Source organism: Zootoca vivipara, chromosome 9 (genome assembly GCF_965207765.1).
Source record: "Zootoca vivipara chromosome 9, rZooViv2.hap1.1, whole genome shotgun sequence".
In the NCBI taxonomy this organism is placed as follows: domain Eukaryota; kingdom Metazoa; phylum Chordata; class Lepidosauria; order Squamata; family Lacertidae; genus Zootoca; species Zootoca vivipara.
In genome coordinates this window covers 19,470,110-19,542,198 of record NC_142592.1, presented here as the reverse complement: position 1 = coordinate 19,542,198, position 72,089 = coordinate 19,470,110, and the positions used below count along the sequence as shown (strand labels likewise).

Below are 72,089 nucleotides of genomic sequence, written 5' to 3'. Positions count from 1 at the left end.
AAATTCCTTTATAGCTTTAATTGCTGGTAAAATGATTGCACTCTTTACAAATGCTTTGGCAAGTGATCAAGATTATGTTTTTTCAGGTGTTCCATTATATATAGTATAAAAAATAACTAATTTCAAGGAAATATTGTTTTATTGCAAGGTTATAAACTGTACATATTTTTACCAACCAGTGCAATTGTGTTGATATATTCAGAGGCTTAAACAAACATAACGGTGTAGTATAAAATTTATTATACACTCCTGTGCTGAACAGAACGGCACTGCAGCACCAACATCTGGGAAAATATGAGATGTGATATTTTAAAATGCATTCAGTTATGGCGTCAAGCTTATCCTTGACCATATTAATTTCAACATATGCTCCATTTTTAAAGCTGATTTTTAGGTGGGCTCCAGAAGGCCATTTTAGGTGTACTTTCAAGCTTGGGCATGCCTAGTGGGATTTTGGACTTCTTTTAATAGTAGGCCTTTGCATTATGATATTGTACAAACTACTTCTGAAAGTCCCCTCAGTTTCTAAAGTGCTTTAAAGATACCTCTAAAGATACTTCCAAAGCATAGGATGTGTAGAACTACTGGTATACTTCTTTGGGCCCTGATCCAACTTTCCAAAGCACAGTCTGTTCTGAATAAATAGAAAATTGTGTGCGAAGGCTCAGGAGAGTTACTTTAAAAAAAAAAAAAGGTAGAGACTGCATCAGCCTTCCTTAACCTCAAGTGCTCCAGATGTTTTAGTCCTATTAGCCTCAGCCAGAATGGCCAGTGGTCAAGGATGATGGGAGTTGTAATCTGAAAATATATGAAGATTGGGGAAGGTTGGACTACTATAGCCTACTCCTGCCATTTATTACTGTATCTTAGTGGGGGGGGAGTTAACAGTGTATTCCAGAACAACTTTACTCAGAAGTTCCATTGTGTTAAATGAAGCTGACTACCAACTACAGGCTGTTTTCACCTAAATTTTCTGTTCCAGTAAATAGTTGTAGCAGAACTATCACTAATATTTTACTCAGTTTCTTGAATTTTATTTTTTTAAGTCTTCTGCATGCCTGGGTCTGTGATCCTTAAAATACTCTCAAAGATATCTGCAGAATGACTCCAAGACTATAATTGAAGATTTCTCCTGATGCTGATTTCACCTTTTGAAAAAATGGGCCAGAATAAGAAAATATAAGTTGTCATTTTGTTGTAGAACATGGTGTTTCATGGTAGTTGGGTTACATATTGCATAAAACCACTCTCATATTTTAATTCAGGCACTTCATGGACAGGAAGCAATTTTTAAAATATTTATCTTGGTGTTCAGCAGCTATTTTATTCTATTCGCCATACTTCTGTCTTGAGTGTGGTGCATAAACAAAATAATTTCCCCAAGATCACTCCACAATCCAGGAATAATTCAGCTCTTTTCACTCTTAGTCTTAACAGTCATAATTCATGTTACAGCCATGTAATGGTATAGATAGGATTGGGCAAATATGTTAGTTTTGTTTTCTCTCAGTTTCTCATCTTTCCAGTGCTATCTTAAAATAGCTATGGGAGCTTGTTCCTGTGGTTGTTTCAGGGAAACTTTTCCAGTTTCCCTGGTACAGTTGTGATTTTATAGATAAATGGGGACAGCACATGGTTTTATACAAAGAATCAAATGAGGCATGACCTTCAGGAATAGACTGTAAAAAGAAATAACATGGTTTCCTTTACTCCATGGCTTTATATATTGAAAGCACTCTGATACCACTTTATCAGTCATGCTTCCACCAAAGAATTCTACAAACGTAGTTTGTTTAGGGTCCTGGGAAATGTATGTATGTATGTGGGTGTTTCCTAACTATTCTCAGCACCCTTAATGAACTACAGTTCCCGTAAATATGTGGTGGGGGCCATGCCTGTTAGTGGTGTAATAGTGTTTTAAGTGTATTATGTGAATGTGACTGATCAACCTTGCCTGAGAATGCACTGTCACAGCTTCTCTATGTACTTAAGTACCATGGATATCTAGAAAAGGTGCAACCTATCTGTCTTCTTCCTTTGTACTTGGGGGGGGGTGTCAAAAAGATTATAACTCCCCCCTCACACTTATAATTGCTGGTTTGTTGGACAGGAGGAGTTTGCTTTTACACCTCAAAGCCTAAGATAGGTGTCCAGACAGGTTGCATAGTTTTAATAAAATAAAATAAAATCCTAATATTGAAGTAAATGTTAAGGTATTAGCTCCTCCAACCAATAGGCCCATGTATAAACCACAAAGAAAACTGTAACACAGATTGTTACACAAATAAATGCTGGCTTTGTTCTGTTTCTTTGGGGTTTCGGCGGATTTGAGTGATGGAAAGTATTTTACAGGGCAACACAATCTCTTTAAAAAGCAGCCATATTGTCAATTAGTTATCAGTGGTGGAAACCACAACTGAGATGGAAGAACTGATACACTAATTACCATGCACGGATATTGGAGAAAGCAGACCTAGTTCTAAAGAGCTTAGCATCGAAATAGAAAAGGCAAACATTAGGTGGAAGAAAAGATTACTTTCCCCATATTATCATAAGAGAAGGAAGATGCTTTGCCCTAGCTGTCTTAAGAGACTTGGCGGACATTCTGTAGGGCCCGTATAATACAAAACCCAAAACTGAATTTGGCTTCCTTGAGTCTCAGACAATGCCTGTTACAATTCTTTTGCCTTGATCTATCAGCTCCCAATGACTAATGAGGATTGCATCATAGAAGCATCTTTCCCCTTTGCAAAAACTCTTCCTATTGGTACCCTGTGAATACCAGGGCCATCAGGAAATTTGGATCTCCCCCATCATACGTGTGTGTGTGTGTATTATTTTAATAATTACATAATGTTTTCCCCAAACACTATATCATGGCAGTTTACAGCAGCACACACACAGCAGCAGCTGAGAGAAATCTGAAATGGTTAAAGGGGTTTAAGTGACATTTACACAGCATAGTCTGCACTATTTGCAATTCATCTGTAATCCTGTTAAAGGAGTAATAGCAGTTGACGCAGGCTGAAGATGCTGCAGGTAATAGGAGCAAGGATCAGTCATTCATAGTGTGCTATTCTAGATCTGGCTGGGATCCTTCAGACTCTAAGCCAAATGTTAAACACACTCTAAATGAATGACAAAATACTCAACTACTCTTCTGGCAGTCTTTGTTAACGGTGAAGAGCTTTTGCTACTGTGAATGCTTGAAGCTTTCATGTTTCATCCAAACGTCTATTTTCCAGCTTGTAAGTGTTCCTCAGTCTATTTCTCAAACAGCTGTCTGTATAAGATCAGAGTATCTGCACTGGCAGGCTAATCTTATCCTCTACTATAGCTCTTGGGTGGTCAATGTAGAGGCTATTGGGCACACAGCTGTCTCTCAAACCATGGCAAACATCCTTTCCTACTGTTTGAACTAATGCTAGGAACTGCGAATTCACAATCCTGGGATTGGACACAAGGGCCTAATGTTGGCTCTGTTTCCCTTCCCTGAAACCCATTAAATGTCTATAACATGTAAAGGCATCTGCCTTTCACTGGACATCTCTGCTGGGTTAGAGAACACAATTCCATGCAGGATGTCCATGATGGAGTGGGGCTCTTGTTTCAGGGTAACAGGCTTGGAAGGCTGAATATGTAAGAACACAATAAAATAAGAAGAGCCTGTTGGATCAGATCAATGGCCCATCTAGTTCAGCATTCTGTCATAGCTGCCAAGTTCTCCCTTTTTTTAAGGGAAATTCCCTTATGCTGAATAGGCTTCCTCACGAGAAAAGGGAAAACTTGGCAGCTATGCATTCTGTTCTCACGTTGGCCAGCCAGATACATGTGGGAAACCAGCAAGCAGGATTCGAGCATACAAGCACTCTCTCCTGTGGTTTCCAGTAGCTGGCATTCAGAACTTTTACTGCCTCCAACTGTAGAGGCAGAGCATGAACATCATGGGCTAGTAGTCATCAATAGCCCTCCCCTCTATGGATTTGTCAAATCCTATTTTAAAGGTTGTTGCCCATCACTTCTTCTTGTGGGAGCAAGTCCCATAGTTTAACTATGCACTGCATAAACACCAACTTTTACAACTGTGCACTTATTTTGAATTCAGTGGGTCTAATCAGACATGATTGGGTACATAATTACAGCCACGATGTTAAATCCATATGCCATTATTGCACGGCATCACAAAACACAGGGCCCCACAATATGACCTGGTTATTGAGCATTCATCCTGACTGACTAACACACTTACATAGTGGTTACACTGTGTCTGGTCTTTACCGAACACTCTTTCTGATGTTTTTGCAGGGCGATTATAAAACAATGAGCACTCATTGCACATTCATCCTGATTTGCTTTCAGGTGTTTACATGTTTTCCTGTTACGTCATTCATTCATTCTACACTTTTCAATGCATTTCTTGGTGACTTTGTAAGTTTGATTCTTTTAAAAAGTGGATTTGTGCTTTAATTCACTTGAGCAGCACAACCCTAATGTTCTGATATGCCCTCAAATGCCTCCTGCAAAAGAGTGATTGTCTGAAGGTACCCACTGTGTACAACTCTGTTAATCTGAACTTCAGCTGGTCTTTCAGAGTGATGTATCAACACAGCCGCCAAAATGACTTGAGTCTACTAAGGGTTAGCAGAGCAGCTAAATTTTCTACGCATAAATGTCCTTGGGATCTGATTTGCTTGCATTCACATGAAGGAAGTAGTAAGTAGCCTGGAAATATTTAGTTTCATATGATTGATACTTATTGCAACAGTCCTTTTTGGAGTCACTCCAGCTGGAGCAATTGTATGTAGTTGGTACATGCCTATTTCTGGCACACACACAACTTCCTTTGTTCAGGCCAATGCAAACACTCCTGTCTGAGGAATTCAATGGAACCACCACATTGTGAACTGGCCCAAAACTGAATTCATTCACCTCTGTTATATATCACAGCACCATTGCTATGTATTCCGATTCTGTCTAGCACATATTGCCATAAAGCATTGCGCATATATCAAAAGGAACAAATATTTTTCTTTGAATCCAGCGATGAAACCACCACTTAATTTTCAGGTAAATTATGAAACATTTCTATGAAATTGCATGTGCTGATTAAAGCCTAAAATAAGACCTGCACTTTTAATTATATAGGAAGACCTTGGGAACAATGTGCTTATTGTATCAAAAGGGACTCTGGGTGACATACCAGTATTATAAATAAAACATATTAACTGGTAAGAGTTACAAAAGTGAGACTGCATCTAAGCCTTTATGAAAATGGTTAATTTCTCACAGATGATTGAACAGCCCGTTGTTGTGTAGAAATGAATGGTGAAAATTGTGAAAATGGTACATAGCTTGCAGTGTGTATTTTTTTTGTGCAAAATAATGGCACAATAATGTTGTTTCAGGTGATTAAATTGTCATTATTAATTTTTTATCATCATCATCGATTATTAGGCATTTTATCCCACCATTTAGAAGAAAAAGGTCCCAATGATAACTTACAAATGTAAGCAAGACTTTCTCTGCGTTCAGACTTATGATGTAAATGACATAAGAGGAGCAGGGATTGGAAAGGAGGAAAAAGAAAGCACAGACACCATTTTGAGTAATTACCAGCTTAAATGGAAAGATTTCAAGGAGCTAAAAGTTGCTGGTCTTTCAACAGACTGGGTAGAGAGGCTCTGCAGTTCCATTTTTGTAACTGATATAAAGGCTGCTGAAGATGACAGTTTTATTATTACAATTATTATTGCTACTGCTATTGCTACTGGGGTGTGTGGGGTGGTAGAGGAGGAGTATCTTTGGTGGGGGACATGTCAGGATCCTTCTGGGATAGTTTGTCCACCTTTGGTCCCCACCCTGCACATAGCTCTCACCTGTGGCCCTAGATGCCACACACTGGGAACGGCTTCAACTGGCCGGCTAAATCAAGGGAATGTAGCTGATGGGTCTCACACTTTCCCCACATGTGAAGACAGGCTCTGGTGAATTGAGCAGATGAGACCAACAGTGGGTCCAATGGTTAAGAAGGCGATTTCTGCACATGTTGTAGAGGGAAGAGGGGGGGGAGTGGGCTCATCAACCTGGGGTGGTAGCCCTTATTATTATTATTATTATTATTATTATTATTATTATTATTATTTATTCACCACCCATCTGGCTGGGTTTCCAACGACGCTGGACAGCTTACAGCATATATAAAAAATTGTAGCACATCAGACATTAAAAATTTCCCCCTACAGAGCTGCCTTCAGATGTCCTCTAAAAGTCAGGTAGTTGATAATTTCCTTTCCATCTGATCGGAGGATGTCCGTTCCAGAGGGCGGGCGCCACTACTGAGATGGCCCTCTGCCCATCTGGGAAAAGGAAAATGCTAATCCTAAAGCTCCACTTCCTTGTGGAGAAGAGAAGGCTAAGGAATAAACTCTACACAAATCAAGAGTGGAGTCCCTGAGATGGATGGTGCCTTGTACACCCCCTTCTGGTGACTCCTGCAGCCAATCTGGTACCAAACATATTTCTCTGCTTACCTTTGGACCACATCAGTGAGACAGATGCCAACAAAAACAATTGCTATTGCTATTGCTACTACTACTACTACTACTACTTATTAAACACTTAGGAAGCATTTCCCCCCTAAGATAAAAAAGAGTCTGCTCATACTCTAATAGACATGATACCAAAGGAAAAGGAATGGCAAGAGAAGCAAGCAAGCATTTGAGTAGTTCTCCACTGGCTGATGGATGGAGCCAGGTTGATTTCCTCCCTTGCTGTGATGTTCTTCCCCGGAGGTAGGGAGTATAGCCTCCCAGTGGCACCAAGCCTCCAGGGCAGTGGTAAAGGTCTGAGCATGCCTCCCTTCAGCTATGCAGACAATATAGCTTTGTCAGTCTTTATAGGTATATATTCCCCATCTCTCTCCCCCTCTCCTCCCTCCCTTGCTCTATCTCGCTCTATCTTGCTCTATCTTGCTCTCTCTCTCACACACACACACAGAGGGGGGGGGTTCTAGTGAAGGAAATTGTAGCGTAGTTTGCCCGTAGTTTTAGGAATGGCATGGGAGGAACTGATCAGCTGTCAATATCCATTTCAGGTCAGACATCTTTGTTCACAAAAAGCAACTATCCTTCACTCTTCCACCGGCTGCGCATGTGGCTGTCAGCTGCTTTTAATCACATGAACCATATTGTGTGTAGTTTGAGAAGAGCTAGCTGTGGTCAAACATGACCAGAGAATTGCTGTGTAGAAAATACTTCCCAACTAATGGGATGTGTATATATATATATATATATATATATATATATATATATATATACACACTGGTATAGTTCCAGAGGCAAACCATCATGAATGAATAGATCTTTTGTTGTGCTCCTTGATCTCTTTTCTTTGGCTTTTGTTGGGATAAGTCAATACCTTTCTAATTGGGTGTCCTTTTTGGACTTACTCAGGCTTTAGCATTAAGAAAATCCACCTCTTTAAACACAGAGGATACTAAATGCCCAGTGCAGAAGTAGCCCAATAAGCCTTTTCTTTCCTTTTTATAGGTTGATTGCTTCAAGAGGTATCGAGAAGGCTCAGCAGCATTGCTACATGTTTTATGTGGCACACATGACTGTAAAAGGAGCTTTCAGCCTTGTGCATCAGTGAAAGTGTGTTGCTACCTCCACCCATCCCAAGAGAAAGAAGCTGATTTGCAATGTCCTTAATAAAGAACAGCTGACTTCTAAATAGTATAGTGGAATTGTTGGCTTGGTATGCTTTGAGAGGGAGATCTGCAGCTTTTGTGGGGCCAGTCGCAGTAAGCCTGGGGTCACCTTGGTAGGGGGATAGAAAGCAATAAACATGACAACCATTTTGGGATTGAAATGGCCACAAGATTTTTTGATTACAGATGTAAGAAGGCCTTGGCATAGGCATTGGGTATGTATCCTGAATCAACCAACCCAATCACTTCATCAGGGTCAATCCTGGGTTAAGGATCCCCATATGATGCACATCAAATAAGGGGTGACCCTTCAAGGATGCCATTTGGGGAGTTCTATGGCCTGTTAGCCCCTGTCTGGGACATGGGCAGAATCCTTCCCCTTGAACCCCTTTACCAGGGTACCCTGATACTTTGATCCAGAGGAGAAGGGAGTAAGGCCTACTCTACCTACTCTGATTGGACTAAGGATCCAGCCCAATGCCTTCCCCTACCAGGCTGTGACAATTGCTGTGAGGTAGACCAGCGTTTCTCAACCGCTGTTCCGCGGTACACTAGTGTGCCGCCAGACGCTGGCTGGTGTGCCGGGACATGCCGCGGCGAGAAGGGCGATTTGCTGCCTTGTCACGTGCCGCCGGCCTTGGGCAGCCCCCCCCCAAAAGAGAGAAGAGGCCAGGGGCTGCAGGGCGCTCCGAGCGCTCGGCACTTTGGAGCACTCCGCTCTGCAGCCGCCGGCCTTGGGCAGCCCCCCCCCCCAAAAAAAAGAAGAAGAAGAGGCTAGGCGCTGCAGGGCGCTCCGAGCGCTCGGCGCTTCGGAGCGCTCCGCTCTGCAGCCGCCGGCCTTGGGCAGCAAAAAAGAAAAGAAAAGAGGCCAGGCGCTGCAGGGCGCTCCGAGCGCTCGCCGTTTCGGAGCGCTCCGCTCTGCAGCCGCCAGTTCCAGGCACCGAGGCGGCAGGCCTCGGGCAGCCCCCCCCAAAAGAAGAGGCCAGGCGCTGCAGGGCGCTCCGCGTGCTCCCTGCTGCTACAGCAGCAGCAGCAGCAGCAACAGCAGCCGGTTCCAGGCCCCTCTGGCTGGCTGGGGCGCTCGGTGGTCTCGCTCTACAGGGCATGGAGGTATGTCTTATGGAGGTGGTGTGCCTCGTGATTTTTTTAACGGAACAAGTGTGCCGTGGCCCAAAAAAGGTTGAGAAACACTGAGGTAGACAAGAACCCCAAACCAGCCCAATTGGTTTACAGGCAAATTCCTCCCTGGCAGGTTTCATTCCAGCCACACAAAGGCTAGAGGTTTCTACATCCCGCTGCCCCACCCGGACATCTCTCCATCCAGGCAGGGAGGAGGCACAATCACTGTTGGGGTCTCCATTCCTGCTAGGCAAAAGCACATGTGTGTGCGTGAAGAAAGAGCAAGGAAAGGTGTTGGGCAAACTGCCATTTATCGATCTCTGCAAGTGGGCCCAAGCGGGCCCATTGGCTGGTTGGGCATGCTCCCAGAGGAACACACTTCAGAGGCTGTCGGCATTGGTCAACCATCCAGTCTGCCATTCGCAAGATCTCTTGAAAGATCTGGGGCCTGGCCACAACACTGCCCACCAATGAGAATGAGTGGACTTGCAGCCTTTTTGACAATTCCAGGCATTCTTAAAAAATCTGGGAAAACATGACAGACTTCACTTAAGTATGTAACCTTGCAACCTATCTGCAACAAATTTCTAGCTCATTGTTTTGTTTCTGGTTTATGGTGTACTGTGGGTGGGTGAAGAGAGAGTGCATGTAGTGTTCAACTCACACTGAAAGTGACTGAATCTGGGCTAGTGGAACACTTTGAAAAGACCTTGCCATGATATAATTTTTTTTGTTTTCTCTTTCACTATTTATTTCTGTGAAGTGCCCTATTGAATCTCAACTGTCTCTACTAGGAGAGTGAGCCATCCTCTGCTTACTGTGATAGGTTGTCATCTACTTTGCAAACAAATTGCTTGAGTATTTTTTCATCTCAGAACCAACAATTAAGGCACATATTCTGACATATTGTCATTTCAGAAGGACATGCTATTGTTGGTTTTTCGGCTGAAGCACAAGTCTCTCAACATTCAAAGCAATTGTTGCTTTATCATGGTGTGGGATTGTGGTTTGATACTTCCTACCAATCTAGAGCTGTTGCCTAATTGTTTTATATTTTTGGAAAACTTTCTAAAGCCATGCTTGCCACCATGAGATTTTTGAACTGTTCTTAATAGATAAACGGAAGAGTCAATCAATCAATCAATCAATCAATCAATGTTTATTACGACAAACAGCTAGCATATAAATGGAAGAGTTGATCGTCTTATAAATTGGAAATCACTATATACATGCTAAATAATACACAATCACTCTGCATTCAAACTGTTTTATTTCCAAACTTTGCATCATCTCGAAACCAGAAGGACTAAAGCTCTTTGAGAAAGGTTTTGTCTAAGCTTGAGTAAAAATTAGTGGGATAAGTCAGCAAACAGCTGTATATTTAATTTTTTTTCAAATATACTGAGAAAATGAGATATTCTTCATTTTGTTTGTGAATCCTGCTTCTGCCTTGTTGTTTCGCAGTCATTAATGTTCATGGGGCTAGAATATTTGAGCAATAAACAGCTTCTGCAATTACCAAATGCCTGAGCTCTACTTCAGCATCTAATCACTCTTGAATGCCATAAATTGCCTCATATATTTCTCTCCACCATGAGCATTATCCCTTAATCAAAGTTTTAGAGATATTACACATTTTATATGAACTCTGGTGGATCATAAGAAAAATGAGCCAGATGCAGTGGCAGTGTGTGTGTGTGTGTGTGTGTGTGTGTGTGTACACACACACACACACATTTACGTACCCACACATATGCATACATACAGTGGTACCTTGGTTCTCGAACAGCTTAGTTGTCAAACAAATCGGCTCCCGAACGCCACAAACCTGGAAGTAAGTGTTCTGGTTTGCGAACGTTTTTCGGAAGCCGAATGTCTGACGCGGCTTCTGCTTAAGTGCAGGAAGCTCCTGAAGCCGTGCTTTGGTTTTCGGGTGTTGAACGTACTCCCAGAACAGATTAAGTTCGAGAACCAAGGTACCACTGTATATACAATTACACACATGCATACTCTCAGCTTATTCTGGAGACTTATGGTGATTGATATATTTTTCAAAACAGAAATGTGTTGAAAATTTGAACTGATTTGGAACTAGAGGCAGCAGCGCCTGGAAACATGATAAAATAGAAAGCACGAGTCATTCATAACTTCTTTCTCCTCACTCCTGCACAATTTTCAAGTGAATCCAAATAGAATTCCCTGTATTGTCTTTTGAGGTACATACAATAGCAGGACCTTTCACTTCAATAAGCAATCCAGCATTCTAGATGAGGGAAGTCCAGTATCCTGTTCCCAGACTGTGCACACATTCCTGTTTACTCTATCCCACTGGTGCGCTCCCACCACTGGTTTGGAAGTGGTATACACATAGCATTAGCCACAATCCATACCTATCCTGTAACTATCCTCGTTTCTCATGAAACAATGCCTTTTCATGTGTTTTCCCCCAAACCAGCTTCAATCCGAATTGACAAAATTTAAAAACTTGGCTGTGTTGTAAGATGGTAATGCGAACACAGCCTCATGGTGGCTGATCAGAGGCCTGTGAGAAACAGGCAAGCACTGCAAGAGCTTCAATTTCCTCGCTGTTTTTCTTTTGAAGTTACTGTCTTGATGCTGCAAGTCTCATTTGTTATTCTAACTGATAAAATATGTTCTATTATATTTAAAAATGCATAATAGATGCACACTTTTCTTCATCAATATGGCAGTACTTGAAGGCGAGTATAGCTATAACTGGATGTCCATATAGACCTTTTAGGAATATACAGCCATGTGTTCCCCATAACACACATTTATGCTCCCAAATTACTGAAAAATGTCATCATAAACCAATAAAACAAATAGTTTAAGCCCTTGAAAAAGTGAATAGCCAAGTGCAATTCTACACATGTCTACTCAAAAGCAAATCCCACTGTGTTCAAGAGCCATACTCCCAGGTTCTACAATCTTCACAAAATTAAGGTAAAACAGAAAAGGCTACTCAACTGATGGCACATTTTCATATGAGACCTGAATGCATTACTACTCATCAGTAATACACATTTATCCCAAGAAACCCGCTATATTCTCTCCCCTCCATTTTATTTTCGCAACCAGTGAATTTCATGGAGTAGAGATTTGAACCCAGGTCTTCCTATCACACCATGCTAGCTCTATAAGTGTGTGCCTACTGCCCACTATTATTCCTTTCTGCAGAATATTACATATATTGATTAGAATCATCTTTGTCCTCAGAGAATGCTAATAATAATGACCAGTCCTTTTAGTATCATCAGTACTGTCCACTGCCCAGTTTCTTCTCATAAAACATTTCAAAGAAAAAGAGATTATGACTTCCATTTATGACAGCTGCAAGGTTTTTCTCAAAATCCTTTGGATTCTTTATGTTTTTGGTATTATAAGACATTAGTGCTATGGTTGAACCAGGGTCTTAAAAGTAACTCTTTTATTAAAAAAAGACACACACACACACACACACACACACACAAACTTTCACCCCTCAAAGTTTCAAAGGCTTCATATTATTGTCAGGAATCTCTTATGAGCACTGAGTTTCTAATTTGAATTACCCTCATTCTTACTAATCAGTGTGGGGAGGTGAAAAATCAGAGTGAAAATTACTTCAAGGCTATATTTTGAGATAAACTTTCAGTTTCAATTTTCACGAATCAATTTATCTATCTACCTATCTACATATATGGGAGGAGTTAATGTTATATTCAGGACACATCTTATTGCAAATTGCATTTTTCATTTTCTTTTAATGAGTTTCCTTATATTCCTTGTTTTCTTTCTGAAGTATATGAGGGCCTGTCATATTAATAACTTTGTTTATTGTTTTGTGCTTCCGCTAATATGGCAGACAAAATGAAGACAATAAGTTAGAAGATAATAAATGTTTTATATGATCAATCACTTTTTGTAAGTTTCTCCTATTCATTTATGGACATATTTATGCTTTGTAAATATAAAGCAGGAGAATGTTTTAGGAGCCTTAAGTTTTAGGGCTGGGGGGGGGGGGCTGGGAAAGCAGGACAGGCCAGAAGAAAAGAGAGAAGGGAGGGGAAAATAGACAAAGAAGAGATACAAAAAAATAAAAATGGAGGAGAGCAGTGTATGTCACCTGGAGCTGATTGGTGGAAGGAAAAAGGGAAAATATACAGTGAATGAATGAAAGCAGAAGAATAATACAAAGTCTGCAAAGTGAAATATCTTAGCTGCACCAAAAGATGACATCAAAGACCAGAAGCGGCACTTCAGGTAAAATTGTTCACAGTTAAAATCTCACGAGAAGGCAGATCATCTCCTTATCTTGGCAATACCCGCCTGCAATACATGCAGCAGGGGTGGGGAACCTGTAGCCGGCTACAACTTCCATTATCTGGCTACTGGCCATGCTCACTGGGGCTGATGGAGTCCAACAACATCTGGAATGCTGCAGATTCCTCAGCCCCACTCTACAGCCTCAGGTAGAATGACAGACAGTTAAAGAAGCAGTAGTTGCTTTCCAGGTGGGCACAGCCTTTGAAGCTGCTGCTCTTACGGAAATAAAGGTGAGAGAAATCTCTAACTGCTGGAAAAAAGAAAGGCAGATGAAGTTTTTAATGCACTTACATAATACTTTCTTTTAAGAGCTAATGTTTTTAAAACCTTGTTCTCACATATATTCCGGCTGTCATAACCAACATGACACAACTTCCATCCTGGAATAATGATGATAAACTCCAAATGCCATACCAAATGGTTACTAGAAAATCAGTTGACCATGGCCAATGCTTCAGATTAGGCTCATGCAGCAAAGTTGCAATCTTACTAGCTCATGTAAACAGACTTTGGTGTTCTGACCTGTGCCTAAGATGATTGCACCAAATTGTAATGACAATGTAATTTGTTTAAGGATTATTAACTAATTTCTAAGGTGCCAGCATTGTATGTGGACATAAGCTTCAAGAAACTATGGGGAAGAACAAATTGGTGTCAGTTAAACCATTTCAAAATGAGTGAGTGAAGAGAAAATAACACCCTTTTAAAAAGAGATTATATATATATATATATATATATATATATATATATATATATATATATATTCTCAAAACATAATTCTTCACATAATTTTGCTTCTCTGGCTTCCTAACATCAGATAATGTTAAGTGAAATTATTCTTTTAAAATTATAAGTTTTAGAGCATTTAAACTAATACTTTAAAATAGTAGGTATAAAATATATTGGAAAGAGAAAGGGAAAGAAATGAGGGAATTTGTACAATGTAATAACCCAATCCACTAAACTATAATGGTAACAATTTCTTTTATAAAGTGAGAATGCTAAAAGTTCATGATTTCTTCCCCCGTAATACTGATAAATAGTGGTGCCAGTAATATGAAGATTCTGTTGGGTAGGATTACCTCTCATTAGGCACCTTTCTGCGTCTAGTTACTATATTATAATCTTTTAATTCTCCAGACAGTGAAGCATATTTACTTACAGGTTTATAAACGTTTGATTCTGGGGATTTTGGCACGTTGCCATTAATTACATGAGTTCATTTTAGAATGCACTTCATCTAGTGGCTCTGAAGTGATATCAAGATTATTAAATGCTTTCAGATGAAGTACTTTTCACTGTTCACCAATCACAATTTTTCATTTATTCCCTGCTTATTTCAAGTTTTACTATGGCATGATAGTGTTGTGGACTGAACAGGGAGGGGAGATGATTTGTCCAGGTTGGGGAGATGCACAAGTTTTATTTTGCATGCAAAAGAATTGTGGAAGGACCAGAACAAGGTACATACTTCTGGTCCTTTTTTGCTGAGCAACACTGTTACTTCCAAAGCTGATTCTGGGTAGTGTGAGGCAGGGATAATGTGTTTCAGCCCTTTCTGTCCCTGGCTCCTGCCAGTTCCCTGCTCAGCGGGTGCTGGTTTTTGTTTGTTTGTTTGTTTGTTTTTTTGGCCCTTCAGTGTTGCTTTTGTCTTTTCTCTAAGCCAACTGGGAAACAAGTGACCAAGTTTATGGCAACTCTCCATATTCATCCATATTGGGTGGACCTATACTCTAAGGTTCCCAGTCAGTCTTGCTTGATGGCAAGAGTGGGTGGATACCATTGGCTTTGCAGGGAGTTGCCACAGCATGGAAAAAGATCAGCATCCAAGAACATAAAATCAGCTTGAAGGTGGTGAGTGATGATTCTTGGACGTTCTCCCACCAAATTCCTGAATTAATATTATTGTGGAGTCCAGCTTTAAAAACCTCATTGTTCCAGATCTTGTATGTTAGGGGAAAGTGTATGAATTAGGCAGAGAACGTTTTACAAATATTTAAGGGAGGAAATCATGTCCCAATGAATTCCCTTCCCCATTTTGAAATGCTCAGGCAGCATGAAACTCAGCCTCTCAAAATGGTAGAAGCATATGGTAAAGCATGAGTGAACAGGTTCTGTGTGTATGTATAGTAACCATTTTTAAATAATATGCATTTCTTACTGTGGATTCAATATTATAGACTCATAATATGCAAACGCAGTCTGCTTTTAATACACATTCATGGCATACATGTTAATAGCTCCAAAGGAGCTGTTACAAGATATGCTCTGAATATGTATTAGGAACAGTACACAATATGTAACTAAGACCATTCTATATTATATTATGAATCTATAAGGCAGAATGCATAGCACAGTGTTATACCTCAAAAGGAACTATTATGATTGATGTTATGAATGCCTATTAAGAATAATATTGACAAAATGTTTAGCTGCTCTCCAGGGTAATATACTACATAGTGTTTCTTTTTAGTGTATTATTCACTATTTACATAACATTTTTAAAAAGATATATTTACTGTTTTAGGAAAGGTTAGAAAGGTATTATTTTGTTTAGAAATTATTGTTGTGCTTTGTCTCTGGCACTTTTATTACTCTTAACACCACTGAGTAAATTCAATGCAATTTTATGGGTGCTTGCAACTCTCTACAAATGCATGTAAAATAGAGATTTCAACCGACACTGGGCTGAAACACCTTTTACTTACCAAAATGAAAGAAATACCATAATCTCGGAAATCTCATTTTTCCTCCCAGTTGTATTTTACCTATTATGTGTACAAATAACATCTAAAATTACTGTAATTGAAATACACTAGTGTGATAAAATTGTTTCCATTTATTCAGTTTGTTTATTCTGTGCATCTGATAGCATTTTTTGTACTGCTGATATTACTGTTTGCTGATGGTGATTGGTACTTTCCTCATATGCTTCCTCCTCCACTAGCAATTTCATGCTGTTGCTATTCAATCTACTTTGCTGGAAATCTACTTATAAACAACGGTTATTCAGAAATTCTTTGAACATGTTTCTAAAGAGCTTTTTTTTAAAAAAAGAAAAGAAAAGAAAAAAGTATGTAATCTGTGATGGTGCTGTTTAGATAGCTAAGCATTATTCATACTTGGAATTCTCCCTCGGATTTGGGCCACACCTTCTGAAGTTTGTTTCTGGGAAGATATTATAGTGCCAATATCCTAATTGCCACAAGGTAATTTCTTTAGTATTACTGCATTTTCAAATATGTTTGTTTAGAGTATAATGAATTACTAGCTGATTTTTGTTGTGTCAGTTTGTTTGCTTTTTACTGCGATCACTTCCCTTTCCACACAAGATACAGATGTGTGTGAATTCAATAGGATTTACTTCCTATACTCGCTGCCTTGAGGGGCATCTTCAAGGGGGAAAAGGCTAAGGAGTAAACCCTACAAAAATCCAGTGGGGGGTCCATAAAACAGTTGGATGATGTCTTGTACACCTCATTCCGGCAACTCCTACAGCCAAGCTGCTGCCAAATGTATTGCTCTGCTTTTCTTTGGAAGGCCAAGAGATGGGGTCTTGTTGCCTGGGCAGCCCAGGACTGTGCCCTAGAAAGATCACTTCAGTGCTGCTAATGCAGCAAAACAATGCAAGAAGCAGCAGTTATGAGTTGTTGTTGTTTGTATACCGTCCTATGCCCGCAGGTGTCAGGGAAGTTTCTGCAGCCACAGCAGGCAATGTGGTTGTCCCATGATTTGACTTCACCACCACAGTCACACTCCATTGCCTCTCAAAACAGATGCCAACAACAGCAAATTCTGTTAAATGTTTTTAGGATTGTGGGCATAATTCCAGTCACCAGTGCTATTATACTAATGGGACTAAATCTGACTTTTTAATTTTAACTGAGTTGTGGCCAGTTAAAAAGCTAAATTAAGTTCTTCTCCACTGCCCATATCCATAATATGTTGTACTAGAGCTGAATAATAGCAATGGACTCAGTAGTCTATTTTAACAGAGGAAAATTGGGCAAATGAAACTTGTTACCTATTTTAGCCAGGAGTCTCATTACCCCAGTGGAAAACCGTTTGTACGCAATATTCAAAATGTTAGCAGGACCAATAATACACCCCTTCTATCACACACACTTTAGCACAGACACACAATCCAATTGACTCTTCTCCCTTTTGCTAAGCCTCCTCTCCTCAGCTGGGCCATGCATATCAGCAGAGACAAGTTATTTTCAACACTATCTCCACACACTGGGTGGGGTTTAAAGCACCATGAGATGAGGATTAAAATCAGGGCTTTCTTACTTCCTCATGCACATCAACTGAGTAGTGAGGAGGGCACAGTGTGTATCCTCACTATGGTGTGGAAGGGTTTAAATCTCCATATGCCACAGTAGGGAAGACTGCTCCCTCCCCAGTTTATCAGAGCAAATTAACTGACAAGGAGATTAGTTTCATCTACAGTGTGCCATGAAGGGAACAAAAAAAAGGCCCTGCCTATTCCTCAGCTAAAGGGGGATATTTAAACCTCTTCTTCACACAGTGTACCACAATGGAAGAAAGAAGAAGAAACCATAGTGGTCTGGAGGGGTCCCCAATGAACCAGTGTGCTTGCTGGTGGGCACCAGTGTTGGGTAAGGTAGGAAGCAGGATGTGAGGAAACGCCAGGGGTTAGATGCAGTTTCCTGACCTCTTTTTTCCTTTATCTAATTTAACCAGGTAAGGGACCCAGGTAGCGCTGTGGGTTAAACCACTGAGCCTAGGGCTTGCTGATCAGAAGGTCAGCGGTTCGAATCCCTGTGACGGGGTGAGCTCCCATTGCTCGGTCCCAGCTCCTGCCAACCTAGCAGTTTGAAAGCACGTCAAAATGCAAGTAGATAAATAGGAACCGCTACAGCGGGAAGGTAAACGGCGTTTCCGTGTGCTGCTCTGGTTCGCCAGAAGTGGCTTTGTCATGCTGGCCACATGACCTGGAAGCTATACGCCGGCTCCCTCGGCCAATAATGTGAGATGAGCGCACAACCCCAGAGTCGGTCACGACTGGACCTAGTGGTCAGGGGTCCCTTTACCCTTTACCTATTTTAACCAGGAGCAACTTCTCAAGTAACTCAAGACTCTTCTGTCTGTATAAATCATGGAAATACAGATGGTTCAATAAATTACAACATTTTTTAGAAATGCCAAGTTGGTCTTTATCCAGCCATGTATTCAGATTTTTTCATACCATGATGGAGGAATGAGTTCAAATAGGCACTTAATTAAGTTACAAACCTAATTTGCTTTCAAGGTTTCAAGTTACAGACAAGGCAGGGACAAGGCAGTAAATGAGAAATACATGCTCCCTTAGGAATTAAAAAACCAAAATGGAATACATGTCTGAATCTCTAGCTCAATTTAGACCTCACAGAGCCCTTGAAAGACAGACAACAGAGAAAGTAAGGCCTTGTGATCAGTACATTAGCAAAGCTGGAGATTACTTTTGAGAGCACAATAGTACAGTCAGTTGAAACCAAATCTGATTGTGTGTTGATGAGAAACCAGGAGGCATTGCTAGGTACTTAAAGGATTCGGGGCATGGGCCCATGACACAAATTTGCATGTGCTAATTTATATGCATAGAAGCCTCTGGGCAGATTAAGATGGCAGATGGCTGGGGTGGTCTCACCAGTACTGCACTTTGCAGTGGACTCAGATGCACGGTAAGCAAAGTATAGTAACATCCCTGATTATAATGTTAGAGATTTATTTTTTGTTTTAAGTGATTATATAAATGAGTATAGATTTTTAAAACAAAAAAACAAACAAACAAACAACAACAACAACAACAACACACACACACACACACACACACACACACAAGACAAGGTTTTTCTCAATTTTCTCATAATTTTGCAAGGTTATGGAGAAATTATGGAGCAGGCCATGGTCTGAAGGCATATGAGGCTTCCACCCTGCTGCTGCTACTACTAATCAAGTCTGGATCTAGTTAATGCCTTGTTGGGAGAAACTTAAGTATCCCTGCCTTACCTTCCATGAGGGGCCAAAAGTGGAGATATAAATTTAAGGAAAATAGATAAGTATATGCAAATTATGCCTTGCCATACCACTCCCCCCTCACATTTGAAAATGCAGTTGCATGAAATAAGAAAAACAGAACAAGATGCATTTGGGACATAGAACTTCTTGTAATTGTGAGGAAACTTACCACAAAATCATTTTCTGGTGGTTTCTTAAGATAGGGTTCACCTCTAGTCACAGTGATAAGTGTGTAAATCTCCCACAGGTCATGACAGATACATGTGTTTTGAGGAGTCTGGCTTAATTATCTTCCTGTTATAGCTTCACACATGCTGCAGCCACAAGGTTTAAATCCCTGTGCTGCTCAGGACCAGTTTACTGCAGCAGAGACTGTCTTACATCCCAGTAGGTCACTGCATTCTGTAGGAGGGTGTCTCCTTGAAGTCCCTAAGATAGCAGAAGCCTACTCCACAGCAATTTGGAGCAGGGCTTCCAGCATGCATCCCTACTGAGATATGAAATGTGCCCACTATTTTTTACTTTGCAGAAACAAGTAAAGACATTTTTGTTTCGTTTTGACTTTTAATATATATCCTTGAGTGTTTTATTTGTATTGATTTAAACCTTTTAGTTGTTTTTATTGCCTTTATTTCTAATTTTAGCTTGCTATTATTGATCAATTGTAAACTGCATTGAAACTTAAGTGAAAGCTGATTCATAAATTCATAATTCTCCCCTGCTTCACTGTAGAAAAAGTAGGGTATCTGAACTAAACTGCCTGAACTGAAGCAGGATGCCAGGACTAGATACTGTAGGCATTTAGCCTGATCCAACCAGGCTGCTCTTACCATTCTGAGGGAGTTGATCAGTGTCACTAAGTATGCTGAGTATGTTTTTAGTAGATAAGACATGAAAAAAACTGATCTTCTGTATATCCTGTATTAACATGGGCTTTTAAAAAAGATATCCAAGATTAACCAATGGGAGGGGAGAGAACCTAGTGAGTCATGTGACATTGGGCAGTCAGGACTAGCTGTCATAGTCCTGCTCCTAGCTCAGGTGTTGATTTCCCACCCCCAAATAATGGGTGGGGAGGTAGCAGAGGTCTGAATAACAGAAGTCATACCTTTGCTATTTTACAACCACCTTACAGGTACCTTACCTGGTGGTCTGGCTAGAGTCATTCCACAAAAATTAAGAATTTTTTAAAAAGTGTGCTGCTATGAATTGCCTTTGGTTTTCTGTGATTCCCCATCTAGTACTGTATTCTACAGCATTTGCTATCTTTTTGTGAAGCATTTCAGAAGCTGTTGTAATATCAATAACATACTCAGGTGCTGAGTTGTGATGGTTGGCAACCCCTGGCTTAACTCATAGGGTAAGAGGCTGCCTTTCACATCAGTTGGTGCATTTGCTGTGAATCCTTTTGTGCACGTCCCCCTACCCCCCACAATCTGGGAGGGGGGACAAAATAGGACCCAAAGGAATACAGCTGTACCTTGGATCCTGAACACCTTGGTACCCGGACATTTTGGCTCCCAAACGCTGCAAACCCGGAAGTGAGTGTTCTGGTTTGCGAACGTTCTTTGGAACCCAGACATCCGGCGGGGCTTCCGCAGCTTCCGATTAGCTGCAGGAGGAGCCACGCTTTGGTTTCTGAATATTTTAGAAGTCAAACGGACTTCCGGAACAGATTCCGTTCAACTTCCAATGTACGACTGTATTCCAGTAATTATGGGGTCAACATTGGGCTTCATTTGATTTTACTGCTGAGGTTCAACTCTGGAGGCCTACAAGTTGGTAGCAATAGTATAGTGAATAAAATACCTTTCCCTCACCTTTGAATTTCTATGATGTATTCTAGGCTTCTGGGAAAGAAAGAGGATTCTGTTGGGGTACTTTGCATGTGAAGTCTGTTACTACAAGTACAGCTATCTCCCCAGTTATGCAGGGGTTATGTTGCCAGGTACCACGTGTATACGTGAAATGAACTAGAGTGGGGAACGCCATTTTAAAAGCCTGTAACACCCAGTAAACCTCTGGGAACTCTTTAAAAAACCCAGCAGCACTTACCAGACTGGCATGAATGATGGCACTGGTGGCTCTTAGTCTTCCTCATCGCTGGAGGATGATGTGGAAACGACAAGGGAGCGGGTAGACTGGTACCCCAAAGTCCTTGGCCATGGTTCAGATTCATTTGCTGCTGATGGTACTACTGCAGGTGTCCTGCAGAGGAACAGGGTAATGGGCAGCTGGCGCTGTTGTCTTTTAAGCTGGTCAGGGTATGCTTGGGAAACCTCCTTGTCCGTGGATGTAGCTTCACCAGTGGTGTGGATTTCCTTCAAACTGAAGTGACCCTACAAGCGGTGCAGCCAACCAGAGCTGATTTGGAACGCCTTCACAGACTGTTTCCTCCCTCCAGAAGCAGACTTGAAGTGTGCGAAAAGCCTTCTGGCACAAGGTGTTGCCATCAATGGGGGCACGCTTGCGGTTCATGTCCTGCAGCCACAGGTTCAGCACCTTCTCTGTCTTCACCAGAACCTTGTCCCACATATTGCTGGTGACCTTTGCAGTTGTTGGTGCACTCGCTACCACTGGTGCCCATATTTCCTTCTCCTGTGTCTTGATGGCACATTTGCTGGACTCGTTCCTGTCTTACTTCCGTGCCACAGCACACACAGTCATACCATCTTGTAAACAAGCCCAGCGCTTCCAGTTTTTCCTTCGGCATGAGCAGCACTTGCTGCTTCTTGGGTTTCTCGGCACCTGAGGAAGATGACGATGCCTTTGTGTTTAGGTGCCATCTCTGAAAACTCATCTGAAAACTCTGCCAAAAATCCACCAAATTCCACCACAATTGCTCCCTCCAAACCTCCTTTCAGGCTCATGGGATCAAAGTTGCAAAGGCTGCTGGGATTGCTAGCCCCTTTCCTGCTCTTTTTGGACCATTTTTGCCCCTTTGGAGCCATTTTTGCAATTTAAATCAAATTATTTATTTCCCTGCATCACACATTTACATGGTTGTGTGCAAGTAGAACGTCTCACATTGGGTAAAAGATCCTTGCATTGCAGGGCGTTGAACTAGATGACCCTTGCGGCCCCTTCCAACTCTACACTTCTATGATTCTAAGTGTTGGGGGGGGGAGAGGCAAGGGCTGCCAACTTGAATAAAACATTGGGCGGGGTGTGTGTGCAGGCAATGCCCATCAACTTTTTGGGGGTGGGGTGGTGGCCCTCTTCAGATATTTTATGGGGGGAAGGAAAGACCCCTCTGCCCCTAGGAGTTCACTCCTATGGGGGGCACACACATGTACTCCTACATTTACTTGTGCCTCCTTAGAGAAGGAACAATTTTTGAGCATAATCAGGAAAAAACGTCAAATCCGATGGCATTTAGTATATTTAGGGCTGCTGGAGCCAGTGCTGGATTTACATATAAGCTAAACAAGCTATAGCTTAGGGCCCCACTCTCTTGGGGGGGGGGCAAATATACTTCTTCTTGGTTGTATTTCACTATTAGTATACTTCTTAATTGTATTTCAGTTCAACAATTACTTTGATAAAATACGTATTTTGTTATGTGCAAATGGCTTTAGATACCTATTAGGTCCATAAATTACCATATAGCATTGAGTATTTGCAACACAAAAAACAGTGACAATTACCTTCAGTAGCTTAGGGCCTCATCAAACCTAAATCTGGCCCTGGCTGGAGCTATATAAACTTCCCTGGGCCTAACGGCCATCAGGTGCAACAGATCCCGCCCGAGTCCATTCGTCTTGTAAAAAAAAAGTTCACTCCATTCAGGGACAACAACAACAACTATAGTCAGGCTAGTTGTTCCTTAGGACCAAGCCAAGCTCGGTTTTTTGTTTTTTGTTTATGTCTTCTTAAGTAAGTACCGCGCTGCCTGTCGAAAAAGAAGAGCCAGGCGGTTTTCGTGAGGAAACGATGACGGCTGGTGGGGAGGGGAAATGAGAAAGAGAGCGCGAGAGCCCCAGTTTTGGCGGGAGGGGCGCGAGCCGCGCTCGGGCCGAAGCTGACGCCAGTTTCCGCGCTGGGAGGCTCCGTCTGGGGCCAAGCTAAGCCGCTGCCCCGGTGGGTGGGTGGGGTGCTAAACAGCCGGAGGAAAGGAAAGAAAGGGGGGGGGCGCGGAAGAAAGAGGCGGGAACGGGAGGGGAGATGTTGGGGAAGCGGCTGGCCTGGGAGAAGAGATCCTGCTAAAGTTATTTCTCTCCCCCCCCTTCTTTCTTTCCTTCCTTCTTTCCCTCCCAACCCCGGGAAGGAAGAGAGCAGGACTTCTTGAGAGGAAATGCCAAGGTAAAAGGCGCTGAAGGAGGTTGCTTTTGTTTTGTTTCGGCCCGAAGCTTTTGGCTGGCTCCTCTTCTTCGCGCGCAGTGTTTTGGGTTAAAAATAAACAACAACGTGTGTGTGTGTGTGTGTTAATATTTCAGCAGAAACCGGCGCGCCCGGCTGCTTTGCAAAAAAAAAAAAAGTTTGGGCTTCTCTTTGGCGGCGGCGCATCTCCCGTCCTTTGCCTGCAAGCAAGTCAGATAATACGTACTGTATATACCGGGGTATGTGTGTGTTTGTGTGTGAGAGAGAATGCGCGCCTCGAAGCCCGTCTGAAAGACTTCTTCATTTGTTTCTTCCTTCAGGGTCTTGTGTTAGCCTTGTCGAGAGGAGGAGGAGGAGAGGGGCGTTTAAGCTCTTTATTACTCGGAGGAAGAGAGCTTGGCAGATGTCCCAAGCGAGAGAACCTCTTCCTTCAGGGCCTGAAGGGCCAGAGCGCGCAGCTCCGGCTGAAAACAGCTTTTTGATCTCGCTCCCTCGAGGTAAGTTGCTCGAAAGTTTTTGTTTTGTTTTTTTCTGGGGGAAGAGCCGCGACGGCTGAACAGCTGAAACGATGCAGCTGAGATTACCGTAGGCTGTGTGCATTGGGAAGGAGAGGTGTGTGTGTGTTGCCTTTTCTACCTTCCCCACATCCTGTTAGGAAAGTGGGTGGTGGTGGTGGTGCTGGGATTCTTCTGCAAAACAGGCATAAAATGAGGGGGTTTGTGTCCCTGTGTCACTTCCTTCTCCAGTGCCTTCCTCTAGATGCGTTCAAGAAGAGATGGCTGTTCTTCACTCCTGGCATTTTTTATTGTTGTTGTTGTTGCCATTTTTGCCACACCTCCCAAATTCCGAAGCAGGCCAAGGAATGCCGGACTAAATATGTACAAAACTCTTATTTTTCGCCTTGTAGTAGTTTTGAAACTGGAGGGGAGGGGGCAGGTGATTTCAGGCTAGGCCTTTATCTTCTCCCTCCAAACTGCCTGAAAGTGTGCATATAAGCAGCTGCTCCAGAGTTGATATGCTTTAAAATGCTTATATATGCAACAAAATATTTGCAGGGGAAAGACTGTAGCTCAATGGTAGAATGTCTGCTTTGCATGTAGAAGGTCCCAGCATCTCCAGGTAGGACAGGGAGGGACCACTATCTGAAACCCAGGAGAGTGGCTGCCAGTCAGTGTAGGAAATACTTGAGTTTGATGGACAACTGGTTGGTCAGTGTAAGGCAGCCTCCTATGTGTAGCTGGCTGTTTACTTTCAATTTTGTTTTAAAATTTGCCTTCCAGATTCACCAGGGGATAAGTTTAAAGTGAGCACATTCAAGTAGGAGGATGGTCATGTGACACTGTTTGTTTATGTAAAGAGTTCTGTGTTTTAACAGCATTTAAAATGTTTTAGATTTTGGAATACCTTTTTCTATAAATAAAATGAGAGGCATTTAAGTGATTTTCTTTTTCTTTTAAAGACAATATCTAGTATTTTAACCACTTCATGGTTTTTACTCTTTTAGAACTGACACTTTGTCTTTAAATGGTTCTCCACTATGCACAATAATATTTGAAGACCAAAATAAATACTTACACTAGTCCACAACTGTATAGTGACAATATTGTTGCAGCAGCAATCTAAACTCAAGGATGAATTTGACACACTAGAAATATGTGTTAATAATAACAAACCTTCATTATTGTAGAAGTGCTTAACTATCCTTGCCATGTAACTTTTGTCAGAATTAAACTTCTAAAGAATTCATAGGGAAAATCAATAACAGCCGATCCAATGAAGGTTTACTTCAAAGTAAATCCCACTGTGATCAGTGGGATTTTCACCCTCATAAAGCACATTTGATTGCAGCCTCTTAATAAGTTAAATGTAAATTCCATTTAACATGTTGGTTTTTACTGAATAAAACATGCATAAGATTGAACTGTATGGCACCAAGTTGCTGTAGAGGTTAATAAGGTAACTTTTCCACTTACACAATGGCAGTGACTAAGGGTATCTTTTACCAGTGTTGTCTGGTGCATGAGTTACACCTCTCCCTGGCAAAGTCGGGCAAAGTCATGGTCATTCATGCCCTAGTGACCTCGAGGTTGGACTTCGGTAATGCATTCTAGATAGGATTGCTTAGTGTTTTCAGAAAATTCAGCTGGGACAAAATGCTGCTGCCAGTTTATTATCTGGAGTTGGGTGTATGCCTGCATACATCAGAACTGTTTTATGAAACACTTTTTGAGTTATTAAGGAACAATATATAATGTATGGACATACTTAGGCCACTTCCATGAGCATTTCTCAGATCTGAAGCCTATCTATGCGCTGTTGCAGTGTATGGGTATCTCATTTACTTAGCACACATGGAGATGTAAACAAGAATCAAACTTACTTGCTTTTTGAGATGTCTCAGGACTTTAAAAAAAGCAAGAGTCCTTCCCATAGAATCTGTATGAGAACCATTCCTCTTTGTATGGCTATGCTGCCGTCAAAGAAACAGTGATGTGAAGCTTCCCATTCATAGTTTGTTTGCATGAAACAAACCACAATCCCTGGGGTGAGCTCCCATTGCTCTGTCCCAGCTCCTGCCAACCTAGCAGTTTGAAAGCACGTCAAAGTGCAAGTAGATAAATAGGTACCACTCCAGAAGGAAGGTAAACGGTGTTTCTGTGTGCTGCTTTGGCTCGCCAGAAGCGGCTTAGTCATGCTGGCCACATGACCCGGAAGCTGTATGCCAGCTCCCTCGGCCAATAAAGCGAGATGAGCGCTGCAACCTCAGAGTCTTCCGCGACTGGGCCTAACGGTCAGGGGTCCCTTTACCTTTACCTATAAAGAGAGATGATATATTTAGGCTGGTTAGAGCTACAGTTGAAAGATCAGCCTCAAAACTTTTACATTTTCTTAGGCCCAAACTATCCTGTGCAGCAGACCCACATCTTTTAAAAGCAGATGAACACCAGTAATGTATAAAGTGGAAGATGAAAAAGGTCATAAGGGTGTGTGATTGTGGAGAGAGGAGGTCGAACTTTTTGCCTGCCAATGAAATTAGGAGTTGTCCGGATGTCAAGCTGCCACCCTATTTCTCTCACCTACTCACCTTCTGTAATTCTAGATGTATGGGTGATGGTCAGTGGTGAGAAGTATTCAGCACATGGTCATATAGTTGTGGTTCACCAGTAGTGTAACATTCTTCCTAGAGATTTTTGCCCTACAGGTGCTTTTCTATCCTGTTGCTGCCAGGCATATACATTTTTATTTTCCTAAACGTTTTAGATGCAGTTTTAATTTTGCTGTTTTATTATTTTGTGGCTTTTAGATTGCTGTATTTTTTGTATTTACATGTTATTTTCATGTTATTTTGTAAACTGCCCTGGGAATATAATTGAAGGGTGGCATAAATATACTTATAACAAAGCAAATTGTGAAGTTCCTGCCTTCCTTGCCATAATTGAGGGACTGCAACCAGACTTGCAACGATTTGTTGGTACCTTCTCCTTCACACTATCATGCTATCATTCTGAATGGTTAATGGACCTCACCATTACAAAAAATAAAACAGTGCAAGCAGATACTTCCTGAAACACCTGAAACAAAGACTGATTAATTGAAACATTGGAATGTTTATAATTAGGAGGAAGATATTATTCTGGATGAGAGCTGAGCCCTGGCTGCTCAGGTCTGAAGCACAGGACAAGGGAGTGGGTGTAAGATTTGAGCCAAATGGAGCCAAACTCTAATATGGAAATGTGGGGAGGGATGATTCTGACAGCCTAGTCTCTCATTGAAATTTGGCCAATGGAATGGACCTCTACTGAGTAGATTATGCTGGCAGCATTTGCCTTTGTATGATGATGCTAACAGGAGTCAGTAATATCTGCAAAGCTTGAGAGACAGCAGCCCATAATACGTGCAGTTGAGTCATCATGTAACTTACTGTAAATGTTTCTGAGTTATGATTTGAGTTGGAGCTTTTTTTAGTTTGGAGAACTGCAACAAGTAAAGTGATGCAGCCTTTTAATTTTATTTCTCCTGCTCACCCCCATTCCCCTTTGGTTAGAGAGGCTTCCCACTTGTGTTGCAGTTGCCTGACAGTGCCACTCAAGACTCATAGATCTGTAACCTGTTGTGAACTAAAAGTATTCTAGAACAGTGGTTCCCAATTGGTGGTCCAGGGATCCCAGAGGGTCCACGTAACCCACTCAAGGTGTCTGTGGCACCATTCACATAACAAAAACTACCATAAAGGTATCAAAAAATTCAAAAGCAGGGGATCCATGGCTTGGATTTAAAAAAACAACAACGGGGGGGGGTCCACCGTACTTTGCTAACGGGGGACCACTGTCCTAGAACAGGGCTTACCCAGTAGGAAGCCCTGTTGTGTTCAGAGGTGGTGTTTCCCTTATAAGTGTGTTTAGGATTTCAAACTTAGTGAGGTTTTTATTTACAGTACTGTTTAATAATACAGAGAATGATAGTGAACAAAGTGATTTTCTAAGGATGTTTTGCTGCATATCGACTCCAAACTGGGTTGTAACTTGAGGTTGGTAAGTGTGAAATGGATATAGCAGTCACACAGTCTCTTAGATGGGTAGATATGCTTTGGAAAGAGGTACTTTTTATGAGAGAAAGCTATGACATTTTTGCTATTGTGCTCCAATAGAAATAACAGTAAATCAATACTGCTAAAATCTCAAGTTTCACAATTACTCTAATTTTTCCAGATTTTGCGCCACCCTTTACTGGTAACTGGTTTTAATGTTATGAGTAATTGGATTCCCCCTCCTGCCCCTCTTAACGGTTGAAAAAATGTTACTAAGATTTTTCATATTTATTAAATGCTACAGTTTTGAGTGATGAGTAATAATACCTTTTGAGACAATAGTGTCTTGTATTATGTTACAATGTCTTATGTTACATTGTTCTTCTTGCTTCTAACACAACTATGAATTTATTAGTATCAGCCAAGAAAATGCAAGATTTCTCGACAAGCTTAAGTGTAAATGTCGCAAGGACATACTTCTGCATTCAGTTTCTTGTGCATAATTTCAGTTAAGATGATTAATGCCCTTGTGGCAGTGACACATGCATATTCTTCTGAAGTCAAAGCCTAAATGACTTTAGTGACATTGGCTTTTACCTCATACCATCTTGGTCTGCTTAGTACAGCAGTTTCCGATCTCGGATTCCTTTCCAGTCAGAACTTTGAACCGAGTGATGCTGTTTGGGCAAATGCAACATAGTTGATATTTCCTTTGAAGTTTCTGCTGCAGTCATTGCGATGCTAAAAAGGCAAACAGCTTTTTACTTTGAAATATGACATGGGCTATTTATCATGGAATTGTAGAGTTGGACTAGATGACCCCAAGGGTCATCTAGTCCACCCCCTGCAATGCAGGAATCCTGCCCACAGCCGTTCCTAGGTGGGCTCGAACCACCTGCCTTCTGGTTAACAGCCAGAATGCACTGATCCATTGCAGCACAGAGACCACCTGGCATGGAACCTTTAAAGAAAGATCTGTCATCAATCACAGCTCTTCAGTGCACATGCACATTGTTTAATTGAACGGCAAAACACATATCTAAAGGTTGGCCATGAAAATATATAAAATGCACTTCCTAAATTCAAAATGTTTATGCAAAATTTGCTTTCCCTTTAATTATGTTTGCCAATTCTAAAATAGTGCAGATTGGGGGGTATTTGTGTAATCGCTAAAGTATGTAGGCTGGAAACTACTTCAAAAGTTGGCCACATAAAGATATCTGGAATTGCTTTATTAAATAGGATTTTGGTCATATGACAGCTTTGGGTTTTTTTTATATAAAAAAAAAGATATATGAATGTGACACTTTTCTGTGTATCAGAAATCTTCGGGTTCTATGCATGTGTGGATGGGTGGTTTTGTATACACACACACACACACACACACACGGTGAGACTTTTAAAAGAGGCCCCGTGGAACATGTGTACTGTGGTACCTCAGGTTACAGACGTTTCAGGTTACAGACTCCGCTAACCTGGAAGTAGTACCTCGGGTTAAGAACTTGGCTTCAGGATGAGAACAGGAATCGCGTGGTGGTGGTGCGGCGGCAGCAGCAGGAGGCCCCATTAGCTAAAGTGGTACCTCAGGTTAAGAATGGTTTCAGGTTAAGAACGGACCTCCGGAACGAATTAAGTTCTTAACCTGAGGTACCACTGTACTCTGTATTCACGGGGCCTCTTTTAAAGGACTCACCCTGTATATACATACATATATGACACGACTAAACAGCAACATACATGCACACACACCCACACACACACACACACACACACACCAGTGTATCTATGCAGCATGACTCACCCTTTCTTGTTATTCTGGCCAAAGTACTTTGGAGTTTCAGGTTTTCAAATGGACTGTGAAGAACTTTGGAGGTTCAGAGTTTTTAATGGTACATAACTCCAGTGCTTTCCAAATAACACAGAGCCAGTCCTGTGTTACAGAGGGAACATGATTGTTGCTCTCTTGAGGTTTGATCCCATGCGATCAGTGATGTTGGAATGAGGGAGATCTCACACGAGAGCCAAACAGTAGGGTTGCTTGCCATACTAACGTGTCTTGCCCATGTGACCAACACTTTATAAGACCAGCAGGGTGGCCTTTTGGTGCTTCTCTCAACTGAGGATGTAAGAAATGAGAGGGCCTCTAATAAGGCCTTCTCAGTATCAGCTTCAACACTTTGGAATGACCTCTTGCACCATCATTGCTTTAATTTAGTACACAGATGTGGAACTATAGGTATTACAGAATTACAGTATAGCTGGAACTTCTGCCTGCTTGCTGATACTATTGCTGATATTTTAGTTTGCTGTTTAAATGTTTTATATTACGTATTTATGCATTATTATTTTTTAAAAAAATTGCAGAACTTCCTGTGACCATTTTGTAAATGCTGGTACAGAAATCCTTAATTAAGTACAGTGGTACCTCTACTTACAAATTTAATGCGTTCCGAACACACATTCGCAAGTCAAAAAAAATTGTAAGTTGAATCCCATAGGAATGCATTGGGAGAAAAAATCCTATCTAAACAGCATCCAAGATGGCGGACGGAGCTCCATTCATAAGTAGAAACATAGTAAGTCGAGTCATTTATAAGTAGAGGTACCACTGTATATTAAGGGACCCAGGTGACGCTGTGGGTTAAACCACTGAGCCTAGGGCTTGCTGATCAGAAGGTCGGCGGTTCGAATCCCTGTGACGGAGTGAGCTCCCGTTGCTCGGTCCCAGCTCCTGCCAACCTAGCAGTTCGAAAGCACGTCAAAATGCAAGTAGATAAATAGGAACCGCTACAGCGGGAAGGTAAACGGCGTTTCCATGTGCTGCTCTGGTTTGCCAGAAGCGGCTTTGTCATGCTGGCCACATGACCTGGAAGCTATACGCCGGCTCCCTCGGCCAATAATGCGAGATGAGCGCGCAACCCCAGAGTCGGTCATGACTGGACCTAATGGTCAGGGGTCCCTTTACCTTTACCTTACCACTGTATATAAAATAATACTTCAAAATGATATCATTTCTACAGTAGATGGCAAAGGTTTCCAGCTGTTTAGCAATAGCAACAACTAAGGACTCAGCTATACAGCTGCAAATAAAATGTTTTAAATGTGTTTTAAGTGCAATACTCAATGTGACACTAGATGGCGATGGTGAGCCTTATGGAAAATTCAATGTATTTTTAAAAACACTTTTTAAAAAGCATTTTCAGAACATTTTTTATATGTGTGTAGATTCCACATAAAACTCACCCTCTCAGTTAGACAACAAAAAAAAGAAAAGAAAAGAAAAAGAAAACCAAGGGGAAAACCTGGAGTGGATTTTTGTATGAAAAGGTTGAGACTGAGAGTTCAGTTTTGGTTCTCAAAATAAATTCCTGTGCTAAGTATATGTTATAAGATACTATTTACCCTATTTACCCTGTGTGGACCTCTGAGCTACTATGCAAACACTTGGCTCCAGCTTGCGGAACTCTGAGATCAAGTAAAAACCACCACCACCAAAGCAGATCCCACAAGCGTGAAGTCTCTTTATCCCTTAGTATGTTTCAGTGTGGGAATGGTTAGGACAGAGGGAGAAGTAGTTTTCTTAACTTGCTGCAACTGAATAATAAATTGAGAGAACAATTATTAAATAATTTTAGTTATCCTTAATCTTTTTGCTAATTCTTAACTCTTACAGCTTAGCCATGAACAATTTATAAGAGAACAGTTTGGAAAATTCTTGTTGATAAAGCAGCTTGGAAAGGAAGGGGTAAATCTTCTTACATTGCTTATAGTGTAATGCTTTGTTGTTATTTAGAAAAATGTGATAGAGGAAGAACAGCGCTAGGAGAGAGAGAGATCAGAGAACCTTCAAATAACCCAAATACACAAGTAGATGCAGAAGACCAGCCTGTCTGGGGGAATTGCACTGGTGATGACCTCATCAGAAGTAAGTATTTTCAGAGCTAATTGCTGCTGTTTAGACTTGCCTTTTTAGTGTAATCTTGTACTGACTGTTGATGTAGCTAAATGTGTGTCAAATGCATTTGTGTAGAACTCTAATGTGTGTCAATAGAATTTCTTCTCAGGGATGATTTCTGTCAGTCTTCATCATCAAAGAGCACCTAGAGATAAACAAGCTGTTTTTGTGACATGAGCAAACATGCATTATACCATGTCAGGCAGCACATCTGTGCAATTATTATTTTAAGATCCCGTAATGCTGTTTTCCATTAATTCCAAGGAAGGCAAATGCCCTTTGAACAATCCTGAGATTTGTCAGTCTTGTTGTGTGTGAGGGAGAGAGGAGAGTACCTTCAGATTCTCTATAGAAGGCAGTGATTCAAGTATTCAAGTTATAAATTCAAATTTCATCCAGCCTGATCTCAGTGAGTAGCTAGTCTTAATGGCACAAATTATCTGCTCGTGCCTGTCTCCCCCTCATACAGATGGGATGGGCCAGTCCTATCGAATCCTGCTTGTGGATTTCCCATAGGCATTTGGTTGGTCACTGTGAGAACAGGATGCTGGACCTAGAGGGGGTGTTCGCCTGATCCGCAGGTTCTTGTGTTCCTGATTTCGAGGTCTGCATTGGACAACAATAAATGGGGGGGGGTGCAGGAAAGTGCAGTGTATGTAGGAAGTTGTCTTATGTGTAAATCTTCACTTCTGCCTCAGTGGCTTTAGAAGATTGAGATTATTGTTTGCATGTTTCGTGCAGCACGTGTTCTTGATGGGTCTTCCCTAATGGTCTAGTAAAACTGCATTGGAATGGTGAGATATGAGCATTCCATTGTGTAGGAAATGGAATCAGTCAAAAGTAAATTTTGGATTGAGGACATACAAAGCAATTATTTTAAAAAATTAAGAATTTAAGTAACAGCAATCGGGTGTTGTGGCTGACCAATCTTACCCACCCACAACACAGGGTGTCAGTTTGCAGGTCTCACCGCAACACGTGCCCTCTTTGAGGGAGGACATGATTTACTGCTACTTTAATGACTCAATATTTTTTTTCTCCTTCCAAATGGATTGTTTATCCACCTACACAGTTTCAAATATTGCTCTGTTTGTTACAAGTCTTCTCAGCTTTCCCATTATAAATGTTTCCAGATGTTTCATTTTTCTTATTATTGTAAAAAAAAAAATACAACAAGATAATAACTTTTGGGGAGTTAAACAGCTTAACACTGTCAGGAAATTCTTCTTAATGTTCAGTCTTAATCTTTGTTCTTGTCATTTGGACACCTTGCTTTAGCTTCTACCCTGTGGATCAGGCCTGGGGAGTTTTGCTCAGCCTGAGAGCTGCATTCTCTCATAAGCAGCTTTCCAGGGGCTGCATGCCACTGACAGGTATAGTGAGAAGCAAAAGTGGATATGACACTTGCCTTCCACAGTAGGATACATTCCAGCCTACAAAGGTCCATGATTCTATCCCACCTCTCCTTCCAGGTATTAGCAAGAAGAGGCATCATCAATGTTCATGAGCATATTCCATCCTGGCAAAAACACTTGAGATGGACACAGAGGCCTGGGAGGGGACATGACCTAAGGAAACACAGGCCTGAAGAGCTGCTTTTCATAGAATCATAGAGTTGGAAGAGACCACAAGGGCCATCCAGTCCAACCCCCTGCATAGCAGGAAACACCATCAAAGCATTCTTGACATATGCCTGTCAAGCCTCTGCTTAAAGACCTCCAAAGAAGGAGACTCCACCACACTCCTTGGTAGCAAATCCCACTGCCAAACAGCTCTTACTGTCAGGAAGTTCTTCCTAATGTTTAGGTGGAATCTTCTTTCTTGTAGTTTGAATCCATTGCTCCGTATCCGCTTCTCTGGAGCAGCAGAAAACAATCTTTCTCCCTCCTCTATATGACATCCTTTTATATATTTGAACATGGCTATCATATCACCCCTTAACCTTCTCTTCTCCAGGCTAAACGTACCTAGCTCCCTAAGCCGTTCCTCATAAGGCATCGTTTCCAGGCCTTTGACCATTTTGGTTGCCCTCTTCTGTGATTCTTCTGTGATTTTGACCTTGTGGCCTGAGATTTCTCACCCTTTCCATAGAGCAGCAGAAAATAAATAGGGTCCATCATGTATGTGACAGCCCTTCAAATATTTGAAGATGACTGTTACATCACCTCTTAGTCGTCTCTTCTCCAGGCTTATGTATTTAATTCGTTCAATGATACCTTCTTTGTGTTTTCTTTAAAATTGGCATTTCCCTAGTAAATTAAAGGTAAAGGGACCCCTGACCATTAAGTCCAGTCGCAGATGACTCTGGGGTTGCAGCGCTCGTCTCGCTTTACTCGCTGAGGGAGCCAGCATACAGCTTCCGGGTCATGTGGCCAGCATAACTAAGCCGCTACTGGTGAACCAGAGCAGTGCACAGAAATGCCACCTACCTTCCCACTGGAGCAGCACCTATTTATCTACTTGCACTTTGATGTGCTTTCAAACTGCTAGGTTGGCAGAAGCAGGAACCGAACAACTGCATCTCACCCATTCACAGGGATTGGAACTGCCAACCTTCTGATTGGCAAGCCCTAGGCTCTGTGGTTTAGACCACAGCGCCACTCACGTCCCACTAGTAAATTAAGAGAAGTTAAAAATTAAAAAATGAGAAGTAAACTTAGAGTTGTTATCCATGAAGAGTACTAATGCAAGTAAACATACTATTGTCACATCATGCCTTGCTATTTTCACCCTTCAAAGTGCAATGTTATGCAGCCGATCATTTCAGCATTTAATTTGAGCACCTTTAGGATCTTATGAGACATTTTCCTTGAAAAGAGAAGCTAAGCTGTCTGATTCCATTGTCACCATTCACATAAGAACATAGCCTATTCTGCCAAATTCCATCAATATACTTGTTTTTTCATTATTTTTCTTTGTTGGAATGACACATTACTGCAAAATTATCGTAGCAGGAGTTAATTCAGCACTATTTGTTCTATATTCTATAGCAATAAGCAATAGAAGTTGAAGGAGTAATAGGCATGGGTCTTGTAGAGTTGTTCAGATTTAATCTTCCTGTTGCTCAAACAGGACTTCAGCTTTGTGATATTTAAGAAAACAAGAAGCATCTCCCATATATTCAAACTGTCATGAATAATTGATTAATAATAATCCAGTTCTCAAGATTAAATAGCCTATTATATGCTGAAGTTTTACAGATAGAAAGGTCACTGCCATCCATCATTTCAGCTTCAAATTTATCCTCTTCTTCACTAAACATCCACCTTGTTCTTTCTGGAAAGGGGTATTTTTATCCATATTGGAGGGAGCAGGGAGGATAAACTTCTGGGATATGTTGTGTACTATTCAGTAAGTGGAGAAATTTGGTAAACCCAAGCCATAAAAATGCAAAGGAAGCACCTTTCAAGGTAATGCACTAAAATACAAATAAATAAAAATCCCTCACAGTGCTTGAGAAACTGAAGTGGTAGTTTTTTCAGTGTCTGCATTCGCACGTATTAGAGAATTGTTCTCTGGGGGGCTAATCATTTAGGACTGATTCACATGATCAGTCTTATCAAATAATACCTTGCTTTTGTGACATCTCTATTGCATTATCAGCTCTTAGGTGGAGTTTCCTTATTGGGTTAGTTTACACTGAGGCCCCACAGAAAATATACTGAAAGCTACTTTGTGCCAAAGTTATTTATCCAGTTTGATGATGTGATAGCTTTCAAAGAGTGATTTTAATAATACAGTATACTGTACAAGACTTTCACTCATTGCTCAATTACTGGTATATGATGTTTTCTATAATGGTGTGTTTCCAGCTACCCACCCCTTGCCCTTAGAAGTCTTATAGGAAGCTGCTGCAACATCATGGGAGGAGTCTTTCTAGGACTAAGGTGAAACCGTGAAGCTCCCTTGTTATTTTTGCTATTGGATGCTGCATGTTTTATTAATCTTGTTAAATTTATAGTATTGAAATGTGCTTTTTTGTATGGCTATTATATTTGCTATTGTTTTGCTATGTTATTTTGAAATTGTTTTTGTAGTGTTTGTTTGAAATGCATTTCGGTTTTCTTTGTTGTAAGCTTATTTGAGCATGATTTTGTGTGTGTGAAAAAGCGGCATACAAATTGAATGACTGACGGAATAAATGTTTTCATGTGACTGGAACCAGCTCTTGAATGAAAACGAACTGTCAGTGTTAACAAGCTTTGTATTAAGAATTACCCATATATACTGAACTTAAATCTAAGAGAAGGACACAAGGCTACTATCTTTTAATTGTTCAAAAAGTGTTGGTCATATTAAAAGCAATGATTCTAAAGAGGACTAAATCTACAGGCAGTGTGTTATCTGAGGGAATAACTTTGCTTTCCAGCCTAAGATTGATGTTTGCTATTTTTATTATGTATGAACAATCTGGTGCTCATTTGCTTGGGTGCAGGGTCCAGTGAGCAGAGTGGGATATACCTGTTAGTAGACATGCACAGGGTTATGCTGCATCTTCAGGCATTAATCCAAAAAGTTTTAGGTAATGTGAACCCCAAGTCAGAAGATCATTATCTTAACAGGGGATAAGTCCTAATTGTTTGTCACTATCGTTTCCTTGTTAATATCTCCATAACTCTGATCAGCAATTAAAGTTTTGATGCTTTCTAAATAGAGCACATAAAGCAATATATTGTTTGAAGCAAATATTACTTAAATCGCTCTCCCCACCCCATAGCTGTAATGCATCCTTATGAACCTACCAGAAATAAAGCTGCATTTTATGTTAAGATGGATGCTTCCGTTTGGTTCCAGTATATTTCAAAGAAGCTTGTCTGTGTATAGCATACAAAAAATAAGAACCTGCCCACACCTTTCCTGAAATAATACTGTGGAGTAAGTCAACTGGCATTGTGATAGTCTGCAATTTTCGAGAGTAATGATATATTCAATTAACCATGTTTAGCATTTGAAACACAAAATTAGATACTTTGCCAAATTGTAAAGGCGTAAGATGGTTTAAAATGTTAGCCATCTCCAAAATAATCAGTCCTTTAGTAGCACAATATATTTTAAACAAAAATGGTGTAGTAAATACTCACATACACTTTATTACCATCTATATGACAATAGCTCTTTGTGTATATATAAGGTGTATATCTGAATGGAATAGATTTGTATTTGTGTGCTCTGCAGGTTGTCCTTGAACGTAACTACGAACAAAAGCACACTGTGTACCAAGGGTTAACTAGAATGGGTAGTGGCTGCATAGCTGATTTAATTCAGTTTTCAGATATAAGTCTACACTTCATAGTGGTATATAGATAGAGACAGCCTCTCACATACTGTATTTTTCAAGACGCACTTTTTTCCTCCTAAAAAGTAAGAGGATATGTCTGGTGCGTCTTATGGAGTGAATGCGTGGTCCCTGGAGCTGAATTGCCCAGGGGCTAAAGGCAGATCCTGCTTTTTTGTTTTTTAAGAAAGAGCTAAAGGCTAACAAGAGGGAAGGAGAAAGGAATCCGCTCAGCAGCTGATTGCAAGAGATCGGGGGTGGAGATAAGAGAGCTAGCTCCCTTCACGGTTCCTCCTGGCCCCTTGCCTAGGCCTCAATTGTTGTCTGCAGAGGGAGACATGTGACTGGCTGATTAGATTATCTGTCTGGAAACTGTAGAAATGGGTCCCTTTCCTAGAGAAGTTGCAGAACTGTGAGTTGAACCCCATAAAAACAGGATTTTTCCCTTTGCAAGGAAACTCAGCAACTTTGAGCTGATCCTAAAAAAATGGAGCTTTCCCCCTTTGCAAAAAAGATGCACAACTCTGAGCTGACCCCCCAAAAAAGGGGATTTTCCCATGTGCAAAAAAAGCTGCACAACTTTGAGCTGATCTTTCCCCCTTTGCAAAAGAAGCTTCACCAAATATTTAATTGGGGGGAGGGCAAAGGCACCTAGGCCTCTAGGAGTTGGCTGCTATGCCTAGGACAATTCAAGAAAGCAAAATATTTTTTTCTTGTTTTCCTCCTCTAAAAACTAGGTGTGTCCTATGGTCAGGTGCATCCTATGGAGCGAAAAATACAGGTTTTTGCATTTCACTTGCCTCGGAAACACACTGAACCTGGCTACAGATCTACCAGAACTGAAGTTGTTGTGCATCTGGATGTTGGGGAAATGTTGTAGACCTTGCCAAATACTTGCCATATTTTTCGTGCCATAAAACACACCTGACCATAAAACGCACCTAGTTTTTAGAGGAGGAAAGCAATAAAAAAGCTCTCCGTCCCAATCTGACAGACCACGCAAGGGAGAAAGATCCCCCCCCCCTGCGCTGGGTCCTGGCTGCTCTCATGCAAGTCACAGAGCCCTTCGGACGGAGGGAACTCTAAAGAGTGTTCTAAAGCCCTCTTCCCCCACCTCACCCCCTCGCGCGGGCACCGCCATTAGGACGCTTGCACGGGTGACATGCCACGCCCCTGTCACTCCGGGAACCAAAGTCCCCAGCTCCGCCACTGCCAGGGACCACATATTCGCTCCATAAAAGACACAGACATTTCCCCTTACTTTTTAGGAGGAAAAAAGTGTGTCTTATGGAGCGAAAAATACAGCAGATATGGAGGTCTCTTGCATGACAGGACCTGATGTCACTGTGTCAAGTTGGGGCAGGAGGCTCCAGTGCATGAATATACAGCCTGTTATGTATCTAAAGACTGCAAATTTTCAGTGAGAGGAATTCAACTATGAGAAAGATTCCATAGATGCACCTCTAGAATTGCCAATGAATTCAGTTATTCAGTACTAATACTATGCTGGAGTAGAATCCAGTAATTTTGTCCACTTCTTAGTTTAGAAGATGGTATTAGTCCATGAGGCCTTTTCTCTGGCACTTCTTTAAGGGCTGGATAAATGTTTTTAAGAACATTTATAGTTAGTATCAGTTGGAGCTGTGTTATGGTTTAAATTTAAAATGTAGAGATATTGTGGTTAAGAGTTGCCTCTTAAGGATGTAAGGAGGAGGATAGCAGACCTGGTTTCTTTCACTTTTGTGGTGAGCTGAGTAATTATATTTTGCTTAGGGCATGAGAGTTGGAACTGCTGCTACTTATAATTTGTACTTGGAAATGCAGGCATATATTGCATATTATGTGTGGCTTTAAGCGTTTTCCTTTTTGAGCTAGAGGGAGTTCAGTATGTGTGAAGAGTACTTCACTTAGAAATATTCACAACTTGAGGTGTGTCCCTGTGCTATAAATATACCACAGTTCACTTATAAAGCCCTGAAAACAATGGGACTAATGCTTCTCTGCCGTGGTACATGGAGTGCAGCAGTATCCCATCAAGATTGCTATGGGGAATGGGAGCTTGTGTAATTCAATGGAGGGGAGAAGACAAGGCTGGATGTGAATTGTAGAAGACACATAATAGCTTGATATGGAGTGTGTGTGCGCGCATGTACACACACAGAGACATGCACACACACACACATAATGGGACTGGGGAATAATAATAATAATAATAATAATAATAATAATAATAATAATATATTTATACCCCACCCATCTGGCTGGGTTTCCCCAGCCACTCTGGGCGGCTTCCAACAGAAATATTAAAATACAATAATTCATTAAACATTAACAGCTTCCCTAAACAGCGCTGCCTTCAGATGTCCTCTAAAAGTCTGGTAGTCTGTTATGAGTTATGTTCTATGTGAAAATACTTGCATACATGGGCACTGCAAATAAGAACACTCCAATTACAGTCGTACCTTTGAAGTCGGACAGAATCCGTTCCAGAAGTCCGTTCAACTTCCAAAACGTTCGTAAACCAAAGCGCAGCTTCTCATTGGCCTCAGGAAGCCAATCAGAAGCTGCAGAAGTCCCGTCAGTCATTCGGGTTCCAAGGAACGTTCGCAAACCTGAACATTCACTTCCAGGTTTGCGGCGTTCGGGGGCCGAAACGTCCGAGTACCAAGGCGTTCAGGATCCAAGGTACGACTGTATTTGATTTAAAAAATAAAATAAAATAATGATTCTTTTAATGGCTTCACCAGTAGATTCTTCTCCATGAAGTTTGGAAGGGGAAAGGAAAGGAAAGTTATTGAATAAAAATAGGAAAATATTTACACATGGTTGTAGCAACTGTGTGTGTTAAACATTTTTCCATGTATAAAGTATTTTTGAAAAATAACCTAATTTCATACAAAAACATTGGTTATGTTTGAAATATTTGTAAATGTGGTGTGTGCTAAATAAGCTCTAGCAGGACAATGTTGTTTTGTTCTATACATTTCTGAAAAAGAGAGGAGCATTTTTAATTGAAGTATTCTGTTGTGAATGCTGCATGTATTTTATCATGGCATATCTTTACAATGTTGAAAATAAAGCAAAAAGCTTTGCTGATATTTGGTGCCCATTCAGTTAATTCCAGAAGATAAGGACTTCTGAGTACCTCTGGCCTCCGCTATATTGAAACTATGGGAGCATAATGATTTCATAGAGATTTATATCTTCTTCTGTGAACTGAGAGGAGGATCAGAATTTTAACTTGCTTGGGGGGGGGGGGTAGAATAGCATGGATAATTTCATCCCATTATGGCTGCCTTTGCCATCTCCTTTGTGAATGTTCTTTTACAAATTTACAAGAGCAAAATGACTGGTGTTTTTTCTTTTCTTTCTCAATTTTGAAACCTTGTGGTCACTGCCTATAAGGGACATGAAACTCTATAGTCTAGTAAGAAAAATGCTTTAACCATGGGTGTGTGTGTGAGAGAGAGAGGAGTTGGAAACCAGTATTGTACCTAAAGTGTTTAGCATTGATTTCAAATAAGCTTCACTTGATTTCCTTTTAGGTAAGGAAGTGTATAAGTTTTAAGGAAATTTTATCTTTGCAATCCATGGTCAATAATATTTCTTGCATTGCTGTGGCAGAGTACTCGTAGGAATTATTTTATTAGTATTGCTAGAATATCTTTCATGTCATAAATATAAATATTGTGAGCGAAGTTCTTTGTATTAAATAATACAGTACTAAGTTTTAATTTTGCCAGAAATATAGTAGTGCACCCAACATTGCAGTTCCATAGGCACTACAGACTGTCATCTCCACCCCCTATGTAACCTCAAAATCAGCTGTAGAGGATTGAAGGACCATTTGAAGCAGATTTTGGGGGTGCACAGACAAAACAGAGCACTGTTGTGCGAGTGGAACACAACAGGTTGGATATAACCCTTTACTAAATTTTAAGCATCTGCTTATGGCAAGTAAATATAAAAATATTAATTTCATCCTTCAGCTTGCTGGTCATGGAACAAGCAGGTGTATCCTCCTCTGTGGCCAGCATGGGACCCAATTGGTCTGGTGTAAAAGCTATGCCTCCTCTGCTAGCCTGCACACCTAACCATATATAAAAAAATTCTACCTGCCTACATGGAATTCCTTATCACCTATGGATAATTAAAGTGTTATGAGACTGATTTATTTAATGTGGTTTGCCAGCAACAATTAAAAGCCTACACCCTCCCCAGACATGTTTGTGAAAGTGATGCCAATTGTGCCTAGCCAAGGCTGCCCCTGCTGCCCCCACATCTGTAAGGGCACCATTTTGGCCATCCATGTGCTAGTTTCCCTTTGTCAGTGTCAGGAGGTAGCAATGCAGACACTGTGAAGTGGCTCCACATCACTATCCAGGTAGCCTCACAACAAAAACAAATGATAATGAGTTAATAATGCAGTCCCTTCTGAGCAAGCACCAAGCTGCTGGAACCTTTGATAGCATTTCTGGCATATCCAGTGTTGTTTGCAGTACTTGTGAGTAATGGTCTAGTAGGTATAGTATTTTGGCATTATAAACCTAAAGCACTGTCATAAAACAAATTAACTGAGAAAACAAAAAATAAAGGAACATGTTCTGGTATGTAAAGAGGAAACGGAATGGGGAAAAACCCTTAGAGGAATAACCACCTGCCTTGCCCTGAGACCTCATAAATTTTTATGTGACAGAAAACAAAACACCCTTGATAATGTGATTAATGAAGGTGTAAGATGCTGATCAAGAATACTAATGCATAAAATGTTAGGGAGACTATAAATTAGTGTTATAAAATGTTGATCACTGTTGTAATTGGTCATAAAATTAGTGGTTCCAGTTAAGTGCTATGAAAATGTACAAAACTAGAGGTACAAATACAGTGATTTCTTCCCCATCAACTTTAGTATTCATTACTGGCATTACATAGCTTGCCATGAAGAGAATGCCCAACTCCCACATGGGCCTATTGTGGCCCCTCTTTCTTGAAGCTAAATGGCTACTAAGATTACATTTCAGATATTATTTTCCTGTTGGTTATAAAAGGGCTGGATCCTAAACTTCCGTTCTGTTTTCAGAAATTTCCTGGCAAAATGGTTGTGTGCTGGTTGAGAATTTCATTTATACTAGATTGGGAGAAAATGGCCTGAGGAGACCATCTGGGCCTTATGTCTCTTAGGCCCTTGTGCATCATTCCTGGAACTGGCTAGTAGGTAGACACCATAGACGGGCCAAGTGTAAGCATACCATAGAGTTGGTGAACCCTTACATATCACCCAGTCCAACCCATGCTTGAAACAGTAAATTCAGAGCTAGAACAAGGGGGAAGGAAAATGATAATAGTTGTGGGGAAAACTAATTATGTTATCAAAATGCATGTTTTGGGGTGCAGAACCCAGTTTCCTAGACTGCATTTGAGCAGAACCCCAGATAAACTTATGGGGCACCTGCAAAAGTTATAATGGCTAGTACATATAAAGGGGATATGTAAACATCTGTCTTTTTGCCCTTGGAATATCTGCCTGCTTTTAACAATTTCTCTTTCTGTTTGAATTTTTTTTTTTAAAAAATTGTCCAGTAACACCTTAGAGACCAACTAAGGTGCTACTGGACAATTTTTTAATTTTTTAAATTTATTTTGACTGCGTCAGACCAACACAGCTACCTACCTGAATCTCTATATTTGATTATTTTTATTAGAAAACCATGTACCAGAATATGCAGAATAATAATAACTACCTTTACCTATAGCCCCAATGAAACTTAATTTTTACTTGGGTTCCAATTTGTAGTATGAAACCATCAAGTTTGTTTTAAGTTCCATCACATTTGATATTTGTTTAGAAGTACAGATAGCTTTTGCAGCAGAGAGTTCTTCTGGCTTAAGGATCTCAGCACAAAGGGTGTGTTCTTGGCATGCCTTGCAAAAATGATTTAAGTAGAGTGAGAACAATGTTATTAAATATCCCTTTTGCATCCTATAAGTGGAGTTCTGGGCTGTCTTAGCAAGGAATTTTCAGTAAACCTTCTGAAAAAAAATCTACTTGCAATTTTGCTGAAGTATTTCTTCACAAAGGAAATCCTGTTTCATAATGATGTATTTCTTGTAAAACATGAGGAGGTTCCATAGTTGATGGCTGATAGTTGGTACTTTAGTTTCTTTGTAAAGTCAGCATGGTATTAAAAATTCAGTATGAAAAATTGATTTTAAAAAGATGGATTGTACCTTGATCATTTCTTGTTGTTTAGTTAATGTATGCCTTCTGTGATGTAGAAGGTGCAGTATATGCTACTTATTTCCTAGGAAATATTCAAAAATAATTGCTGACAAAAGCCACTTTACAGGTTGACTCAAAGGTATATCTTGCAACTTGAATGTTAATATTCTAGATGGTTGTGCATAGCTACCCAGTGAAGATTTGAAAGGAGGCTAGTCAGAATTCTTAAAAGTTTGCATTGTTATTGATACTGTATCTTTATGACTTAATACAGACATTTTGAAAAACCAAAATGGAGGACCTGTTTCAGAATATATATTATATAAATTTAGGCTAATTTACAGAATACTGGAAACATTTGTAAACCTCACAAACTCTCCTCAAGCTAGTGGTTGCATAGATTTGACTGGCAATTATCCTACAATAAATATATTTGATACTATATAGTGCGTATCATCTAAGGCGTTGATGATTTTTTAGAATGGCACAGGAAATAAAGAGATGACTTCCTGATTCAAACATAATTTTTACCCTCCATAGTATATTATAAATCCAGTTTGATAAATATTTCACAGTTCTAAGTACCTCTGGTTACGAACTTAATTTGTTCTGGAGGTCCGTTCTTAACCTCAGGTACCACTTTAGCTAATGGGGCCTCCAGCTGCTGACGGCGCACGATTTCTGTTCTTATCCTGGAGCAAAGTTCTTAACCCTAGGTACTACTTCCAGGTTAGCGGAATCTGTAAGCTGAAGTGTTTGTAACCCAAGGTGTTTGTAACCCGAGGTACCACTGTATCAAGTCCAATTAATGTTTTAAGGGATAAATGAAAGAATCAGACTAATACTAACCTAATACATTCCCTCCCATTTCCTTTGCACATTCATCCAAGAGAGACTTCTGTTCTGCTATCAAAAAACAATACATTTTCCAACCCTAGCCCTTGCATGAAACAAAATTGCATGCAAATACTATATTGATTTTGAAAGGAACATGCTAATTTGTATTTCATTTTTGACGTTGCTAATGGGATGCTGTGTAGAGCAAATCCCAATACAGTTTGTTTTCATAGCAGGTTCCTGTAATAAATGATCGTACCAATAGTCCCACCCCCCCAAAACATGTTCATGCACACACACATGCACATACACACACACAAAACATATATCTGTATCTGAAGAAGTGTGCATGCACATGAAAGCTCATACCAATAACAAATTTAGTTGGTCTCTAAGGTGCTACTGGTAGGAATTTTTTTATTTTGTTACAAAACATATATATTAAGGGCACCGTTGTCAGGGATGAGCCTGTGGTTCCCAATTCCCCGGAGGGGAGCCTGGGGGGGGAGGAGGTTGGGCCCGAGGAGGAGGGAGATAATGAGGGGAGAGCTGTCGGAGGAAGTTCATAGCAGCAGCAAGGGTTAAGCTCTATCTCAGAATCAGGGGGGCGGTTTACCCCAGCTCTCGCGAGATGTACAGAAAGAGAGAGAGGGAGAGAGAGGGAAGGAAGGAGGGACGGAAGGAAGGAAGGGGTGAAAGAGAGGGAGAGAGGGGTAAAGAGAGAGAGAAGGAAGGATGGAAGGAAGGAGTTAGAGAGAACGAGAAAGGGAGGGAGGGAGGGAAAAGAGAGAGGGAAGGAAAGAAAGAAGGGGTAAGAGAAAGAAAGAAAGAAAGAAAGAAAGAAAGAAAGAAAGAAAGAAAGAAAGAAAGAAAGAAAGAAAGAAAGAAAGATAGGGGGGAAGGAAGGATGGAAGCTGGGAGGAGGGGCGGAAGGGGCTCCCTTCCGTCTCACCTCGCTTGCTGTCATGGAAGCAGCCCGAGAGCCGGTTTCCCGCTGCATGCGGCTCTGGCTCTAGCTCTAGCGCGTGCTCTGGCTCTCGCATTTACTCCATAGGACGCATAGACTTTTCCCCTTCCTTTTTGGGAGGGAAAAAGTGTGTCTTATGGAGCGAAAAAACAGTGTATATTACTTGGCACACTCAAAATAATAACTGTGCAAATGTTTATTATTCTGTTATTATTCTGATGGGTAGAGTGCTTGTTAATTGTTTTTATATTGTATGTCTAAGTATCTCAAATTCTTCATGGAGTATTTTAATTTTATTCAATATGTAAAAAAACTAATTTGCATATTCAATATTTAAGTAAATTTTCTGAAATAAATAACGACACAAACATTGCACACGTATTTCCAACTTCACAGGTGTAAATTATTTAAATCAAACTCAAAATAAGCCACATAAATGAAGAATGTAATTGTTTGAACATACTTGTTTGATTTTTGCATTCTCGGGGGTTTTTTGCACTTGTGCCCTCATACAGGTGAAACTCGGAAAATTAGAATATCATTGAAAAGTGCATCTTTTTCAGTAATGCAACTTAAAAGGTAAAACCAATATATGAGATACGTAGATGCATGACATGCAAAGCAAGATATGTCAAGCCTTTATTTGTTGTAATTATTTGTCATTAGGCGGGTCAGTTATAAATGGAATGTAATTAATGAAATGTAATAGTGATGTTTATTTTTTGTTTATTTTTGTATTATTGTAATTATTCATTTTATTACTGTGGAATTTCCAAAAGAAAGCATTTAAAATTAAAATAAAAAACAATAAGTTGCATTACTGAAATAAATGCACTTTTCGATGATATTCTAATTTTCCAAGTTTCACCTGTATATTGAAAACTGAATTCTGCTCAGAGTGCATTTCACAGTCCTTATAGCTGTTTATTAATTAGTGTTTGAAAATAGTTTTAATTTGTTTGAAAATTGTGTATCTATGTACAATGAAAATAAGTCTGTCTATATAAACACAAATAAAAAAATTCCTTCAATAGCACCTTAATGACCAACTAAGTTTTTATTTTGGTATGAGCTTTCGTGTGCATGCACACTTCTTCAGATACACTGTATATATAAACACAGTTCACAAAATATATTCAAGCAATACTTTTTTGTCAGCTGGAAATTGCAGCAAGTTTGAAATCAGAATAATAACGTGTGTAATCACTTCGTTCCAAGTCTCCAAAATTTTAGTAATAAATACATGTTAAATTCCTGGAACTATTTTATGCTATCTACTAACCTTACAATTAAATTACTGTGTAAAGTTGGTTAAGTAACACAAAAGTTATTATATTAAGGTGTGCTTTATGAAGAGGCCAATGACAGTACTGCAGTGAAACATGCTAATAGATTATATGCTGTAGCAATATATTGCCTTTTTATTGCTTTTCCACAGGCAGCAGATTCATGTATAGTTATTACTGGCTACATTATCTGCTAGTTTTCTATCAAAAGTGATTCATTCTATTGAATCATTAATCCAATACTTATCATTCTTGGTGAAAATTTTCTAGTATTAACACTGTATAAAAGATTGACCTAAATCCACTGGTTTTGCTGCACTCCAAGAACATTTTAACCATGGAAGAACAGTATTTCTTAAGACAGTTTAAAACTATTCATTGTGGATACCATTTAACAAGGTAGCATTCTGTGTTGTGTGAGACACACACACACACACACAGGAGTTGGTGACCAATGCCATCCTGGATTTAAGCTGCTGAATGTTCATAAATCTAGTACTGGAAATATTGATGTGTATTGAATTAGTTACTGAATAACAAGAATAAAATTTTGCTCTACATAGTGCAAAATGGGGGCTTTTGTAGCAGCACATGGTCTGTTTAGAATGATATAACAGACACTGAATGTTCACATATCAAACAAAATGCCATCTTTCTGTAGAAAAGAGGTGTCAAAAAGTTTCTTTGTACCTTTAACGCATGTGATTATGTAGTACAAAATGCAGAGTTTGTAAAATTTCTTGAATATACAGGCAAAAAATGAATAATTCAAAACAACTCATAAGTTCTACATTCTATTGTATCTTTTATAACGCAGGCAGAAGATAGCATTGTGTTCCCAGTAGAGCTGAATTTGCACAAGTTACACCTCTGAAAATGCCAGATGGTCTATGGTCTACTTTTCAGAGCTGTCACATATGTAAAGATTTGAAAAAAAAGAAAGACAGCTGAATGAGAGCAGCGGATCATTAAAGGGAGAGTGAAAGTCCCTGGGTATCACTGTGTTTTAAGAAAGCATTGTGTCGTTTCCCGCATTACGTTTTTCTTTTCTTTAAGATATACACAACCTTTAAAAATAAGGTAAAAACATTGCTGTTTTAAACTGAATGGTTGTGGCTTAATCTTAAAACTGTCAAATGCTTTTTTATTCTTTATACTAGAATGCAGTCATATGGTTCCTAATTGGTTTCAAGTGTATTTTAACCATAAGATTCAAGTCTCCCTAGTGAAAAATTATCAATAAAGTTAAAATAAATTTAAATTGGTATAACTAATACATTTGGGGGTTTTATTCACTTTTGATTTGACTTACATATCATATGTGAATACTCTAAAGCCAGTCAGCTAAAAAGTTGTATGTTAATGTTACTGAAATAAGAGTACTTTGGGAGCAGAATTTATCTCTTGATCCTACTAAAAATAATAAAATGAAAGTAAAACAAATAACTTTGCATGGCTAGACTTCCCCAAGACTTCGTATTGCCCATTAATTGGCAAAATAGGCCTGATGTTTTAAGACAGGGGAGATAATCATGTGTCATGTATTGTTATATGATATTGAAATGTAAACAATTGCAAACAACCATTTCCAATTCTGCTAGATTCTAAAGGTCATAACTGTCAATTCTAATAACTTTGTCATTTAGATTTACAGAATTCTTCCTATGTTCTCTCTTCTTATTTATTGACAAAGGATAACATCTTTTCCAACAGCTGACAATTGGTGAAGCATAACATTTTATATCTAAGAATTCCAAATAATGCCTCTACTTGCCAGACTGTTAAGTGGCAAGATACTTCCACATCCCAGAGATGATTACCTCTTTCTCAATACCTACATAGGGTGAAAATGGAACAAGATCAAATTAGTCTTGCATAGAAATGGGGAATGTTGAGTTTTATGCCAGTGGTTCGGATAAGTTGTCTCTGCCTATGCACTTAAAGGGAGTATTCTATATAAAAGCTATTGCATTTTAAGTTCCTGCTACCACCTTTGGGGATTTCCTTTTGTCAGTGAATTGCAAGAGTACTTGTGATCACTGGAGGTACTTGAAATGAACTTATACTTCTATGATTGAGTGGAGCTTTGGTGTTGTGTCTTTAATTCTAAAAGGCTGGGTTGACCCAAAAGGTTTGAATTAAATAATAAGTTATCAGCCTTGCTTATAAGAGCAAGGGAGTGTGTGCTGCTTTTTTAAAAAAAGAAAAAAGAAAGAAACTTCCTGCCTGACCACACATATCTAGTTAGCCATGAGGCCTGAGAGAAAGACAGAACTATAGAGCTTCACTGTTTTTTAGCTTAGAGCAGGCATCCCCAAACTGCGGCCCTCCAGATGTTTTGGCCTACAACTCCCATGATCCCTAGCTAAGAGGGCCAGTGGTCAGGGAATCATGGGAATTGTAGTCCAAAACATCTGGAGGGCTGAACCAGGCAAATGTTTATTTGCAGGTCTAGTTATTTTGACAAATATTATTATTTCCTTTTTCAATGTTTTAACTAAGGTCCTTTTGACATACAGTGGTATAAATGAGGCTTTTATGTTTTCAGTAATATGTGTGTGCACTAGGAGCAGAGGGCCATTGTGATCAGCTTTTGTTTTTGTCCTTATGGTAGTTGAAAACCCTTCTTCCCTTGAAAAATCAAAGGCTGCTATTACTAGGAGGATGTTCTGACATTGATTTTATACAAAATAAAGAGCAGACTTTATATGGTAGCTGCATGCTTCTGTTTAAGGTGGGCTTCTGGATAATCATCCAGGATTTGATTTGCTGTTAGCAGAAGTTGGTGATTTTTTCATCATGTTCTTTGGTTTTTCTTCTCTGCCTTTGTCGACCAGCTGTTTTTGTTTTACGCATTGTGGGTTTTAGCATCATTGTTTTAATATTCATCAATTGTTCCAATTTTATCTAAATGGCCGTGGGAACTTGCTGGCTAAAATGCAACCCAGAAATGTAATAAATACATTTAGTCCAGTTTAGAGAATCCTGCTTTGACTCAAGATATTACATTTTCTCTGCTTGGCTTCACAGCTCTTAAGATTTATATTGTTTAACACGGGAATCCTCAAAGTATTTTGTTTTTTAAGATAAACATTACATGTCCTCTATTTTATTATTGCAAGCAGTACTTAATAAATACTTAACATTTGTGTACAGCTGTCAAGTGCTCAAAGCACTTCACACGCATTATCTAGTTGTAATCCTTATAACAGCCCTGTAAGACAAGACAGTAATGTTATCTCCTATATTGCAGACTAAGTTTGGGAGAGAGTAGCTTGCCAAAGGCCACATTGTGAGTTCAGAGCAAGGTTGAGATTCAAATTGGGAACTTCTTGGCTTGCAGCTCAGTATCTTTACAACAAACAAATCTTTCATTTTAAGAAAAGAGTTGACGTTCTTATAAATCCACATATCTTCCAGAAAGCATGGCAATAGTGAATTACTTAATAGTCTTGGATACTGTGCTCACTTGTCATTTAAGACCAAACTAGATGGGATGTGAACATATGTATCTGGATATTCCAATCTATTATCTCAAGAAAGGAGCTGGGGAGCAGTAGTGATGGAGAAACTAAATTGTTGTAGGGCTGTGGCATTGGAGGGCATGGGATTTCAAACCTTTCTGCTGATCTAAGTCCCTCCCCCTGCTCCCCCGTGATACTTGTTTCATTAGGGAAAACACACATGCATATACACACATTGCATATATGTATGCAAATATGGTAATTTGGGGTAAACAGTGGTATATTGGGGAAATGTTGCGGGAGAGGGTTAACCTGGTCCATTGCTTACTGCTTTTGTGCTGTGTGGGTTTTTTCCAGGGAAAATTTTAGGATGTCCTTTCCCCACATCTCCCAAGTCCCTCTGGCTTGGTCCTTGAGAGTCCATACATTTTCCATTTGCCCTTAACTTTCGAGCCCAATCCTCTTCCTCTTCAGGTTGGAAATGACACTGAAACTGAAGACAACATAAAAATAATGCCCTAAGGCTTCCTAGGCCTTCAGTGTGTTTTTGTGTGGATCTCAAGAAGGAAAGAGTTTCTTCTTCTACGTGTTAAACCACTGTCTTTTTTTCTTCTTCTTTTTAAAGCACAACCTCAGCGTTTGCCACAACCTAATGCTTCACCACTGGAAAAGTTTAAGGAAGAAACAGGCAAAATACAAAATGGCCATACTGGGCTGAGTAACACGAGTGGGATGCACAATGGAGTCAAGTGTGGGGCACCAGATAGCAGAAAGTTCTCGGCACCTGTTTCCCAAAAAATGCACAGAAAAATTCAGTCCAGCTTGTCTGTTAACAGTGGAAGCAGCAAGAAGAGCTCTGCATACTCGCACAAACCAGGCTCTTCACCTGAAGGTAAGCTGAAACCTTATAAGTAAACTGAACACAGAATAACCAAAAGCCATTCCCGCTAATAATTACACAATCAGCTAAAAATAATTGAAGAGCACGAGTCGTGCTCCAGAAGCAAATAGAAATCATTACAACAAAATACAAGTTACTTCCCCAAAGGAAAAGATTAAGTATTTGAAGGAAATTGAAATGAGAGATTTCCTGCTTTCAAAACATTTGTGCACCTCACTGTTGATCATATCTGTAGATGGAGTAGCTCTGAATTGCTGTTTGGCAATGCCATCACATATACAACATGGAGGGGAAATGATTTGACTTGGGACAGGGAAGGGGAACCTGATGGGCTCCAGATATTATAGACTCCAGTTGTCCCTTACCATTTACTATGCTGCTTGAGGCTCGTGGAAGTAGAGACCCAACAACCAGTAATTTTTTTCAGCTGGAACTCACTGGAACTCAGTTCCGGCACCTCTCAGGTGAGCGCCATTGCCATTATAAGAGAACATGGGAGGCGTCCATGGTGAGTTCCAGCACCTTTTTTAAATAAAAATAGCACTACCAACAACATATGGCGGCTCACAGAGGCAGCATTCGCAATGCAGTTTATTCTGTTTTTCTGACATTTCCCTAACCATATATTTATTCATATAGCACATTATGTTCAAACTTTCACACGACAAAACCAAGATACCTCTAGAAACCAAGTTTAGTGTTCATTTTCTTGTTACTTATAGGAGAAAACAAAACCATTTGCGAGCCTGGAATCTGCTTGCAGCTCCGGAAGTTTCTATAGATCTGTGCACAAGCTGAGGCTTTGCAGGGTGCACCACAAGTGACTTTAGTCACCTGTTGCAGAGCCTCACACCCCACGCAATTGGCCTTACCCCTCAACAAGCGATCTTGCAGGCTCCAGTAGAGGCTCATACTACAGAATCACCCCTCTGCTCAAGAGCTGATGAGCAGATGGGTGGATCCTGGTGTGTGTGGTGCAACCAGTTGCTTTCCTTAAAATAGAAAAAGCCACTGTGGAGCCTCAGCACCACCACCACCCCCAATTGCCTACCCCCCATAACAACTGTGATCCTGCAGGGTCCTGATTATTCCCCCCTGCCGCTGCCCTCAACAAGTGATCCTGTGGGGTCCAGGAGAGGCTCCACAACTGGATTTCCTTAAGGAAAGCTAGTTGCGGAACCTCACACCCCTAGGATCACCCACTCCCCATAACAGATGTGATCCTGCAGGTTCTAGGTGAGGCTACGCAAAAGGCTTTCCTAAAAGAAAGCTGTTTGTGGAGCATCATCCCCACCTCTGGACTGTTCAACTATTTGGTCAATCCTGGGCTGGAAGCAGGGCCGTCTTACCCATAGGCACTAGGGGTGCAGGGCACCAGGCTCTGAGGGGCGCCAGGCCGAGAGTCCAGGGCCCGAGAGTTGAGTCCGAGAAAGAGCCCGCCTGTCAGTTGGAGCGCCACGATGGGCTCTTCTGCTGTGGACAGCTCTGTGCCACAAGTTCGGGGGCAACCAAGCCAGCAAAATGCTGAGGCGGCCAGCCAGCTCCGCCCTCCTGCATGCCTGGGACTGGGCAACCTGCGGGGGGGGGGGGGCGGGTGGATCTTTGCACCCTGGCGCCGCATATGCTTAAGACAGCCCTAGCTGGAAGTTGGGTAGGTGATGCTCCACAAGTAGCTTTCCATTAGGAAAGCTGCTTATGGAGCATTACACACACACCAGGATAAATTATTCTGCTTATCAGCTCAGAGGTGGGATCCCGGTTTTTAACTTTAACTTTCATTTCAGACTGCAGTTCCCAGTGGTGTGAATGAAATTTAGAACGCCATGGCCAAAGGCACACAATAATACAAAACAAAACACAAATTAACCCCATGGGTGAATGCATCCAGGTTCCTCATCCCTCTCTTAAGAGATTAGCAAATACTTCAGTATGTGTATTGGCAAGCTTTTTGTCAATGAAATTTTGTCATTGAAAATTGTATAATAAATTTCTGAGCAGCCTGTATGTGCTAGGCCAGTGCTTATATCACCACCATACTGCTATAAAGCCAATACATAATTCGCACATACGAATAGTTTTCACATATTTCTCCTCACTGTACAGCGCATGTCCGTTAAGTAAACATATTTCATTTATATGCGTGTTGCTGACCACAATTACTCTAATGGTCCCATGGTTCCTGAGCCTGTTTTAAATCTGCTGCTCTCCTATTCACGACACTGCGATCAGCAGACTTTGCTTCATCTGTTAAAACAGAAACTGGTAGATTCTCTTATTTTTTGTTGGTAGTCAGACACCAATTCACATCAGGTATCTGTCTCACTGTGCTTTAGGGAGTCAGTTAAGAGAGGTTTAAAGGCCCAAACGCGCATGTTTAGAGATATAGAATATGAAGTGTTTGCATTGTTACAGACTAATTCCTGGGAAGTAGGATAAGAGGCTGAAATAGAAGGGTAGAGCAAAGCAAGAAATACATTTTGGACCCAATCAGCAACTGCTCTCTGTTAGAAAGTGTCCAGGTGAATTTTAACAAGCTTAAATGAGGACTTTGTAGACTTTTCTCCTCAATTTCTTTTGCATATCAGTTTATAATTTTACATGGTCTGATTATGGTCCAAGCTGCTGCTTTGTCTTTTACCAGTCATTCCTGTCTTAGCCAGCCATGGCTAACGTGCTTGGGCTTGTAATCCATGCAGTCCTGAGCTGTGTTTAGTTTTAGGAAGTATCCCCCAGCTGTATTAGCACACTGCTTGGTGGAATGAAAAATCAGGAACAGAGGCTAAATAGAGTCTCTCATACAGACATGAAAATGTATTTTAAGAAGTAATTCCTGGCAGTTTCTTGGAACCTAGATTTCCATAGATGAATTAACTGTTTACGTCTAATACATACAGATGTTTTTACACTGCTGTTACACTTCTAAATTTTACCAGTTTGTAGGGGCTTACTTTGTCAAAGCCATGATTTCACTTAGCACTGCTAGTCTTCATAAATCAATTCTTTCGTTTCTATACATTCAGAAATTCTGAATGGTGCAGTACATCATAAACAGCACCATTTCGTTTTGTAGATTGGAGACCACATTATTTAATGTTCCCTCATAGCATATTCCCTTTTCCCAAGTGTAGAAAGCTTGCCAGGGAGAATGCTCTAGCCTTGCATTTGTCATGCTTGGAAATTCTTGACATGGGACAGCTTTTATGCATTGGAGCCCCTAACTTGCAGCCTGAGATGTTATAACTTAGGAAGCGCCGTGCCATACGATATTTCTGAATATGTAGATTGGGTCTAATTCCTGTACGTTAAGTGGAATATAATGTAGGTCTGTAGAGCCTGTGATCAAAATCTGTTTAAGGACGTCAAAGTGCAAGTAGATAAATAGGTACCGCTACAGCGGGAAGGTAAACGGCGTTTCTGAGTGCTGCTCTGGTTCACCAGAAGCAGCTTTGTCATGCTGGCTACATGACCTGGAAGCTGTACACTGTCTCCCTTGGCCAATAACGCGAGATGAGCGCCACAACCCCAGAGTCGGTCACAACTGGACCTAATGGTCAGGGGTCCCTTTACCTATTAATGTAGTCTTTTAAAGGGGGAAAGAACACCATTTGTCTCTGAACAGGTGTTAAATGTTACCATTGGAGGGTAAAACTAACACTGCAAAGCAGGATGTTAAGTGTGACCCTGAAGGGGCATGAATTGCCATCCTGCTCTGGTTTGAGACCGCGAGTGTCCTACACACAAGTAATGCATGACTAGGACTCTCATTTGTTTAGAAACACCCGGTTTGAGCTCCTGACATTTATTCTCATCTTCTGAAAGCTGTGCCATCTTATTTCCTGTACCTATCGCCTCTCTGAATTCTTCCGCTTCTGTGTCTAACTTCCTGCACCATGCCAGTCTGACCTTCTCGAATCCTTGCTTACAGGGTTTGCTGCTTCCCCAGCACTCAACTGAACAATTTTAAGTTCCTCTTCCTTGCTTCTCTGGCAATATCCCCACAGTGTCATCAAGCACACTCTTTGGAGGATTGTGCCCTTGGATGCCAGACCACCTCATCTACTTCAGTTATTTTGTTTAGAAAATGTTGTTTTAGGTTGTACAGTGCATTTTTTTAAAAAAAAAACAGACCGCTGAGTTCCCCTTCTTTTTAACAGATGTTAGGATCCCTGTCAACAATGTTTCTGTTGGGGAATATTTTTAATGTATATTTGGTTTTGGCTACTCCTTCCTGGCTTGAGCATTAATATATTAACCCTTGCCACACTGGCTGTAGTTATTTCAAGCAAAGTGTTTAAAATTAGCTTATTTTTTGTGGCCAAGCTGTATTGTCATCCTGTGTATAGGTAGATGATGCAGTGGCTTAATTCAGCAGATTAAAACTGACACGGCTAGCATTTTTCTTTTTAAAACTGCAACTCTGAAGTTACTACAGAAAAAAAACGAGTTACAAACTACACCAGCATGTGTTTAAACCCGTATCTACCCCAATCACTCATAAAGCAGGAGATCCAAATTAAAGGGTGAATGGGTCGCACAGGTAGAGAATGTGGGGGCCTGCCTGCAAGTTGTCCCCCACCAACCCCCACTTTTTTCCTATATGGGCTCACTTTTGGTATGGTAGCTGCTGAAGAAAAATGAGAGTCTGCAGTAGAGATAAGCCATGAACATGGTAAGGCCTGAGCATCTCCTAACTCCCAATTCTGATGTGATGTATACAGATCTGGATTTAAATAATTAGATTTGCCATTTTTTGTATCATTTGAGCTTCGGTTTTCTTTGGGTCCTGCTACAGTTGCATCCCAATTCTGAAAAATGTAATTTTATTTAAAAGGTCACATTTTAAGAGTACCGAATCTTGTGACTTACATGCTATTGATCAGTTTCTGAACTGGTGGTGGTGGTTTTTAATGGTGCCAGCTTATGGACTAGTACACTGTCACTTGAGCAGGTAGTTGTTTTTTAATCAGGGTTAACTGTGCATAACAGAATGTTTGTGTTCTTAAATATGTTTGTAAAGGGAATTATAAAAAACATATATTTGAATCATTATTTTTAATTTTTGAATATTTAATCAGCTTATATAACATCCTAAGATGTTCTTGTTGGCTGTTTTGGCTGTGACTTGACTCTTGAAATTGACATTCAGAGTTTGCCCTTGGCCTTCACCATGCCTATGTCTGGTGTCTATATAAGTCTTGTATCTCCTGCTGGGACTTCTGTTCCACTCTCTGCGGGGCCTTGAGTAAAGCCTTGTTGAGGACCTCAGCTGCCACTTTGATAGTGGTTTTGCCCGTTTGATTCTTGCTGTGAGAGAACAGAGTGCTTACAGGTTTTCTTTGAATTTCCTGATCTCTCTGTGAATATAGCTGAAAAAAATCTGACCCAGGTCAGCATTTTGTAATTGAACATATTTGTCATAAAAGCCTTTTGTAAAGGTTTAGAAATTGGCCTGTCAGTTCCAAACATGGAATTGTTTATTGTTTAACAAAATTATGCAGTTTGTTGTTAAGTCCTCTTTCCTAAAGAATAGGAAGGTTCCCAATGTCACACTTGTTCTAAAAGTTGCATCTTTTTAGAAGCAAAAAAAATTAAAGGCCCATGATTGGGCTGATGTCTGTCCCAGATAAATTGGTGGGAAGTATTATTGAAAGTAGAATTTATAGTAAACATATAGAAGAACAAGCTCTTGCTGAGGAAGAATTTGTATGGCTTCTGATGAAGAGAAGTTATTCCTTACAAATAAACTTATAGAATTCTTTGAGGGCCTCACCCAATTTCCAGTATGATTTGAGTGTGTGTGTGTGTGTGTATGAACTTCCCAAAAGCTTCGCACAAAGTTTCTCGCCAAAGACTCCTAAGTAAACAGGTGAATGTCCTGTGTGAGTGCCTGGAGGCGGTTGGAGGACGGATGGTGGCTAACGGATTGAGGTTGAATCCTGACAAGACAGAAGTACTGTTTTGGGGGGACAGGGGGCGGGCGGGTGTTGGGGACTCCCTGGTCCTGAATGGGGTAACGTGCCCCTGAAGGACCAGGTGTGCAGCCTGTGAGTCATTTTGGACTCACAGCTGTCCATGGAGGTGCAGCTTAATTCTGTGTCCAGGGCGCCTGTCTACCAGCTCCATATGGTACGCAGGCTGAGACCCTACCTGCCCGCAGACTGTCTCGCCAGAGTGGTGCATGCTCTGGTTATCTCCCGCTTGGATTACCACAATGCGCTCTATGTGGGGCTACCTTTGAAGGTGACCCGGAAACTGCAATTAATCCAGAATGCGGCAGCTAGACTGGTGACTGGGAGTGGCCGCCGGGCCACATAACACCAGTCCTGAGAGATCTACATTGGCTCCCAGTACATTTCCGAGCACAATTCAAAGTGTTGGTGTTGACCTTTAAAGCCCTAAATGGCATCGGTCCTGTATACCTGAAAGAGCGTCTCCGCCCCCATCGTTCAGCCTGGACACTGAGGTCCAGCGTTGAGGTCCTTCTGGCGGTTCCCTCATTGTGAGGTTACAGGGAACCAGACAGAGGGCTTTCTCAGTAGTGGCAGCCCCCCCTGTGGAATGCCCTTCCAACAGATGTTAAGGAAATAAACAGCTATCCTATTTTTAAAAGACATCTGAAGGCAGCTCTGTTTAGATAAATTTTTAATATTTAATGCTGTATTGTTTCAATACTCGATTGGGAGCCACCCAGAGTGGCTGGGGAGACTCAGCCAGATGGGTGGGGTACAAATAATAAATTATTATTATTATTATTATTATTATTATTATTATTATTATTATTATTAAACCTTGCAGCAATGGAATTGGAGGAGTTGCCTTATGGATTGGTATCTGGTTAAGGAACAAGAAGCAGAGGGTACAAATAAACTTTGTACTTCTTCACAGCACTGTGTAGTGAGAAATGGGATTCCCTCAAGGATTGTATCAGAATCAGCACTTCCTAGTAATAAAGATTGGGGGTTGGGTATGAGAAGTAAAATAGAAAGTTGGTGGAATGGCACCAGATGGTTCAGGATGGTGAAAACACTAGTTTACTATGAAGAGCTTCAGAACAATCTCTTCAAACCAAAAAGAAAAAAGAAAGAAAGAAATTATGTTCACAAAATGTAAAGAGATGCACATCAGTGCAACCTCTTTCCCTCAACTTCATGAATACTGCTGATAATATATACACTACCATAGTTGTTTAACTGCTGTATATATTTAGTTTTTAAAGCTGGAGATTGTTCATCTTTAGTCAACTTGGCATTTTGAATTGTTTATTTTTCTTCTCTTCCCTACCCATATATCCCGGAATAAATTGAAACATTATGCCTTGTATGGGTGGATGGATTGCATTTGTAGCTTACCTTCTTTCTCCAATAAGCTCAAGGTGGTATACACATAGCTGCCAAGTTATCCCTTTTTTAAAGGGATTTTCCCTTATGCTGAATAGGCTTCCTCGCGAGAAAAGGGAAAACTTGGCAGCTATGGGTATACATGGTTCTCTCCCCCTCCATTTTATCCTTACAACAACTTGTGAAGTGTAGATTAGTCTGAGAGATGTAGTGGCTTACCCAAAGTTGACCAGTGAGCTTCATGGCCAGGTGGGGATTTGAACTCTGGTCTCCTAGGCCCTGGTTTGACATTCTAGCCACTACACCACCACTGGTTCTGTGGTGTAGTTCAGTTTAAAATATGTAAGGGTGAATGTATGGATTTGCAACAACAGATGTCTTTTTCAGGATGTCTTAACTTGTGACCTTCCAGATGTTTGGATCTCTATAACTCCCATCAGCCAGCCATTGGACATCTTTGGTGATGGGAGTTTTATTATATCAGCATCTGGAGACCCACAGGTTATCCACATCTGGCCTATAAATAAAGGATATCTGCATCGTCTATATAGCATAGAATGGTTGTACCCAGTTATTATAAATGTGTGGTTCTTACTACTTTTTAAAAATCCAAAATATAATATATTTCTGAATGTTTACATAGAATTGGACCATTTTAGGGAACTGCCGGATGCTATTTGTTTTATTGTGTGCATGTGGGTCCTGCCTTTATATTCTTGCTAAAAAGACTCCTTACATATGCTGTTAACAGTGGCAGTGGCAGCATTTGCATTGCTGGGAAAATAGAGACACTAGATCATAAAATCAAATTAGTTGTGTGACTTTTTAGGCAGCTGATAAGAAAGCTAGGACTAGAGCAGACTATGTACTGAATTGAAACTTCTTTAGGACAATGGTTCTGAAGTATATTAGCTTTTGGGGTAAAATTGACCATAGTCTAGATGAGCCATCACTATGCTGGTCCTATGTATGTATGTATAACTCTCATTAGTCCCAGCTAGTATGTCTGTGTCATTGCAGGTTGTAGTTCAAAACATCTGGAGGGCACCAAGTTGGGGAAGGCTATGTGTAAACAGACAATAAGGCTATTTTGGATATGTAAACTTGAAATGGAATAGCAAAGTATAGCCATCTAACCTATGTTAACAGAATGTGCATAAAAGAAAACTTTTAAAAACAATTCACATTAATACCCAGTAAGAATCATTATATTTTCACATTTTTCTGTGTAATTGAGCACGCATAGACCACTTTAGCCATTGCTAATTATCTAAGAATGAAGTGTCTTTATTTAGACGAGTGTCTTATGTCTGTTTACATAAATAGAATGCAATGGCTCTTTTCAGAGCTGAAATGCAGCCTTAAGAAATCAACTAGGTTTTTTTTTTTAAAGTAGTTGTTCTGGATAGCCCCACAAACAGAATGAAGTTCATTGTAGGTAGGTGTATGCAATGTTCTTTGTCTTTTTAAAGTTAGATTTAATTTTGCATTACAGTAGCTATTTGTCTGCATTCTTCTACAGTCATTATCTTCATGTCGTTGACATTTTCTTTCTCTGTTTGAAAATATTTTTTGCCCTTTAAATAGACTGAGAATTTCCTTAATCTATTTACAGACTAAAATGATGGTATACAATAATGCAATAAGAGTATTTCATAATAATAAATCACATCTGTGGCTGGAGTCTTCCTTAAGGGAAGGCTTGTATGAAACAGAAGGGTGTCAGCCATATGACAAAACTTGATTTTAAAGAATCAAGAAAGAATTTGTTGTGCTGTATTTCTCTCTCTCTAAGCCTCAGTGAGAACCTGTTGAATGAAATAAATAAATACCCTCTTTTTGATTTCCATCAAGCTGCCCGGATGGAGGGAAAAATAAGATACACTTATTTTTAAGTGTTGAAGCCAATGTAGCTGTTTGTTCCTCTCTGCTCATCCTTTACATTAAAAAAAAAACAGGGAGGAAATTGTATTAGATTTATTCAAGTACAATCTCCATGACAACAAGCTAATTAATCCCCATCAATCTGGCTTTGGTCCTCTTCACTGAACTTGTACTCCCCAGCTTTACTTCGCATGTCATATCTGCTGAGCTTTGGATGAAGGTCATTTACAGGTGCATTTATTCTTCATATAAAGAATCCCATTTAATGCACACAACCACTCTTCTTATTTTACCATCTAGCTTATTTAGTATAGCTCTTCCCCTTTTTTTGTTTCTCATAACCTCTTTTCATGCTACATTCAATCTATTTGCATATTTCTGACCATTGTGTGTAGGAATGAGCTAACAAATGCAAGTAATGCTGCTTAATCCAAGATGTTTATGTATTTAGAGGGCAAGCATTTTAGCGGTTGTCTATTCTTCCCAATAACCCTATTGTCACAATTTCTACATCAGTTTCTTCAATTAAAAAACACATTTTCGTCATTTCAAGGGCGGGGGGCTGAATACACATTTCTTCCCAGTCATTTATCATATCTTATTCCATACTTCTCAAAAACAGCAAAAGGGGCTTAAATTAATGTGAAATACTAAAACAATTAAAATGAAACACACAGCATATAACCCTCAATACAGTAATAAACAGAATCAACATGAAAAATGCCACAGTTAAAAGGCAACCAAAACATAGCATGATGGGGAGCATCTAGCCCTCTAGATCAGGGTTTCCAGACTTACCCGGCTTTTGGCCGGTGCCCGCCGCGCCGATCGCGCGGAGGGCGGGGGAGTGCGCGCCCGTGCGCATGCGTGCACACACTTACTAGCGCAGTGGCGCACTTCCAGGTCAAAAAAAGGGCCGGAAATTTTTTGTGCGCATGCGTATGGGCCTCCCCCGACCCGGAAGTGCACCGGAAATGACCTCTTCTGCGTCGGGAGAGGCCCATACGCATGCGCACAAGTGATTTTCGGCATTTTTTCCTATCTGGAAGAGCGCCATCGCGCTGCACGCCGTAAGAGCGGGCGGCGGCGGGGGGCGTCGCGGGCCGGATTGGGAGGCCAATTGGGCCGCATCTGGCCCGCGGGCCGTAATCTGGGGACCCCTGCTCTAGATGTTGTTGACTTCCATCTCCCATCAGCCCTGTCCATTTTGGTTGAGGCTGATGGAAGTTGAAGGCCAATGACATCTGAAAGGCTACAGGTTCTTTATAACAGATGTTTAAAGTCTGCTTTCCAGAGCAAAAAAAAAAAAAAGGTGCATTGTTCTCTTTAAGAAGGAGGGGAAAATGAGAAATCCCATATACCTAACCACATCTGAAGGATAATTCTAAAAGGTGGGAGCCAATAGAAGCGTTTCACAGAGATCTTCAGTGGCTCATATTAAGAGATGTTCCCTGAAGGCCATCTTCAGAAGCTGCAACAGGAAGTTTCTGGTGTATTTTTGTTTTGTTATGTATTTTCTTATTTCCCTTTTTTCAGGCAAAGTGTTGTTTGCTTGCTTGTTTTAAGTGGCACTAGAGGAAGTATGAGTGGCTCATCCTTACTTTCTGTGAGGAGGGGAGAGTTGAGAATATCCCGGGGGGGTGGGATATGTATACATTTTCTTCCTCCTGTACTTCACCTGAAAGTGGTAGAAGAACATCTGTACTGGATCAATTTCCAGGTTCTACTTTCTGAGATGTTTGACGAAAACAAGCACTTTGATATAGTTGACTTTGTAAATTCTGTAGGGTGACTGGTAGAATTAGGACTGTACTCCTTATATACACTCAAGTGCAGGATAGCAGCGTTAATGAATTAAAATGTAAACCTTATTTCCCCCCATTTTTGTTCAGTTGTCTGAACTGTTCACTACAAGACTGTAAGTTTAACTTGACACTAGTACAGTCTGGCTGCCCCAAATCAAAAAGATATGTTCACTTTATATAGTTTAGAGGCTTGACTCTGCTGTCTTGCCTGTGTCAAATTTTATTTTTCAAGTACAGTAATGCCTGGATTGCTGGTCTCTCCCTCTCATGCATGCACACATGTTTCAAAGAACTGTGAACCTGATTCCATGAGCCCAAGAAGCTTTAGATTTATTTTTCTCAAATATCAGCCCCAACCCATCCAATATCACATAAAAAAAACACTTTTTGAACGGTGGGAGTTTCAAAAACAGTTTGTGATACAGCTGAGGGCTCAACAGTTCAAAAGAAAAAAACCTCAAAGTGTTCACTAGACTAGTGTTATGACCCTTTTATAAGCCCAAGCATATTTGAGGAGTGTCTCAGATTCCTCAACCTTGATTTTTATTTTTATTTTTGAAGTTTGTGAAATAAACTAGATAAATAATTCCTGAAATTCTGAATTTTCTATATAGTTTGATTTTGAAAGTGAATGCAATTCCCCTTGCCTTTCCCCACCTATGTGCTAGCTTCCTATCCTGTCCATAGGATATCCTGTGGCTAAAAGGCAGGTTGGGATTCAGTGCAAAACAAGAAATTTAAAAGCTGCATTTCCTCCACTGATTTTAAATTCAGAAACTTCTTTGTTCTATACCTTGTTGGCTGTCTTGTTGGTGGGTCTGATATCAGCTATAAAACTTGTAGAATGTCTTGACAAAGAAAGTGTTTGATGCAGAAAAGACATTAACGTTGGTGCAGGTGATGTCATGACCTACAAAACCCTTTCAGTGGGCACTACCCATCTAAATGCAGAGTGAAGAATTTGGGCAACCTTTGATAGAAGACAGTCCTTCCGATATCCAGGATGGTTGTACGGTGCTGATTTAATTACTAGATTAAACCCAAGATGAATCTCCGGATGGCTAAGACCAGGCTTCCTCAACCTCGACCCTCCAGGTGTTTTGAGACTACAATTCCCATCATCCCTGTCCACTGGTCCTGCTAGCTAGGGATCATGGGAGTTGTAGGCCAAAAGCAGCTGGAGGGCCAAGGTTGAGGAAGCCAGGCTAAGACATTAAAATGCACATAGCTGGGTCTTAGAGCATTGCATTAAGTGCAATTACAAAATGCATAGAACAGACTTGGGAACTGGTGCAAAAAATTACTAGAAATATATACGTAAAAAATTCACTTGTGGGACAGTAGTATCTCTTTTAAAATAGTGAAAGGGATGGATTGTATGCTGAGTGTGTAAATGCCGCATCCAGAAGAACACCAGTCTGGAAGAACCACCCTAGCTCTCATTTTTCTGTTTGCTAGATAAAATTCACTTAGGAGTTGTATTTTGTAGCTTACTGGCTGAATACTGGTAAGTCTCATCAAATGGAAGAACAATGTCAACACCTTGTTGACATGTTGGTCTATGCTAAAATTAGTTATAGACTGTGAATATATTGTTCCTCTCAGTGCTGAGCTGCCGAAACCTGTTTGCAGCACAGAGGCAGAAATCAAGGAATGTGAGCTATGTATTGTGGGAACAAGAAAAAAAGTACCGGTAGCTTCAATTTGTATTGCTTCTCTTTAAAAGTCCCCCCCCCCAAAAAAGCGGGCATTTAGAATGCAATTTTAACTTTTTATTTCCTTTTATCTTTCCTCTTTCCCTCAACATGCTGTGCCACATTTCCAAAGATTGCTGTGTGCACTGTATCTTGTCCTGCTTGTTCTGCGAATTCGTCACCCTCTGTAGCCTTGTCCTGGGACAAGCGTCATGTGGGGTCTGCCCTGTAGAAGCCTGCTGTTGCTGCTGTGGAGAAGAAATGGGAGATGACTGCAACTGCCCATGTGATATGGACTGCGGCATAATGGATGCCTGTTGTGAATCATCAGACTGCTTGGAAATTTGTATGGAATGCTGTGGGATTTGCTTCCCATCATGATAACTTCTTATCACTTTTTTTCTGTTTTCTTAAAAAAAACACAACGTAACTGGAGAGGGTTCTTGGTTTTGTGTGTTTCTCTGAAATAAAACAACAACCCCTTTCGAAGGACACATTTAGACCCTCTTGCAGCAACCTGGTTTTCTGCATTGTTAACTTGATTTTATAAACAAGTGTTGAAGAAAAGCAAGCTCGTAAGAACAAATGCTTGATGGTCTAATTTTCTGTAGTGGGTGGTTGACTGTGCAAAGACCTGCTCACAGAGGTGAAACAACCATTGGTGGTGGTTCCTGGATAAAGACTAAAGGTTTTTAGCCCTTTGTAGTTTCCTGTTGTGTGCAGGCAGGGGGTTGACAGAGTTTACCACCCCTTCACTAACAAACAAGTTACTAGAAGAGATAGAAAACAGTAGAGTTGGAACAAAGTAACGACAATTTCATGAGGGCTTTCCACTTAAGTGAATCTCTTGGTGGCAAATATTTGTAATAGGTTATATTTTTTTTTAACAAAAACAGAAAACAAATGCTTTTTACTGTGTTTTTTGTTTTAACAGCAATGTGAATAAATATTTTATTTTCTCATCTGTAGATTTATATAATTTAAGTTTTATCTAAAGTGCATCACAAACAAACTGACTCATATTTTACAATACATGTCTACTAAAAAAACAACTCCAGTTGAGATCAGTGGCACTTGTTTTGCAGTAAGTACAATTGCAACTTTAAAGCGCTTTTCACCCCATCAAATTACGTTTATATATATATTTATACTATACAGTTGACTCACAACTTGCATAGAGGTTACATTCCAGGAAAGGGGCTTAAAGTTGAAATCAAGTGTATAGTCAAAACAACCCCGGAACCACACTTGTGTGCATCCCTACATTTCCGAAGCTGGTGCACTGAGTGTGTTTTGCCTTACAAAACTTTGGGATACTCTCGCGGGGTCATCCAAGATCTCGTAAGAGCTTCCCAGAGTCCAGTAAGCAAGCATAAATGTTCTTTTCATGCCAGGCTTTCCTGGCACAAGTTAAATGTGTGCAAATTTCCTGACACAAGTTAGATGTGCAAGTTGTGAGTTCTCTGTATTTAAGAAAAACTAATTGGAAATGTGATGACAATTCAGGGAAGCGCTGTGTGTTTCCTTTTGCCCCCATCCTCCAAGTCTTGTGCAGAAATAATGTTTGGTATTTTTATTTAAGACAGCAAATGCAGAAATGTTGATGTTTCACACAGCAGTCATGTTAAGAATAAAGGAGAACTGGGTAAGACTTTCTGCACAGGAAGTGCTTCCCAATGAAATGAATGAATAAAGCTGATGTTTTTTAAGTTTTAAAATGTTGTGTGATTGTTTGAAAAAGTATTTGAAGTTATTTAAAGAAGGAATATCATACTATGGTATCTTAAAAGTAGCAGCTTTGTAGTAAACTTTTAGGAGTGAGCAGCACACTTTGGAAATTAAATTTGCCTTAATAGTTCTCATGGTGTAATTGAAATCTAACCCAATGCATTGAGTGACTTCCAGATTTCCATACACTGGTGCTAATTTACTGTGACTTCCAAGAGTTTTTAATGTGACTCATTAATTCAGTCTAATTCAACTACCTGGTTAACCTGATTTTTCTTTGTAAGTCCAAATTTCCCAATGGCCTGTTGGTTTGGTAACGTTTGACCTTTGTCTGTAGGTTATGCCTTCTTGATCCAAATACAGTGACAAGCATACCTTTTATTATAACAAATGGCCCATGTGTGTGGTGAATAAAAATTCCAAGAAAATGAAAAGTTAAGCCTGAACCTTCAAACTCTGATTTACCAATGCTTACTACTGAGTTGTTACTGAAAAAGAAAATGTTAAGAATATACTTGGGTATTCTATGGAGCTACCTGCTTGCTTCTCAATACATTCGACATGATAATGCAGAGGGAGTGCCTTTCTCTCCTCCTCTGGTAGCTTTCCCCTTTTCTCTTTTGTTGCTGCTGCAACTGTAGGATTGGATTCTGATCTTTCCTCCATTGTGCTTCAGAGAGGGAGAAAATGTCAGTAAAATGTTATTTTTATAGCGGCATGATTTCATGGATGTTTTCGCAACGGAAATTTTTAGAACAAACAAATTGAGTAGACCAGTAAGCTCAGGGTCAAGGCAGAGGGGGGCTCAGTTACGCCTCCTAAAAGTAAGGAGCATACCTAAAGACAGAAGTAGCACATAGATTGAATGGTGGTGCCCAGAGGGCAACTGGAAAAGGAGGATACCATGAGGAACAAGATGGACATGTGGTACATTGGCCAGCTTTTGCTGTTGCAGAATTGGCAAATGCTGTAGTGATATACACTGCCCTGATCAAGGTTATCCCATTCTTTGATGTAGGGGTTCAGCGTTGCCAGACAAACCAACAACCAAAAACACTATTGGAGCCCATTTAGTGAAATGAGCATTTCTGTTTTGGAACTTTTGTTTTTTTGTATGCTGCAACCATTATTATATGGCTTTATCTTTTTCCCAAAGTTATTACGTATCAAGCTTTAATTAATCCAAGAATATTTAAGAATTCAGTATCGTTCTTCAAAAATGAATTACTGTACATATCTGTTCGTACTGCGTTTTCATCACCTTTGGTAGTCTATTTGTAATTCTTTTTACCTTGTAGAACACTTCATGAGCAGAACTAGTGTCACACTGTTAGTTCAAATATGAAAATTATGGGAACTGTACTGAACTCCTCCTAGAATGTGATTGCAGTATTATAGAAAATGCAAGGGTTGCATCTATTTTGTTGTTAAAATTTCTAACTACTCCACTATAGCACTTCTTTATGCAGTCTTCAAGTGCAAAATACTCAATAGTGGAAGTTTTCTAGCTTGGGACATATAAAGCCTTCAAATGATTGGGAGTTATCATATGATTATTAACACTTTTTTATTCCAAAAATAAAAAATTGTGTGAATTGTTTGACATGCTAAATATATCCTGCTACTATGTGTCATAGAAATATTAATGGTGTGTAATATTTATCTCCACAGGAGAGCACATTAGTGAATAGTTTTTAAGAAACTTTTTTCTATGTTTAGTTTCTTAAAAATCTTCCATCACTTAGCCTTTCTGGAGCCAACCTTTTGGGAACCATCTATGATTAAAAGTTAAGCAGTGCAAAAGTGCAGTTAAAGTAACAATTTTCTTGTCATCTAATCTGTCCATTTAACGAAGACAGAGGTCCTCAGTTAATACGGAATTGTGAACTCTTCCAGATATATATATTTTTTATAAAAAAGCTTGTTACTTGCTCTATGACCTTTCTGTTAACTGGATCATTTGATATTAAACACTATTTTGAAATAAAGAAATTTATTTTGAATCCTTGCCTAGTACTTTTTATTACAGTTTGTGTTTTACTGCCATAAGTGTGCAGATGGTTGTAGAAAGAAACAGACAGTGCTTTCAGTGTAGCTTCCTGTTACACCCGTTACTGACTATCCTGTTTGCTCACTTTGGAAGTCTTGGATGTTATGAGTGGAATAATTTACCCCTGCATAACACACTGAACCTTGAGTTCCTGAAGAAATAATTTTGGTCACAGTAATTTCATTCTAATTATCTGTAATATGAGCACTAAATGACCAATTTAATCCCCTTTGTAATTCTTTTTACGTGGAATAGTACCTAAAATTGCATGATTGCATTTGAAACATTTACTAAAGTGTTCCTTTTCAGGTTACTAAAACTTTTTATGTCAGCTTAAATATACTGTAGAGATTCCTGTGTACATCTGAAGGAATGCCCTTGAAGGAAGATAGATGAACACATGTTTATTGTGCATGAAGTGCTAGCTAGAATAAGGAAGGTGTGAATAGCCCTAATTTCCTTAATCTCTGTGGGTGATCCCTACTCTGATTTTCCATCTAGGAACAGAAATAGTTGCTTCAATCTACTGGTACCTGTGACCACAGTTGAAGGTTTATATGCACCTGAAGGTTTTGAGTCCTTTCAATGCTAGGACTTGAATTTTTTGTACTGACATGGTTCTGTGTTTGCCAATAGCTGTAATCCACATATTTTCTCCCTCTTTTGCAGTCTACTGCAGCCATGTACCTTCAAGATGTTTTGAACTGCACAGTACCCATCAGCTTCAGCCAGCACAGCTGTGATGGTTGGGGCTGAGAAGTTGCAGTCCAAAAGATCTGGAGGAACCCAAATACCATTAACTATTTTCTAACTATGCTTATTCAGTACACTATAAAGGACATTGTTGTCCCACTCCCGCCCCACCAGTAGCTATTCATGGCTCACTCTGGGACAATCTGTTTAAGGCATAGAATAGAAGACACCATCCTAACCATTGTAATCAACTCTAAACTATTTATGAATTTGCTTAATGGTGTGTTTACATTGTATATGCATGGAATGTTTGTTGCATATAGATTGTGTACTAAGATTTTCAAAAAAGCGTTCAATGAAGTAGCTCACCAAACACTCCTGAGTAAGTTTAGCAGTTGTGAAATAAGAGCAGATCTTTAACCAGTTACTGATCCATAAGAGGAAGCAAAAAGTTGGAATAAATGGAGGGATAATTTTTTTAAAAAAAAATGGTGCCCCCCCCAAAGAACAGTATTGGGACCAGTGTTTTTTAAACTTGTTAATACATGCCCTGGAGTTGGGGTTGAGCAGTGGGAGTGTCAAATTTGGTGATGAAAACAAATTGTTCAGACTGGTTAAAAGAAAAAAAAAGGATTGCAAAGATCTTCAAAGGTAACTTCCGAAAGTGGGTGAATGGGCATTAAAAACTACACACGTACATCTATGGGGTGTGTACAGTAAGTGATGGACCAGAAAAAAGTTGGGATTGAAAATAAAACTGTCCTAACGATGTAATGCAAATCTATGCCTCACCTCAAAAAAGATACTGTAGAGATAGAAAAGTTTCAATCAACATGATCATCTTTCTTCTTTGGCGGTCATTCATAGCCAAGTAAGATTGTCTTCCATGAATACGGTCTCAACAGTGTGTCCGTAAGTGACTGTGGAGGCTACTTTTGGATCTGCACATCCTTCCACAGTGGAGACATAGGTTTCCGGATGGTAGTTGACCACGGTGAGGATTTGCCAAATGTGCCTTCCTCTTAGCTCGTTTCTCCCTTTCATTCTGAGTTCGTGCTTCTTCAAAGTCCATGATGCCTTTGGTAAAGGCTTTTTTCCAGTTGGAGCACTCGCAGGCCAGTGATTCCCATTTGTCGGTGTTTACACTACTTTTTTATTACAGTGGTACCTCGGTTTAAGTACACAATTGGTTCCGGAAGTCTGTACTTAACCTGAAGCGAACTTTCCCATTGAAAGTAATAGAAAGTGGATTAATCTGTTCCAGACGGGTCCACGGAGTACTTAAACTGAAAGTGCTCAAACCGAAGTGTACTTAAACCGAGGTATGACTGTATTATTATTTGCCTTGAGAGCTTCTTTAAACCTCTTGTTGTCCAGGGCTAGAACAACTGCATCAGGAGAGCTTTCAACATGTGGGGCTTTATAGTTTAGGAAAAAAGGCAAGTAAGGCATGCTTGATAGAGGTGTATACTATTATCCATGGTGTGGAGAAGATGGATAGAGGAAGGTTTTTCTCCCCCTTGTGTGGCTAGAACACAGTCATCCAATGAAGCTGACAAAACAAAGCACTTTATCATGTGTTACATAGTTAAACTATGAGATTTGCTACCCAAAAGTGCAGTCGCGTTCAGTAGATGGCTTGAAAAGGGTTTAAGCAAATTCATGAGGGATAAGGCTATCGCAGCCATGACGGCTGTGTATTATATCCAGTGTTGGAGGCAGAATACTATTTGTTGGGGAGCAATAATGGGGAGAGTACTGTGGCACCCATGGCTGGCTTGTGGGCTTCCCATGGACATCACTGTCTGAACAGAATGTCGGACTAGATGGGCCTTTGATCTCTGGGATCTTTAATGTGCTTGTGGATTTTGATATTCAAGCTGTCCAGAAGATGATGCTGTATATCCACAGATAGTATTTGATGGAGATGTTGCTGAATCCACATCTGCAATGAAAGTGCAACCTGCGCAATCTTTAACCAAGATAGATTATTTTGTCTCTTATGTCAAACAACAAACCCTAACATGGTGCTTACAAAACACTTAACTTTTCACTTTCAACACCCGTCATTCTGCTCAGCAGCCAAGACGGATTGTGGTGGGTGATGTGCTTGAGCCGCTTATCTTCATTGCTCATTTGCATGCTTAGACCAACAGCAATAGTCTCTTTTCCCTGTATCCCAGCAATATAAAATACTGAATGAAGGTGAGTAACCTCTTATCCATCAAACACTCAAGGATCATGTCTTCTGTGTTGTGGACTATAATGTGTTGTGTTGCCTCTACCTTTTATGTATCCTTGGCTACACAAATTAACTGCATTCTGCTTTGCAGTCAATGAGTTTAATTAGGAAACATTCACTTATTTTTATAGAAATTCCTATCCAACACTCTGTGGGTGACTTAAACTTTAGAACATAATCATTCTATTCTAAGTTTGGATGCTCTAAAAGAGAGACTAATCTAGCGATGTTGTGCAAGAGTAACCAGTGCTCCAAACCAGGAAAGGAGCTATTTCTTCCTGGCACTTCTAGTGTGACTCTTTAAGAAAGAGGTACCGGTAAGTGCTTTCTTTCTGTTATAAATTGCTAAAGTTTACATGTATTGGCACATGTATTCCCCCACCCCAAACTCCATGGCTATTTCTCCCCCTAAGGGGTGGGGTGAGGCAGCCTTCCATTTCCATGTTTCTTAAAGAATCCAAAGGTATCTCCTGAGTTCTGGTTTGGTGGTTTAACAATAAAAGTGGGCTCTAGCTGTGTATTGATTGTGTGAAGGTAGGTTTCATTTACATAGCAGTAAAGCAGTCTCGATTTGTGCAGCATACCATGTATATTCAAAGCCCTCAAGGTTATTGCAAAATCAGTTTAAAATAATGGTTTATGAGGTCACAGAGTGCTTTGTGCTGTGTACTCCTGGCTTTCAAATCTCTCTGCCAACCTTGTCATGGTTGCTCTGCTTAGAACAAAGTCCTTGATTTAGTGTTTGAAAGTGCATAACATAGGCTTCATGCTATATTTACTAGAAAATCATTCATTACTTATTAAAACTATATTTAAAAATAATTCTGAGGTCAACCGTGCACATTCCATTTGCTGTCCAAAGCTGCATACATTTGCATCATAAACACCCTCAACCCTCATTGCTTCCCTTTGCTTAGGTTTTTTCTTACTGTTGTACCGTTATTTACTGGCTCATCTTTCGGAGTTGAATGCGGCTTGTAAACGACTGTTGTAAGGGCTTTTGAAGCCTAGCAGCAATCTCTAAAAAAATAAAATAAAAGTGTCCAAAAGCCCTTAATCTTTTCCTGAAGTCATGGTACCTACCGTCTCCCAAAATGCACTTAAAATCAATTAACATTCTTCCCACTTTTGCTAGATAACCACAGTGGCTTTTAAAATGTACAGTGGTACTTTGGGTTAAGAACTTAATTCGTTCTGGAGGTTCGTTCTTAACCTGAAACTGTTCTTAACCTGAAGTACCACTTAAGCTAATGGGGCCTTCCGCTGTCGCCGCCACGCGATTTCTGTTCTCATCCTGAATCAAAGTTTTTAATCCGAGGTACTGTTTCCGGGTCAGCGGAGTCTGTAACCTGAAGTGTCTGTAACCCGAGGTACCACTGTACATTTATAATGCGGTATTTTAGATTTAAGTCTGTGTTTTAATATTAAACTGTTGCATTCATACAGAAAAAAAACTCTTCCATGTTAGAAGTAGTCAAGGAATTTGTGGATTCATTAATGTTTGCCATAACACTGGTAAACATGGGAAGATCCCACAGATTATATCTCAGGGGACACATAGGATAGCAGGACACTCACAAAGCTGGGTATTTTGCAGTAGTTTAAGTTGTCAGTTGTTGCTTCAGTTTTTTGTATGCCGCTTAGAGATATGTTTAATGTATTAAGTGTTATACAAATTAAATAATCAAACCAAATAATCAAATATTGGAATGGGATGCCTGGTTAG

At 40.2% G+C, this 72,089-nt stretch overlaps 1 protein-coding gene across 4 annotated transcripts; it reads left to right on the top strand.

Moving 5' to 3' along the window:
• Positions 1-22,971: 22,971 nt before the first annotated feature.
• Positions 22,972-67,381, top strand: MDFIC (MyoD family inhibitor domain containing). Of its 4 annotated transcripts, none has more exons than XM_088676580.1 (6): positions 22,972-23,053; positions 23,445-23,479; positions 23,818-23,994; positions 31,819-31,950; positions 50,655-50,921; positions 63,784-67,381. In XM_088676580.1, the coding sequence occupies exons 3-6, from the start codon at positions 23,901-23,903 to the stop codon at positions 64,029-64,031; spliced, it is 741 nt and encodes a 246-aa protein (XP_088532706.1). In that variant the 5' UTR covers positions 22,972-23,053; positions 23,445-23,479; positions 23,818-23,900; the 3' UTR covers positions 64,032-67,381. The 4 variants fall into 4 exon arrangements, with proteins under 4 accessions (XP_088532706.1, XP_088532707.1, XP_088532704.1 ...); XM_088676578.1 differs by lacking the exon at positions 22,972-23,053 and adding an exon at positions 23,182-23,257; XM_088676581.1 differs by lacking the exon at positions 23,445-23,479 and having other exon boundaries at positions 22,983-23,053.
• Positions 67,382-72,089: the final 4,708 nt, after the last annotated feature.

Excerpts from the sequence above, each read along its gene's own strand:
- MDFIC (XM_088676580.1), top strand. The coding sequence starts at position 23,901 with ATGTCCCAAGCGAGAGAACCTCTTCCTTCAGGGCCTGAAGGGCCAGAG. Across the intron at positions 23,995-31,818 it reads TTTGATCTCGCTCCCTCGAG|AAAAATGTGATAGAGGAAGA; the intron begins GTAAGTTGCTCG and ends GTTGTTATTTAG. Across the intron at positions 31,951-50,654 it reads TGGTGATGACCTCATCAGAA|CACAACCTCAGCGTTTGCCA; the intron begins GTAAGTATTTTC and ends TTCTTTTTAAAG.